The sequence below is a fragment of the Netta rufina genome (genome assembly GCF_964035555.1).
Source record: "Netta rufina genome assembly, chromosome: 9".
Classification (NCBI taxonomy): Eukaryota; Metazoa; Chordata; class Aves; order Anseriformes; family Anatidae; genus Netta; species Netta rufina.
The window spans coordinates 15,204,576-15,265,523 of record NC_140132.1 but is presented as its reverse complement, the minus strand read 5'-3'; the positions used below and the strand labels follow the sequence as shown (position 1 = coordinate 15,265,523).

The 60,948-nt window shown below is 47.7% G+C and overlaps 1 protein-coding gene across 2 annotated transcripts; it reads left to right on the top strand.

Annotated features, from left to right (window-relative positions):
* Positions 1-907: 907 nt before the first annotated feature.
* On the top strand, positions 908-41,278 carry CCDC50 (coiled-coil domain containing 50). 2 transcript variants are annotated; one of them, XM_084292421.1, is made up of 12 exons: positions 908-1,056; positions 15,345-15,407; positions 16,696-16,825; positions 21,001-21,091; positions 24,060-24,177; positions 27,678-28,382; positions 30,990-31,096; positions 31,676-31,720; positions 32,249-32,353; positions 33,273-33,352; positions 34,428-34,525; positions 35,518-41,278. In XM_084292421.1, exons 1-12 carry the CDS (start codon positions 1,008-1,010, stop codon positions 35,535-35,537), a joined length of 1,611 nt encoding a protein of 536 aa, XP_084148547.1. In that variant the 5' UTR covers positions 908-1,007; the 3' UTR covers positions 35,538-41,278. The 2 variants fall into 2 exon arrangements, with proteins under 2 accessions (XP_084148547.1, XP_084148548.1); XM_084292422.1 differs by lacking the exon at positions 27,678-28,382.
* The last annotated feature ends 19,670 nt before the right edge of the window (positions 41,279-60,948 follow it).

The window sequence follows — 60,948 nt, the reverse complement described above, 5'->3', positions numbered from 1 at the left end:
AGAGCTCACAGCCCTGCTGCCGTCACCCAGCAGGGTCTCCCAAGAAGCAGCGTGTTTGCTTGATTAAGGGAGCTGGAGAAGGCACGAGGAGCCACGTAATTTGTCTAGTGGAAACCAGGAATGGTAGGAATTTTTACTAATTTGCGTGGCTGGCTTTGGCCTTAGATAAGATGGTACAAATCCATTACAGGAGACAAAGCAAAGAGCTGTGTGCACAGAGGAAAATTGAGGATTTCTGGGATCCAAAGCTTAAAGATCGTGTTTGTGAATGCAGGGCCAAAGCGCTGGCTGTGATGTATTAAAGGTGCTGTGTAAATGCAAACGCCTCAGGCTCTCAGCTTGTTTTGTCCCTTCTCATACCTACAGGGGGCAACACGAAAGCTGGGGATGGACTCTTTGTTGGGGAGTGCCAGGACAAAGAGGAACGGCTTTAAGCTAAAAGCGGGCAGGTTTAGATTAGACATTAGGAAGAAATTCTTCCCTCAGAGGGTGGTGAGGCCCTGGCCCAGGCTGCCCAGAGGAGCTGTGGGCGCCCCATCCCTGGAGACCAGGCTGGGTGGGGCTGGGGGCAGCCTGGGCTGCTGGGGTGGAAATAGAAATAAAGAAGAAAAGAAATAAAGGAGAGGAGAAATAAAGGAGAAGAGAAATAAAGAAGTAAATAAGACATAAGAAAGGAAAAAATAAATAAATAAGGGGAAAAAAGGGGGGAAGAATGATAAAAGAAGGGGAAAAACGGGGGAAAAAGGAAGAAAAAAAAAAAAGAAAAAAGGAAAAGGGACAGCAGCAGGCAGGGGGAGGCCGCGGGCGGCAGAGGGGCGGCAGCCCCCGCCCCCCGTCCCGCCCCGTCCCCCCGCCCGGCCCGGCCCGGCCCGGCCCGGCCCTTTCTGTCCCCTTCGCCGCCCCGTACGGCCGCTGGCGGCTCGGTGCGGCGGGGCGCGGCACCGGGAGGCACGGCACGGAGCGGCACCGGCACCGGGACTGGGAGCGGGAGGCACGGGGCGGGCAGCATGGCCGAGATCGGCATCGACCAGTCCAAGCTGCCCGGCGTCAAGGAAGGTAGGGCCGGGGCGAGCCCCTTGTGCCGCCGGGGGGAGCTGCGGGGACACCGGGGCGGCACCGGGGGACACTGAGGGGGCACTGGGGACACCGGGGGGACACCGGAGGGCACCTGAAACCCCCCCCGGTCGCCCACCCTCTGTCAGGGCTGGCGTTGGTTCTGCAGCCCGTGCTCCCCAACTTGTTTCCCTTGCTGCTCGTTTAATCGTTCTTAATTTCATTTTAACCAAATCAGCCCGAATTTGGCTGTTTTGGCTAGTCGGGAGCTGGAGGTGTGTGTTAGTGCAGGGAGCTGACCCCTCGCGTGCCGTGGTGCTTGTGGACAAAACCCCACAGCTGCCTGCTGAACTTTCAGGGCTGAGCCTTGGTCCCGGTGGGTCATTAGCGAAATTGTTAATGGGCATTAATGAAATCACAGCCGGTCCTCTCGGTGCTGCCAGGGGCTCATCCTTAGAGCCCGCCCGGCGTGGTTCCTCGAGGAAATTTACCCGGTTAACCTCAGCAGCGGGCTGATAAGGTTGAGTTATCAGCCCGGGCTCACTTGGGGTAGCTCAGTGAAAGCGTGGCGATGGGGTGAAGTTCAGCCCGTCCCTGTGAATTCCCACCTCTGGCATTTCGGGAGCTGTTGGTACGGGAGCTGTCGGTACCCGATAGCGCTGGGCTTAATGCGCTGGCCCCAGCAGCTCTGGGGGCAAGGTAGGTGAGGCCTGAGCTGCGCGGTGCAAAGCCTCAGGCATGTTTCCTGCTCGTAGCTCCGTCATACCCGTCTGTTTTTGTTGTTTTAAGGGTTGATTCAGAGCTATGCCGTGGATTAGGTGCTGTGTTAACACCAAGCAGGCAAAGAAAAGCATCGCCTTCCATACCTGGGGGGACACGTTTGTTGTTCCTGACACAGAAATCACTGTTGATCGTTCAGGAAAGACTTCCCCTTTCTCCGTGTTGGGCAAAGGTCGGCTTGGTCATTCATTAACAGCAGAGCACGGTCCTGCTGCGTTGGTGTGGTTCCAGTACTTTGTTCTTCACTCGCTCCCCTTCTGGAGGGGGCTGTCTGTCTGTCTGTCCATGTCCAGCTTTCCTCCCTGGTGCCTGGGATGGCTGCACGACAGTGTCGTCCTGCTCCTTTGTTGTGGGCTCCAAGGCTGCTCTACAGGCGGGGTCATTTCCCTGCAAGGATGGCAGGGAAAATCCGATGCCCGTGGCTTACTACTTACTGCTTACTTCCTTTATTTTATTTTTTATTTTTAAAGGCATTTATATTAGCTGAAAGCGTGGTGTCGATGGAGCTTTGCTGGTGAAAACTGCTTCAGCCAGTCCAGTTTACTTAGTGGGCAGGAGTTTACTGCTGTAAGATATAACCTCAAAACACTCTCCAAGCGTAAGCTACAGCTTGGTGCTGCAGCCTGCTGTTACCAAGCCGCTTTTTCCAGGCATGCAGAGTTCATGTTCTGACCGCTGTGGTCAGTAAAGCTCTTGTAAGACGTTTGCTGAAGGTTTTGGTGGTGGCTGCAATATGTGGGCTGAGCATCTCTGCCAGTATTTCCACTTGCTTCTCAAGTGCCTGTGACATTTTCTCTTTCACAAAGCAGCTTTTGCTGCGTGCTCCTTTGACCCTCCCCGGGGGATCGCTCAGCTGTCTGTGTGTGGATCTTTTTTTTTTTTTTTTTTATACTGGAGGTCTAATTTGCAAGCCTTTCAGGGACAAAAGCATCCTGGAAATATAATTTTAATTAGTTACTTATAAAACGAGTAAGAAAACTGGCTTGAGCTCTGCTTGGTCTCTGTTTGTCTTTCCCCTCCTGATCTCAGTGCTGGTCTGACAGTGCTGAGGAGAGAGAAGGGAGTCAGGGGGCACAGTGGGAGAGATCCTGCACTCTGGTCCAGCAGTACCCGGCTCTTTGGAACTGTAGAAAATTGCAACAGCTTAAGTTTTTATTTCATTTTATTTTTAATAGCATTAAAAAAGTATAAGGCAATGTGTCTGTGTCAGTCATTACAATCAACCCAGCCACACTGCTGCTTAAGCTCCAGTCTTGACAAAGGCGAATTGTCACCCCCACCTGCGCTGCGAGAGGCACAGCAGCACTGCTCACCTTATGGCTTCTATTTATTGTCTAATTTGACTTCCTGAAGCTCCTGATCCGTACTTTAAAATGCTGCTGGTTGTTTCCCAAGCGTAGAAGCAGAAGATGCACCTCCCAGTGCTGCCACAGGGAAACAGAAGTTGGACAAGACAACCCTGGGGCAGGCAAACTAGCTGGCTTTAGCGGACATGGAATAAAAGTTTGCTGTAAGCATCTGTCTTCCTCCCAGCCACAGCTCCTTCCCTCTGACCCCTGCAGCTTAACCTGACCTTCACTGAGACTCCTGCAACAAAAGCCTGCTGGGGGGAAGCGACAGAGGGACGGGTACCTCCGGGGACAGCCTGCCGACCTGATGGGTTTATGGCAGGGCTGGCGGTGTGTGCTCAGCTGCACGGCGGTGGAGGAAGGAACTCGACGTCTGTCAGAAATGCACGTGGGTTCAGAAAGCTTCGATGGCTGGCACGGTATCTGGCGAGGAGTGTGTGGGGCTGGATTCTGCCTTGGGGTTTTTCAAGAGGGGGGTGTTGAGGGGTGAGCTGTCAGCCGTGCTCGTGTGAAGGAAGGGTTCAACTTCAGCTGGTGTCAGCGGAACAGCTTTGAGAGAGGCTGACGGTCAGCCGGGTCACCGTGAAGCCACCTGCACCGTGCCCTTTGGCTCCAGCTGATGTTTTTTTCATGGAGCCTGATGTGCAGTGTCGCAGCTCTCTGCTTTGTGACTTCCTCTGAGAAGCGCTCTGAAAAATTCAGGCGAGCTGGATGGCTCGAGGGCAGCAGGGCGGTGGAGGCTGATGGGACGTGGACACAAGATTTTCTTTCTAGGTCACTGGTTCATGTCCAGCTCTTCTGAGTAATAGGAGGTCTGTTTTTCCAGTGTGCATGAATTCAGTAGCTGCAGCTGTGGTGCTCGTTTTGCCTCTGGTTAAAGCTGGGTGAAAGTTTTATTATGCATTCAGTTGTTCTGGGTCTGCAGCACTTGGCAGAGGAGATGGGCAGGATTAGCATTTCATGCTCGTGGCTCCAGAGCAAGCAGGTCTGCCTCCTCCCAGCCCTTAAATCCTCACGCTGTCCTCCGTGAGCTGCCATGAGCGTTGTACCAAGGCAAAAAGATTGCCCAAAAAGCAGACTTTGGCAGAGAGAAGCTTCCAAACTCAGGTTGATGCCTCCTGCAGACAAAGATTCCCTTAGCTACTGACAGCAGAGAAGTTTTGGGGCTGGAATAAAGGGTGCACTGCCTGTTTTGTCCCAAGTCCTGGAGGTGGCCAGGAGGCAGAAGGAGTTCCCAATACTAGGACGTTGGCTGACTCCCGTTGCTGCTGCCTGAGCAGTGCCTTGCGGGCAGCATTGTGTTTACTGGGACCGTGGGCCTCTGTTTAATCTTTAATTTCCTGTGGCCGTGAGCAACATCAGAGGGCTCATGTGTGCCAGGAGGAGTTCGAGACAACAGGACGGGCCCCTTGTGCCCTCAGTGGGACTGCACGAGGAAACCCTGCTTGGGGAAATGCCGGGCTGTGCCTTGGGGCTGCGTGAGATGCCTCTGCTCTGCTGGAATTAGCCTTGTTTTTCTTCTTGCTGAGAGATATCCAGCCCGTGTGAATGTGGCGATTTATGGATGAGGTGACACGTCCCCTCCCTGCTTCCTTGTCCCCTTCCCAGCGTGCGTGCAGCCGGCTGGCTGCTGAGCGTTGGTTTGAAGGCTGAAAGGCTGCGGGGGGTGGCTGAGCTGCTGCCAAATCTGCCCTCAGACTTCAGAACTTTAACTCCGCTTTCTGGCATCGTGCTTGCTGCTGACCTGTCCTTTTGTCTTCCTCTGAAGCGACGATAAAGGTGTTTGCCTTTCTGCTGCCCCTGCCTTGCAGTGCATTCGCAGCCCTTTGCTGGGCATCGCCGCCTGGGAAGGCAGGACAGATCCCCACAGGGATGCTCAGTGCTCTCCTTACTGTGCTGGATGGGTTTGGGCCACAGGGAAGTTCATATTTCCCTTTTAATTACAGAAATCGGGCCCTTTGCAGTATTTCTGTCCTAGTATGTGAAAAGACACCGCGCTGCTTGGTAACGCTGTAAGTGCTATAAGGCCTTGGCGCAATATTGCAGCTGGGAGACCCTTTTAGCAGGGCTATCGTGAGCCTTGCTTTCAGCAGAGGAGGCCCGGTGCTCTTTTTCCTTAGCTACTGACAGCAGAAAAGTTTTGGGGCCAGAATAAAGGGTGCTGGTGGGGTTTGGGCTGCGCGCTCCCTGCAGCCCTGCCTGCGGTGAGTGCTGTTCAGGACAGAAAGCCGAGGTGGGTTAGCAGGTGACTCGCTCTTCTTCACTTCTCTTTTCAAAGGAGGTTTTTTTGAAATACTACGTGCAGCGAAATGCTGAGGTCATGCGTGTGCACGTGCGTGGTTCTTACTTTCGCCAGCCGTCCTGCTGAACAGAGTCAGTGCTCGGAGGAACGGGCAACAGAGGAAATTTATATGGGCTAAATATGCGATGTTCAGTCAGTGATGGCAGAGGGGAGATACCTGAAGGCACCGTGAAACAAGCATCGCCAGCTTTGGCCACTTAAAATGAGAAGAGACAAGAGGCTGGAGCGTGCCACAGCCTGAGACATCCCTTGTGGAGGGACCATCGCTGCCGACCCCTGGCTTGGAGGCAGCCTTCACTGGCTCAGGTGGAAAGCCTGTGCCCAAATGTGTGGGCACACATCAGGGTGGCATGGGTGGAAAGCCTGGTGCACATCGGGATGGCTTTTGCTCTGCAGAGGTGTCTGAACGGGTGCTCCTGCTGCAGGGGTTGAAATCTGACCTGTTGGGAGGGAGCTTCCCTCTGTTCCGAAGCTTTTTTTTTTTTTTTTTTTTTTTTATTATAGAGTGCTGGTGTGGAAGCAGGGATATATGTCCTAAATTCACCAGTGTCTCCTGTAGCCTTCCCCATTGGGGCTGGGGCGAAGCAGCAGAGGACAGCAAGGAGAGACCTGGGACTTTTCCAAGCCGCCAGGGTGTTGGCTCTTCTCGTGGCGCGCAGGGAGCGCCGCTATTCACAGGGCTCTGCTCTCCTGCAGGCCTTGCAGCCGGCGCCAGGTTTCCGAAGGAAGTTGGTGTTGGGAAGAGGCTGGGCTCTCCTGACGTAATTCACAGTGCTTGAGGGGCTGGGTGCTTGGCTGGGGCTGCGTGGCCCTGCCCGTGCTCCCCACAGCCCCGATCCTGCAAGGAGGAGCAGGCAGCTCTGCCTCCAGCCCAGCTACCTTGTGCTCCAAGCTGTTGGCAGTGCCTGGAGTGTCAGATCTGGCCATGCAACAGGTGAACCTATTAGGTCCTGATTTTTTTTTTTTTTTTCCCCCCTCCAAGCTGTATGTATACAGTACCACCTAAAGGCGATTGAGCCCTCAAAAGGAAAAGAAAAAAGTTTACTTCTGAGTGTCTTGAATCTTGTTTTGTGCTCTCAGAGCAGGCACGCGACGGAATAGGGCTGTCAGCCTTACAAATGCTTTGCAATGCACGTGAGTGGACGCAGATGCCCCGACGCAGTGTGCTCCAGGTTTGTGCTGCAGGTTTCGCCTCCCTGCCCGTCTGCTCCAGAGGCTGGGGCCGTGTTCTCACCCTCCTGTGCTGCTGTCTGTAATCCTAGCTGCTGAGGGCAGAGTGCCAGCACCGGGCTCTGACAGGAAGGGGGACGTGTATTGTTAGTGCTGCAACTCTACTGACTTGTGGCTCTTTTACAGATGGATGCAGGAGTTTGACTGATCCGGGGCCAGCTTTGGTACTCTGTGTTCTCCGGAGCTGACTAATAAACGTGGAGAGCTTACATGTGGGAAGTGTGTGTCTAGGGGGGGAGAGTGCCCGAGAGGGGCTGGCAGAGCAAAAACTAAACAAGAAAAGGGTGTGGGGGGTGTTTTAAAAATGAGGCAGAGCATCCCTGACCTGTTAGGTACAAGATGACTGTCCTCACAGGGCAGAGAAGGATCATCTGCAGCACGGGCGGCAGGCAGGAGTGCTCCTTTCTAGGAAGAAGGAAGCTGATAGGAATCTGCAAGAACCAGAGCTGGTTGCAGCATCGGTTCAGACACCTTCAGCTTTGAATGCAGCAGTTGGCCGGGTTTCCTGCAAGCCCGGGAGGCTGCCCTGAGGCCCATCCTGCTGGAGCTTCGCTTCTCTTGGTATCAGATCCAGATGAATGAAGCCTGCGTGCTGATGCTGCAGTCTGCCCGGCTGCAGCTCTGGTTTAGCTGCGGGCCTTGGAGCAGTCTCAGGTTTGGCACCAGTCACCTGGGCACGGAAAAGAAAGTGGCGTTTCTGCTGCTGGTTCCTCTAAATGACAGCAGGTCCTCCGGGGTGTGAAACCTCAGTGTGAGGTTTTCAGAGGAACTAGAACTCTTCTTGGCACTTGGCACCTTGCCGTGGGCGGTAGCTTTTCCGAAGTCAGCCTTGCACAGCGAGTATTGCAAGGGCACTGAGCAGTGCCTCTCTGAATCCCATCTCCCTTGTCTTTTCTGCATTATCTTTTAGGGTTAAGCTGGAAGAGAAGCCTGGGAGAGCTGACGGTTTGAATTATCCCGGCTCCGTCTCTGTGGCGCTGCTGTGTGAGCTTATTCACCACTGCCAAAAATTGGGGGTTTTAAAATGAAGCACCCACAATCCGGGGAGCTGTGGCTCCTGAAAGCCACCCCGAAGCACAGGGTGGGACTGCCAGCCCTCTGCAGAGCTGCTGCTGCGCTGAGCAAGGGATTTGGGCTTGCATGGAGCAGAGAACAGAAGTTTTGTCTGTCTGGGAAATTAGTGTGTCCTTCCAGCACTTTTGTGTAGTATGAAATCGCTGAAAACGCCGAAGTGAAAGCTGCTTAACAAATCAAAGTAAAATACGGTAATCGCTGTTGAGATGGATGAGGGGGAGAGGAGCGTATAGAGCGCAAATCCCTTGAGATGCGAGCTCCATGCCTGAGCAGTTTTCTGAGTGGGTGGCTGCTCAGCGTTGTGAGGAGACTGTTTTTCTTTTTCCTTCCCTTACACCGCTTGAAATGAGTGGTGTTGGGCTTAGAACTAAAACTGCCATGACATCCTGTTTGGGGAGGAGGGGAGAGAGAAAGGGGAAAAAAAAACCACACACACAAAAATCCTCCTGAGAAGAACAGCGTCGTATGATCTGTGGGACACCACTGAAGGCATGGCTTACGGCTATAATAGGGTTTGTGGGGACATCCGTGTGAGCCAGGGATTTTGGTCGGGGCAGTGGTGGTTATTTTGCTGTGCCCCATGGTTGGGGGCAGTGGTGCAGGTCGGCTGATGGGAAAACTTCTTTCTACTTTCTTCTTCTTTTTACTCTTAGGGTGCCAAAACACTGTATGTGTTCAGCTTCTCCAATGTGCCTGCACTTGTGGAACATGAGGCAGCAGCTGTAGCAGCAACTGGGGGGGATTTTTTTTGACTCAGAGTACTCCAAATCTGGAACCCAGCGGGACCTGGCTGGAAGGGCTGAGTTTCTGAAGCATGTGTCAGTAAGTCCTGAAGGCTCAAAGTCATTATCCAGTACATGTACAAGCTTGAAGTGCTTCAGCTCAGTATTTTCTTCTGAAAATATGGGATGTGGTCTTTAACATCCTTGACCTATGAGTTGTGTCTTAAGCTTGAGGGATAAAAAGAATTGCCCTTATCTAGAAAGTCTGCAGGTGAAGCTACGTAGGGTAGAGTTATCCAATGGTGAAAAAGATGTCAGCCCTTCTGTAATAAAGGCAGAACAATACTTTGGGGGTTTTTATCAAGTTTTGTGCTGGGGCATGGTCTAAGATGACCTTCTGAGGTCCCTTGTGGTGCTACTTGCTGCAGTCTTAGGTATCTCCAGCTTCCTGTTTGTGCTGTGCAAGCTCATCACCTTCTGCTATGGAGTGCTCAGCAGATGCTATCTCAGCTTGAGGACTGCTCTATGGCACGGTTCACAGCCGGGTTTAAAGGAGAGACAATGCCAAGGCAGTGGCCTCAGAGGGCATTTTGTGGAGGGAGGGCTGTTGATTTCCATTTCCAGGCAAGTTGAAGGATCGACTCACGTTCTGAAGGTTTGGTTCGAACAATGTACGTGGTCTTCCTTTCAAAGCGTCGTTTGGGCAGGTGAAAGCTGGTTGCTGGAGGTGGGTGCAGGCAGAACACAAACCCCTGCCCTTGACCACGAGGCATTATCTTTAGAGCAGCGAGGATAACCTCCTTCCCAAATCCCAAGCTGTTTTTAGCTTCCATGCTAAGACTGCCAATAAGAACAAGACAAAAAAAAACAACCTATGGTTCTGTGGAGATATTTCTTGCTCCACATATTCATCCTTTATAAAGCGAGGCAGAGACCTGTTGTTTGGCTCCCGGTGGGGCCGCCCAGCCTCCTCATGCTGCCTCGTAGCTCCTGGTTGTGCACGCCGTGCTGAGGGGCAGAAATCCCTTCCCCAGGCTGCCCTGCCCGTCGCCCAGGGGCCGGCTTCTCCCTGTGCCGAGTCTGATTTCCTTGGCACCGTCTGCCCGAGCTGATCGAGGCCCTAGGAATGCCGTCTGGAACTCCAGCTCCAGCAGCCGAGACGTGTCCCAGCCAGCCCAGGCGCCACGTGGATTAGCACGAGCTCGGGGAGCTCCTGGTGCCACGGGAGAGGCAGGAAGGAAACGAGAGGCTTCGCTCGCTGCTGCCTGGGGGTGAGCTGCCAATGGGTGTCCTGACTCCACGTTTCCTCTGGAAACTGCCCCCGGTTAGCCCCTCGCCCCCGGCTGGGTGCCAGCTCGGTCGGGCTAGCTGGGGTTCAAGGAAACCATCTGCAGATCTTGGAGCACTTGCCTCACCCAGACCAGGCCCTGCTGCTAGGAGTCCCTGAGGTCCCAGCTTCTCTTTCTCATCTGTGTTTGTTTTTTTTTTTTTTTAATAACTCAGCATCTACCCGAGATCGCTGGCTCGAAACGGGCTGCACTTGCTGCTCTCCACCGAATCAGTCAGCTCTGCAGGCCTTAAAAAGTGGTTTTAGCTGCTCAAACTGTTTTTTCCTGTGTCACTTTTGCCCCCCCCCCCCCCTTTCCTCTTGTCCTTCACTTCAGGATTCAGACGCTGCAGATGTTCGGAGCTAAGCATGACTCACGCCTTCTCCTTTATTTTATGAATTATCCAGCGCGTGATGTCAGTGGGGAAAACATTGGGAGTGGAGGGGGTGGGAGCAAGAGATTTTTTTTAAATTTATTTATTTATTTATTTTAAGGCCCCAAAGGAAATGCTTGGGGCGTGCGTGTGGGCCCTGGGGCGCTGTTATTAGGGCAGCACACACCTTCAGGGACAAGGGGTCCCTCGTGGGTGCCGCTGCTGCACAGGGTGATGCTTCCAGCCAGGCTTCTGCCCTCCTCCTCCTCGTCTGCTGGCACTCGTGGCTGTGAAAACGGCTGGGCTGGCAGCTCCTTCCTTCACAGCTGTGCCAGGAGAGCACAGCCCAGGCTGGCTCCCTGCTGCGGCAGGGCAGATTGGCTTAATCAGGCTATGGCAAACCTGTTGTTAATGTTTCACGCTCCGCCGGGCTCGCCACTCGGAGCCTCTCCTATTGCAGCCCTGCCGCTTGTTTGGCCGTCTGGTGGCTCGCAGCCAGGGCCCGGAGATGGGAAATGAAGTTAATTCTCAGCGGTGAGCGTGCGTTAAGCTTACCTTTTCATTTCTCAGCCGTGCAATTAGGGAATAGGGGAAGAGATCTCTATCCCCCACGGCACGAAGCCTCTCGGAAAGGAGGAGCTGTGAGGCTGTTGTCCTTGGGGCTGTCCCGTCCTATTTCTCAGCACGAAGCCAGTGCAGGTAATACCCAGTAATGAGTGTTGGGGCCAGGCTGAGGCTGGGCAGGGCGTGAGGATTCGTGTTGCTGAAGCTTTGTTTCAGACCACGTCTGACCTGTCTGCATCTCCAGCTATCCTGAATTTCCCTCATCGTTGGATGCCTCCTGAAGGAAGGAGGGCTGGCTTTCTTGGCCTCACCTGCAGTTGCAATCATGCTTGACCCAGTGCCATGAGCACCAGGTCCGGGCTTAAGGGAGCGCTCTGCACTTGCCATCGCCCCAAAACTTGGTAGGGAGCTCCAGGTGTCCCCATCCCATGCCACATGGCTGGCAGACAGTGCTCCGTTGTGTTGGTAATGGCATGTTCTCCTCTTCCTTTGCACATTGTTCTGAGGCTGACGAGACTTGGAATAATGTGCTCAAATGAGTTAGAGGCAGCCAGCCCAGCCAAGTTTCTGGTGGTGACGAAAGGTCTCCTCGTGCCTTCTGCCCTGCCAGCAGCACAGAGCGAGGGCTGTGTGCTCCAGTTGTCCGTTTTGGGGTTTAGAGGAGCAGCTTAACATGGTGTCAACATGGCCAAGCGGCTGCTTCAGCAATGTGCGAATGATCCCATGCGTGTGAGCAAACCCAAGGGCTGCTGCTGCCCTGCAAGCTCGCTCTGCTCGCTTTCCTTTGTAAGCTGGAGGCAACGTAGAGCCCGCACACCTGGGGCCCTCCTGCTTGCCAGTGCTGGGTGCCTCTGCCCCGCAGTGTGCGCAGTGGGAAAAGCCATCCAGGTGGTGCCCTGGGCCCTGCGTGCCTCCTGCCCTTTGGTGCTGAGCTGTGGGCGGCACAGACCCGTCCTGGAGAGCCCGGAGGGAGCCTTGGGCCCTGCTTTATGTCTCGTGCATCCAGCAGCTTTCAGCTGTGGCCTGTGGGAAGCGAAGACCAGAGGGCTGTGTGGTTTTGGTTTTGGAGATCCGTGGACTTCTTCCAAGAGATCTCTGGAGGAGCAGCTAGAAGCAGGCCCACCTGTACAGTACAGCAGTATATGCACCTGGCCTTCTTGTTTAATCGGTCCATGTTTGCTTTAGAAAGCTTTTAGTGAGCCATCATTCAGAAAAAGGTTAAAAAGTCCCTGCTGTCATGTAGGGATGAGGCTCACTGGAGGAGATGAGACCTCTGGGGGGTTGTTGCAAGGCTGTCAAGAGAAGAGCAGTGGTGTTTGGCCAGGCCCTCTACTTCCTCACCTGCACACCAAGCATGTTTCCATCACCCTGTTTTTTCCCAAACAAATAGAAGAGCGTAGCTGGGTGTGGGCAGAACAGAAAAAAATCTGAAGTCTTCTTCCACATATGTGCCTCTCCAGGGAGGGGAGCATGGAGCAGAGATCTGCCAGCACCCACGGCGTTGAGATCAACAAGGCAAAGCTCTCCAACGCGATGGGGAGCAGAGCAGCGAGCGGGCCTGTGCAGAGAGGAGTTGGGAAGGGCTGGAATGCGGTTTCACAATCTTTGCAGCAGCCTTTAAGTATGTGGCTCTGAAATATTTGTCCTTGCTCCTGTGCTCCCTCGTCTTGCTCATCCAGCTGTTCATGCAGCTGTGCGATGAACTTGTTCGCAGACCTTGCAGTTAAAAATAGCACTTCCCTCTTTTTTTTCTTTTTGGGTTGTACTGAGATGCCTTCGCTTAGCCCTAACCTGATGGCAGGGCTGAAGCCTCCGAACCGGAGGTGCCCTTCCAGCAGGCTGGATGATGCTTGTGTAAATGGAAGATGTTTTTTTTTGTGATCATTTTGTGAAGCTGCAGGAGTATTAGGGACCACAGAGATAAAGTCTCTTTGCACAGGACCTGTCCCCATGCCCCATCCCATAAAAATGAGCCTGTGAACCCTGGGTGCGCTGGGTATGTCACCTGTGAGCAGCCCTGCTGCCTGAAACCCAGCTGTGCTTTGCCAGCTCTGTGGTTAAAGAAGCCTTTCTTTATACAGAAAGGCCAATTGCAAGTGTTTCGGTGCTGCTCAGTATTTAGTATCCTCTTTCCTTTTTTTAAAAGGAGCTGCAATAAAAAGCAGGCAATGACAAAACCGTAATTGCACCATCCAGAATTATACATGCTTAAATAGAGTCACTATGGGGATTGTATGACCGCAGCCGTCCTCATCTCCACCCTGCTGCCTGTTCTTTCCCCGAAGCACTGTTTTTTGACCTGAAGCGAGGGCTGCTGCTTGCTGCCTGAGGTGGGAGCTGCATCTCCCTGGGCCTGTGGCTCGGAGGCACGCAGCTCCCTGCTCGTTCCCTCGCTGAGTTTTCCACCCTTAGCAGTGATGGAAGCGTCCTCAGCTCAGGCTCTGAACCCTTTGACAAACAAAGAAGTCCTCAGAAATCCCCCCTGCAGTTTTGGTACATCCTGGGGATTTTGTTTGTTTTCACTTTCTCTTTTTAGGCTGTCACTTTGCTGAAGAGAAACCTCGGTCTTCCCCAGAGGCTTTGCCTTTGGAGCCAGGTGGAAGCGGTTCATACATCTGCTCACAGCTTCAAGAGCACGGTGTTCTGCTTTGTGCTGTACACCTCAAACGGGAGATAATCCTCTTTTGGGCAGCATTCAGCAGTTTAGCTTGTTGCATCTAGAAAGAACAAGTGTCAGACCTCTCTATTCTCAATTTTTCAGTGCCCCTGCCTTATTTAAGCTCCTGTTGAAGCGAATGGGAGCTCTGTGTTTGCAGGTGTGCTCATCCACACAGTCCCAGCTGCGTTTCACCCCAACAGCTTCCCTAAATTTTAGGTCCAAAACTACATGTTTTCTGTGGAACTCATTTTATTTTGTCTGGAAGTCTATTAATTAACTCAGAATCTGCCCTTGCACTGAAAATGACTCAATAGCCCTCGGACTAAGCATGGCCAGCAGGCTGACGTGGCTCAGGGGTTGGGGGCTGTTCAGCCGACCCTGGTGTGTTGAGCTCGACCAGGCTGAGCTGTGTGTGATGGAGGGGTGGAGGAGCGTTTGCGTGGGTTTTGAGTACTTATTCATGTAGTCTATGGAAAAAAGAAACCTATCTACTTAAAAGTTAGGTTCCTGGCATTCTTCTGGTGTCAAAGTCTTGTGGTTGTTGAGTGGGCATTAGATTTGTGATTTGTTTTTTCTGCAGTTGCCTTAACAATTCCCAAACTCTTGCTGGGGGAGAGCAGTCCTGGGACCTGTGGCAAAGCCCTGGGAAAGCTGGTGGAGCTCCTGGGTACAGTCTGAGAGCATTGGGGGTAACGGTGCCAGGCGAGGTGCTTCCTTGGAACGTGGGTTGTGCCAAACGCACCCGATTTCAGGCTGCAGCATTTAGCCAGGACGAGTTCTTGCTACAGCAGTGTCTTACGCTCAAGCCACTGAAGCCTCTGTCATTGAACTTTGTGTGTTAGGTACTTGTGTGCAGTGTTTGTGTGCGTTACCTGTGAGTCGGCTGAGTTCAGAGGTGTTTCTAGCATGATTGCACAGCAATCAGTGCTACTTCCAGTGCCATTTGGCACTTTCATCCTCAGGTCAGAGTAAATACGAGGTTGTTGTTAGGCGTTTGTGATGACTCGAAAGCCGGGGAGGCGCGTACCAGAGGTGGGGTGTGTTTGCATAGCTGTCTGTATCGCTAACTTGGCTCGCTTCAGGCACGCTGAGCTCTAGAAGAGGCACGTGAGGAAGGACATAGCTGGGCATGAGGGATGCAGGTCCAAAGTCTGCATGGTGAGAGCAGAAGCTCTGGAAAGCCTGCAGGGGATGAGCAGCCTGGCAGCGGGTGTTCCCAGTGCTGCATGGAGCACAACAGGGAGCTGCGGGCCCTGGGCACTGACCTGCCTCTGGTTTGAGCAGGGGAGTGTCTGTTTTTGCAGGGGCAACACGAGGGCTCTCAGTACATGCCTGCCATCTGTGCTTAAAGCTGATGGAGCTTATAGGAGATGACTGTAAAGTGATTCCTGAGCCAGCCGAAATGCCTTGCAGGGAGAGCTGTGGAGCTCAGTCTGCTCTGCTCCTCGGAGGTGGTAGTGTGCACGTGTCCTCGTGCAGGGAAAATCCTAGCCTCCAGTTCTAACCTGGCAAAGGAAGCCACAGGAAGCACAAATGCTGGAGCTTGGGTTTCGCTGAAAGCTCTCAGTGTGGGTGTTGGTGTAAATGGGGGTGGCTGAGTGGTGTGCAGGGTTTTGTACACGTGGTCTGATCCAGTGGTGGCATGGGGCACTTCTGGGCTTAAGCTAATGCTGAGGTGGAGGGGAAAGTGAAGACTTGTAGTGCACAGAGGGACAGAAAATAAGGGTGTGGAAAAATAGCTGCGAGTGCAGGAGGGTGAAAAAAATCCTCAGCTGGTGGGCGAGAAGTGTGTCTGTAATCTGTGTATATATACTTTTCTGACCCCCTGCATCTTTCTTGATGGCTTTGGTGTACTTTTTTTTCCCTTCACCTCCTGATCCTAATTCTTTTGGCTTTGTTTCCCTGTACAGTGTGTCGAGACTTCGCTGTTCTGGAAGATCATACCTTGGCCCATAACTTGCAAGAACAAGAGAGTAAGTAACAATGCTTGGCACAAACTGAAGGAAATTTGTCCCAACAGATAGTTGGTTTTGTTAGTTTTGCTAAGAACGGTCCTCCCTGCTTTTATTTGTTATTCTTTCTAATGGAGTCTGGAGTACCATTATTACTCTATTTGCTGTCTTATAACACTACTCCATGCTCTCCCCCAGCTTACATTGCACCCTAGAGATATTAGAAAATTGTATACATGAAATGCAACTCTCCTTTAAAGTTGAGTTTGTTTATGCTGTTTATAATAAGATTGTATGTGGGAGTGCACTTGAGGCTTCGCTGCTGTGCGAGGTTTTTAGAAATGACTAGCAATTTTGGAAACTACAGATTTTATAGGCTGACATGAGGCACAGCCAGAAGAAACCTGTTCATTTACTTCTTTCAGAATTGCTAGTGCCTGCCTTCAGAAAGGAGGCTTTCTTTAAGGTCTTTTTGAGGTAGGGCAGCTGAATGCTACAAGGATTTAAAAAAAAAAAAAAAAAAAAAAAAAGGTGGTGGGGTGGGGAGGAGAGTACAGCCAGGGACTTCAGAGTGCCTGGTGATTTTTACATGGGGTATGTTTGCATTACAGTTTGAGGTGTGGTGGCCTCTCTAATCTGTTTCGCAGTGTGCCAGCCCCGTTGGTGTGTACAGTGCGAGGTGCTAATGCTGTTCCAGCTGCTCCTGGAGTGTGCAGGTTGCACTGAAGTGCCCTTGCTGCTGGAACCTGAGAACACCGAGCTAAAGCTGGCTCTCAGCTGCAGCCCTTGTAGCCATGTTTTCTTGCAGGCAGTATCCATGTATGGTAAAGGACTCGCTGTAGTATTCAGTTGCTCTGTTGCTAAATATAAAGGTAGTGAGGTTCTGGAACCTATTATATAAAGAGGGAGAGGAGTTCCTGTCTCTAGAGGTTCTTGAGAAGAAATTATGGAAGCATCCATCAGAAGTGGTTTAGGTTCAGCTCATCCTCACTGTGTTCTAGTGGTCTCTTCCAGACCACTTTATTAATCAAGGATAATTTCCTGTGACCAGGAAATGAAGTTCAAAGCCTAAAGAGAAATCCCTCTAAATCTGTATGCAATTAATACATGTTAATCTTGTTTTGGTAACAGGCACATATATGCAGCCCCCTCAGTGTTGAAATGAGACTGTCTCAAGTTCCTACCCTACCTGTAGAGATATTACATGGAAAACTTCCTTTCTAGCTTGGAATATCCCTCTCCCTTGTTTCATCTTAACACCGTGAAGTTCTTCAGGCTGATTTTGGGGTTCTTGTCTGTTTAATTCCAGTTGAGCATCACTTGGCGACAAACATTCAACGTAATCGTCTGGTGCAGCATGACTTGCAGGTGGCCAAGCAACTGCAAGAGGAGGAGGATCTGAAGGCACGTGCTCAAATCCAGAAGCGCCAAAAAGACCTGTGAGTTGGGGGTGGAACTGTTTCAGTGTTCATCCCATTTGATCAGAGAACTGAAAGCAGTTGCTTTGTTTCAAGCTGATTGATGGCATGTGGGGTCCAGGTTGATCAGTCTTTTGCCTTTGATTATCTATTGCTGTGAAAGCATTGATACTGGGCTCCGGCACAGAGTAGCGAGGACAGGAGTTGACACTAGTGCTTTTCTTTTCCTTTTTCTCTCACTTGAGCTCTTGCAATGTGTGAGAAGTTATAAAGTGGCTGTGTGACAGGGCTTAGTCAGATCACAATGACAAGAGACAGCAGCTTGCTTTCTGATGGGTCTCCCTGCAAAAGCAGGGTCTGCAAGGCAGGATACATTTCCCAGCTGCTGCACCACATCCCGGCTTGTGTCTTGCTCTGTGATGCCACCCATCAGATGCAGTTGGTGGTAGATCACAAGCCCTGGGTGGTTCATCTGGCAGAGATGGTGATGGCATAGAAGAGCTCTGTATTGCAGATGTGTGTGATGCAGGACTGGCTTCAAAGGAGCTGCTCATAAAAGATTTGAAGGGCTGGGACGTGACAAATCGGCCCATTTTCAATGTTACAAGCACACGCAGAAGGTATGTGTGCATCTCTGAAGTCTGTGCTTTATTTCGATAGCTTGATCTTCGTTAGCGATTAGAGATGTGAGCATGTAAGTGACAACGTAAAAATTAGCTCTGTGTGACCGAGATGATTCCTTTTTGATGCTTGCTGGGAACTGCAAACCGTTTTATTGTTGGAGGACTTTGCAAAATGAGTTTTGCTAACTTTGTGAGCCAAGTTACAGGCAGAACTGCTGATGCAAAATGTTATGTCAGCAGAAGTCCCGCTCCCGAAAGCATGAGCTTTTCTGCAAGAACAGTGCTTTAAAAAAATTAAATAAATAAAGGGGAGAGGAGGGCAGAGGCAGGTTGGAAGCATCCTTTTGTAACTGGATCTGTTTCTTCCTCAATTCTCTGTACGTTCCCACTTTTCCTTGTGTAAGATCAGTGTGTACTGACACCAAAATGATTCTCACTGTTCTTGTGTACTGTAGGACAATCTGATGCTGCAAGGTGATGGCGGAATGATGAGGCAGAACTGGGTGGTCTCTTTGGAAACAGGGAGCATAAAAAAGCTCTTTAAACTTAAGAGCTTTTTTCTTTGTCTTTCAAATCCTAGATTCTCTTAGGAAAAAAAAAGTGAAGATAAACAAGAATAGAAATAACTTTTTTTCTCTTTAAGAATTCAGGGAAGCATCAAACCTTTTTTTTTTTTTTTCATGCTTCTTTAAAAGCATCTCTCACATCTAGCAGAGCAGCCTGCATGCTGCCAAGTGTAGTAGCAAGGTTGCTAAAATAACTGTCTGAAACACCGTGAAAATACGCTTTCCTTGTTTTGTTCCTGGTGCCATAATGATTCTGTTACACTAATGTGAACGGTTCCTTTGAGCAGTTCCCTTAAACCCTTTTATTTTTTCTCATCTGGCAACAATTACTTGCTACAGCCAGTGTGAATGGGAGCTTTCTAATCAGTGACACTTTAATTTTTTTTTTCTAAGCTGATGTAGGGTTTCCTTGACACTAACATCCCTGGCTGCCCAGGAATGAAGGACACATCGGTGCAATGTTCAGAGCTGGTGATGTTTATACAGCTCTGGCTGATTCCTGGGGACTGCTGGGCGCTTGAATTCACACCAGAGAAACAAGAGGACAAGAAGAGCTGCCAAAGTTCTTTAACCTTGTGCTTATGTTCAAGTCAAGTTGAAAGATCTGCCTAAGTTCAATAACTAATCAAGTCTTAGTATTTAATTACCACTGAGCAACAAAAAACAAAATGCAATCCTCTGTTCAGTGTTTCGAAAGAACTTGATACGGAGTATTCCAAGATGCATGTCATCAGAAACAGAAAACACTTCTGCTTGTGCATTACTCCTGGTGTTCTTTGCTGTGAATGGAGAGGCAGTGACCTTACTGCCTTGCCTCTGGAAGACAGCCATTTGTCTCCTGTTCGTCTGCAGCAAGATGGATTTTTAAGAATTTAGCAAGTCAGCTGGTGCTGATGAACTAAGCACGTTAGCTCTGTTCACAGCTTCCCCAAGGAATTAGAGACTTGCATCATGTTGTTGTCTGACCTTTCTGTTTTCCACTTGGATTCATGTCCTCTGAGACTGGAGTCATAACAGATCAAATGTTTTAGGCACATTGCGAATCCTGGGGATCGGATTGTCGTGTTCAGCTGTTTGGTTCCACTTTTATAAGGCAGGTTCCAGAACTGGATTTGCTGACCTGTGAGCTTGTGTGCTTCTGAGAAGGTCTCAGGCTGGAGTCAAGTAAAACACACAAACATACACACTCACAAAATACAACTTTTTCTAATGAAGTTGAAAGAAAGCGATGTCTGAAATTGCTTGCCTGTAACTGGTAACTACAGCCCTACAAACACTGAAATTCATGAGTTCCTTCCAGGATGTCTCTAAGCTGTGTCAACTTATAGATATGCATAAATGTTCACAGGTGTGGTCTGGGAAAGGGAAGGAATTGTCGAATTGTGACTCAGATTTGGGGTTCTCATGTGTTTGAGGAAGGGGATATAAGCGACACGCAGTGCTCAATTGCAGGTCTGTTTCTGAAGAGCAGTTGACAGAAATAAAGAAGCTTCTTTTCCCCCCCCTCCTGCTTCATGTTCCTTTTCTTTCTGTAGGACAAATTTAGATGTTTCTCGGTGGCATTTCTTTTCTAACCATTCTTCTTGCAGTGTCCTTCCCCCCCAAGCCACCTACCCACTCCTTCCACTTCGGTTGTTCTTCGTTTCCCGTAAAAGAAGCCTGTGTTGTGCCACTAATTGCTCCAGCAATGCCGCTTCTCTGTTCTGCTGCTGAAAGTGCTTTTCTAAGCTCACTTTTTTAATTTCATCAGCTCTTGTCCTAGATTTCTTTCCAGTCCTTTACCTCCGAGGTTGCCAGGTCATTTATGCCCTGATCCTTGCTCAAGGCCAGAACAAGTGCTTCAGCCCATAGCGCTGCTGTGTAACTTCGATATAGTTGAACTTGCTTCTCTTGAAATATCTGCTTGACTTCCATAAAATGCCCTCAGTAGTCTTCCCATCACCTGTCTGATCACTGCCAGCATATTCTTCAACATTTTGTCTTCTAATAAAGCAATCTCTGCCTCTTGTTATCCCCATTTTCATCTCCTTCTATGCCTTACCTTCCAGCAGTCTTGATTGCAGAGATATCTGGGATTGATATGACCTGTTCAGAGCAAACCTTTGGCTTAATTTCAACAGTGCTGAAGGAGAGGGATCTTAATCTTTCTTCTCAAATCCCCCAGCACTTTTCTGGATTAGCTTTAAGAACACCCTGGCCATCGTTCCAGCCTGTTTGCTGGGCATCAGTGCATGCAGCTGAGTATTGCACAATTCTTGCAGATGCTTTCTGTGTGACGCTCCAGAAATATATTCTTCATGGTCTACCCACACAGATGAAAGTGATTTCATGTCTCAATTACTCTGTTATGTTTCTCTGTCCCCGGTTAATACAGTCTTGTGCTACTCCTGCATCCGCAGTGGTGCTGTGACGATTGCCTCCCACCCCTCGTTTGGATGCATATTGCTCTTTTGCCTCTTGACACTGCCTCTGCTCTTGTATCTCGGTGGCATTTCTCATTCATTACTGAACTGCCACCTCCAGCCTCCGCTTGGCCTACATACTGCATTTGGTATAAGCATTTCTGCACTTTCTCTTTCTTGGCTTTCACATCAAAAACACTTCCTAGAAATATCTGTGTTAACCTTACCCCTAAACCCCTGCTTATGCACCACACATACAAATACTCCGCAGCAGTATTAGACTGCTGTTTGCAAAGATGAGCATGTACTGCCTTGGCCTGCCTTGTCTTACTGTTCCTATCTCCTTTCTTAATATCTTGCCCAAGAACCTGTTTTCTCTTGCTTTTTACTTTGATTGTGAGTGTCTTAGGACCTATTTTCTAAATTTTGTCCAGCATAAGTAGAGGGAGACTCGGTTCCTGGCGAGGATTCATTTACTCTGCACTACTGCTAAGTAATAACTCTTCTGTGTAAATTGGATGGCTTCTTTTAGCTTTTATCTCTCTTTACAGGCTGACTGATGTCTGACTTTAGCTGCTTATAATCCTTGTTTCCTTGTCTTTTAGAGAACGACAGGACTCTGAGATCGCTCAGGAAATCCAAGTGAAGCTGGTATTTGAAGCAGAGCAGCGACGCAGGCAGGAGGAAAAAGATGAGGTAACCTTTAAAGCTGCAAAGATGGCAGGGCTATTCATAGCAGTTATTTTGGGACAGGCATTTCTCAGTCAGTAGCCACAGGAGCTGGCTTGCATGGTGTTAGTCCTGGTCCTCGTGGATCTCAACGTGCACAGAGCTTTCAGGGAGCCCTGTTACGGGGATAAGATACAGTCATGGTTTTCATGATCAAGGGGGTTGTTGATGGCAGTCACCTTGCTAACAAAGAAGGCAAGTAGTAGTAGGTATTGTTGAAGGGTTTGTTGCTGTGGTGTCAGGAAGTAATTGTTTATACAGTCTGAGATATTCCTGCTCAAATGCAAGAAGACAGCTACTACGTCTGTAAGAATCCTGGGTTAGAATTGCTTTGTTATTTGGTGCAAAGACTTAAGTAGGATCTTTAGCCCAGCTGTCTACTTCTGGCTTCTCCCTTACCTTCCTTCATTTTCAGATTAATTTTTACAGCCTGAACACCCTGTTACAGATAATTGCTAGCAGATTCCTTTTGTGACTGAAGAATATTGCCCTGCTGCTCTTGCCTGAGAATGGTCGGTGTGGTCTGTCTGTGGCCTTCAAAGGATTTGGCTTGTTAATCACTTCATTGTGTACCAGATTGGGTTTTTGGGAGACACATTCCTCCTATCTGTGACTGTTTGAACATGGAGTGTGGCCCCATATTTGATTAGATAGGTCCCCAAGAAGTCTAGATAGTCTCATGATGCTGAAGAGGCATCTAGTGGCATTTTCTCTATAGGAAGAACTTGAACAAAAGGCTGTTTCTTTGGAGAACCTGAAATAAGAATTAGTCTGTAAGTGACAGATGCATCAGTTTGCTTGTTCAAGACCTCATTTTCTTCTTGGACCTTTATGTCCAAACAAGTACTGAAAGGCTGGCCAGGAGGTCTTCAGAGGTTCTTGTGGTAATGCTAGTAGGAGGAACACTGCCTAAAGGATTTGTGCTGTAAACGTGACCGTCTATGTTATTTTTCTGGGGAAAGTGAGGGGGATGCAATACAGCTTGGGCTGGCTCTGGTATTGCAATCACACGGCTTTAAGCAGAGGGATTTTGGGATGTCAGCATTCTGACAGCAGGTCCCTGCAACCTGTCAAACCAGCATGGTGATCTTCTTTTGATGTCAGGAGCAATCTTCAAATGAATATGTCTTGGTGATGAGGAGAAGCCATAAATATTCTTTCTCTTCCTGCTGGTACATGGGAAGTTCTGAAGGGTGGCTGAAACAGATGTGTACTGAGTTAGGCTGCAGCTGGGTACTGAGGTGCAGCCGTGCTGCCTGTCACTGCCTTCACAGCAGGACTGTTGGAGAGCTTGAGTTCATCCTGCTGTCCTTCCAGGGTCTTCACCAGCGTTATTTCTTCTGAGGGAGCTCCTGTACTGATGCAACGTGAGTGGGGCTGTGCAGTGCCCAAAGGGTTTGTCAGGTAGCAGAGCAGGGACCCCATCAGAGCAGCTCCTGTGACCCTCAGCATGGCATCTGTACGCATACCCTGCAGGACGTGCTGAGTGGTATTGATACTGGATGTGTGCCGAATTCATCGTGTATTTGTCGCACACAGGGGTGTGGTATTTGCCCAGTGTATGTGGTAACTGATACCAGGAGTGGCCAGCAGTGTTGTGCCACCACTGGGCAGCGTTTGGGCAGATCCAGCCAGATGTGCAGGGTTTTTAAATAAAGTGCTCAGTCTACCTGCTTACAGGTTCAGTTTGTCAGCAATGGCTTATGCGGATTTGCAAGTCCTGAACTGTCTCAATCCTGGAGATAATGTTCTTAAGCCCATGTATTTATAGACTTGCTCTACTTGTTAGAGTTTAACTGTGCCGAGGGAAGGAAATTTTGTGGTAAAGAGCCTGTGGTGTCCCAAGGTCACTGACAATGTTGTTTACTGTACAGATCCGATCTGAATTCTGAAATAACAGCTTGCATTTGAACACCCATCCACTGTCCTTCAGTGCTGGCTTTGCTTTTAGAAGGTTTTTTCTGACTTTGTATTTCACTGATACCTCTTTAGCCTGCAACATATGTTCTACACGAACAGCTTCATAAGCCCTGAGGTCTAGGGAGGCTTAAATGAATACTGCCCTAGGGTAAGCTTGACCTGCTGGTAGCATCTTCCAGCTTCTCTTCTTTGCTTCAGACTGGCTCCTCTGACTCGCAAGCTTCTGGGCCCTGAGTGAGCAAGCCCCAAAGAGCTGTTTACTATTGCTAGGCCTTGTTGAACCATTAGTCATCTTGAAAGAAAATCAATTAAGAAAATGGAGTGCTGTTCTCTTTGATGGCATGTCTACCAAAACTGTGACAGAAGATAAACAGCCTACAGTTCCCACAGCACTCCTGTGGTGTCCGTAGCTCCTCTCTCCCTAACAGCCCATTCGATTTTTCTTTCCTTCAGCCTCTGTCAAAGTGATGCATCTCCCTGCTTGGCATCCTGCAGTCCCTGTAAATTACACCTGGTTTGAAGTGAGTTCACTGACAGGTTTAGGAAGTCCTTTCAGTCAGAAGAGCCTTCAGCTAGAAGAGAGTCTTTGCCTGGGTATTTTTCCTTGGCTGGTGGAGTTGAGGAGGGAGGTCCAGCATGCCACTTGTGTGAGCATGTTGTGCTCTTATCTAAAAACCAAGATGCTGCTGGAAGCCTGAGTTTGCCCAAGAAATTCCTTCTGTCCCTGTTCAGTCATTAGGGCTTTGCAGGCTTGCATGCAGATAGATGAGAAACCTGCAAGTTTTTTGTAAGTTCAGTGGTGGGCCTGGAGGAGCTTGTGTGCTGATTGCTGAGGTAGCCGTTTATGTCAGCCACGTAGGTGGAAGCCCTTCTAGCATGTGGTTTGAATTCAAGAGTAACCCTGTCACTGATGTCTGGAAAACAAAGCTGAGGATTTTTAGAGTTGTATTTTAATAAAAGAATCTGGAGATGTTTTTTAGGGGAAGGTAATGACTGTTTTCTTCAATCTCTGTAGGACATTGCCCGTCTCCTACAACAGAAAGAACTGCAGGAGGAAAAAAAGCGTAAGAAGCACTACCCAGAATCCCAGGGACACAAAATGTATGAAGATAGCTATTATTCAGAAAATGGAGGTAAGTTCTTCCTTTATAAAGTGTCAAGATCATGGTATTATAGGCGAACCTGGTGGTCTAGCAGCTTAGTTAGGGAGATTTCCATTACTTGCATTCAGTACTGTAGCATTGCATAAATTTCCAGGGCCAGGATCTAACTTCATTCTAGAGTCAGGAACTACTTGGAAAAATACAGTCGCTGAGGGTACTAATAAGTCACAGTTATTTCTGCGTAATGCTGCAAGTGTGTAGAGGAGAAATGCAGACACAATTCTACACTTGGAACAGTTTCTCTTTGAATGTGTGTGCTCATCTGTGATGCTGGCACTGGTACGTGCACAAAGGAATAAATGCTGGTTCATGGAACAGCCTTTCAAAAATAACTTCTTGCAGGTATGTATCCAAGCCCTAAAATTAGCACAACTGCTTTGAATGACTTACTGAATAACAAGGTCATCTCCACAGAATGTCTGCTGCAATTCTCATCTGGGACTGTATTTTGTGAAGAATATATGACCCACAGCACTGCATTGCTTTCTTTTGGGTGTCTTTTGCGATCAAATACAGACTTTCTGTAAATTGGGAGCAGAGAATCGGAGTGTGTTTAATTATGGAGTAATGTGGGGATTGCTTTGCTGTGCACTGGTGGTGGTTCTTGTGTTCTTGCTTCAAAATGTATGTGGTGGGGTAGAGACAGGCTGATTTTGATTAACAGATTGTGAAGATGAAGATCAAACCTCTTTATTCTTGCTTTAACATCCATACTACTGGCAATTTTAAACATCTTTATATGAACTCAGACATAAAATATTTTAGTTCCAATTGGGAACAAGTTCAAGGAAGGCCAAGAAAATGCACAGCACAAAGTGCAAAACCGTAACTAGGTGGAAACTTCATGGCCCCAAGTTCTGGTATGTGTGCAGAGCTAAAAAAGACTTATCTGAGAGGTCTATGGCCAACACATGCTTTAATTTTTCAGAATTAAATGGGTTATGTCTCTGAAAAAATACAGTATAGGTAAAAGTGTTGCCAGGCAGAGATGGTACAACAGGATGGATTTTTTTTTATTATAACAGAAAGCAGCTGACAGAAGTCTATGATTCTCTGAACTTTTTCTGTTATGGATTTGAAAAGCAGGATATCTTGTGGGTCTAACTTTTTCTTCCTGCTGTAATCTGTAGTTCTGGAAGTGAGGTGGAAGGCACTTTTTGCATGACCATTTATAGTAGTGCTGTTCTTGATCCTTGTTCCTAAAATAAATAAATAAATAAAAATAGAAAGAACGAAAGAACTGAGGTGGATTTTTATGTCTGGACCATCTAGTACATTGATCTGAAACCTCATAAATACTGGGGCACCATTTGATTAGACTTCAGCATTCTTTTATATTGTCCTTGCTACTTGTGAACTTATAGTCAAAAGAAAAGCTCTTGCTTTGTTTGGGTTTTAGCCTGTCTTGACTGAATAAAAATTTATCCACATCCAGGAGGAGTGTGGATTAGGGCTATTACTTGAGAGCAAACCGAGCTTTTTAAAGAGTGGAAAAATAAACGTGAAAGAAAGCCGAGTTCCTCCCAGAAGTGTCTGTGCCATGAAAAACACTTCTGTATTCGCTTAGTCACTTGCTGCTTGAGAGAGTAACACCAGGACCTAAAGAGTGTTTACTTGGCCCCTGCAGAAGGTGCTGCAGGAACCAGTGCCTGCTGAGGAGTTAACTGCCCTGAGATACCCCAAAAACAAATGTCCTGCTTAGGCTGTCTAGCATGATTGTGTTTCCTGCGTCGATCCTTTCCCAATGCAGCCATGCTTTGCTCTTTCATAATCTCCTCTCCATGCTGATGTATATATTGAGCTTATTGTAAATGACAAAATTGAGCTAATTTTAGACCCTTGTTAATATTATTTTAAAAATTAAATAATCCTGACTCTTGCTTTTGGGTTCTGGTGTCTGTTGTTCAGTAAGTCTCTTAAATTGTTTCATTGGATATAACTATTCTGTAAATCATGCTCACAATCTAAAACTGAACAGAAAAACCTGCCAGTTAACAGGAACTGCTGTGGTTACTCTTACAGTTCTTGGACTCTTAAAAATATATCTATTCCGGATAAGTCACACAAACAAAACCCATTTGTTTTCAAGATAGGTTTTCAGTAGGCTCTATTTTTGCTGGCTCAGAAAAGCTTTTTTTTTCTGAATAGTATGACTTGAAGGGAACATTCAGTTTTTGGGTGGCTTTTTTGTTTTGTTTTCTTACTTCTGAAACTTGGATGATTGTAGGGAAGGCAGAGCTATTTATGAGGACAGAATGAAGCTCAGGTGCAGTGAAATATAGTAAATATTTTAAGATGCTATAAAAACTCTTAGCAATGGAGAAGGAAAGTCTTACCCCTGCTCTTTGTATGATTCTGTTTGCAATCAGCCTCTGCTTCAAGGAAATTTCTTCTTCACTTTGAAAAGCTGCTGTAGAGATAATAGTTCACTCAGTGCAATGATTTTTCTTATCAAATAAGTTGATTGAGATTAAATTAATTAGCAGGTTATATACAGGAAGCCTTCCGCATCTTCATAGTTGTGGAGGTTTTGTTACTGAAACTAAAGCAAAGAAAATTTCCATGTGCTTTCTGAAAAGCACAGAGGAAACAACCCCACTAAGCCGCTGAGTAAGCGGCTTTTCCAGCAACACTGCTGAGGTCAGGAGCTTGACTTTTGTGAAATCTTATCCTGCCTTTTAAGTTTCTGTAGCCCTTTCTGCAGACAGACTAAACTTCTGTCGATGCAGTAAGTGCAGGCCCTGAAACTCCTAAGTCTTCAAGAGATGTGGTGGGAAGTGTACGGATGCTGCAGCTATCCGTCACACCTTTTTAAAATTAATAATAAAAAATGCTGTCCCACCCCTCTCTCTTCTTACTCAAAAAAGTGGGTTTTTCCCCATGTTCAGTTGAGGCTGTTATTTCTGGGGAATAACCCTGGGGTTAAAGCCAGGGCAAGGCGTGGGTGCTCATAAACCAGGCTCCAACACAGCCCTCTGCTCGGAGCCTCCTGGCCTTGCCTCTGTTTTGTGCTCTCCCTCGTAAGCCCCTTTCTCATCAGGAGTCCAATATCCTCCAGCAGTGACAGGAGACAAGTTGCTCTGCTGTTTGTTTTTTTTTTTTTTTTTTTTTTTTTTTTTTAAATCCCAAATGGCATAGGTAAAAGTCCTTAATCTTCACAGTGGCTCCTCCTTGCCTTAGGAGTTGCTTGGACACACTTTGGGGCTGCACCCATGCTTTCTGCTTCAACCCCTTTGCCTCCTGTGCTGCCCTGGTTCAGTCCAGGCTGCCGCTTCTCTCTGTCTCCTGTTACACCCTACAAGTGTTATATCCCTGTTATTTTCTGTGTAGCCCCACTGGACTTTACTTGCATTTCCAGCTTACACTTGCGTCAGGCTTCCTTCATCTGCGTGCTGTAACTCTGGCCTCATTGAGCACCTATTAACCCTTTGTCACTAACCACCTCCTTGTTTGTCCCCCCTGTTGCTCAGAGCACCCCCGGGGTGATCCTGGGGAGCAGGTTTCTGAGCCTCCCAGGGCACGTGGTGATGATAGGCACGCACATCGGCAGAGAGAGCGCCAAAAAGCACACTCGCCTCTGTCTGACAGAGCCTCCAAACACAGGCACGTCTCTTCGGAGGATCGTCACGGCTCTCCTCAACCGAGCGAGGCCACTGATGGCCATCGGCAGAGGCAGAAATCAGCCAGCCAGGGTGGGTCTGGGAGACCTCCCAGCCTCGACCTGGAAAGAGAGGCTGATGGTGGTGCCCATAAGCAGAGCAGCAGCTGGGAGCTGCAGGAGAGGAGGGCAGCCGGCAGGGAGAAGGCTCGCAGACCTCTCAGCCTTGACCTGGAGTCAGAGCGTGGACTCGCAGACCAGGCACGGTGCAGCAGAAAGCCAGCAAGGCAAGACCGAGAAAAGCGTCTTCCTCTTCTTGACGTGGAGCTGGAGGCCGAGCAGGAGACCTGGCGTCGGGGCGGCAGCCAGGTGGTGCGCCCTGAAAACCATAAATCCCGCCTTTGGGGCCGCTCCTCGCACAGGACGGAGCACGACAGGAGGCTCCGGGACTCCGAATTCCAAGAAGATCATAGGAGGGGTGAGGAGAAAGACTGCAAAAGCACAGGACGCAGGAAACCTTCCCCCTCCCCACACTCGGTGAGCCGGGGAGAGGTTGGAGACTCCCAGAGAGACTCAGGTAACCAGGTGCTGGGGAAGGCGTAGGTACGTGTGGGGACGGACCTTTGCTTGCCCCATCCTGCTGTCTGAAATCAGTGCTGCTTCTTCTGAAGACTTTTAATTTCCAATATCAGTCTGCAATGCATACCCGGTGAATCCTGCCTGGGTTTCTCTTATTTAATGAGGTTCTTTTTATCCGCTAAGACTCTCACTCTGTTTATTTCCCGACATGTCCCCTGGTTTCAAAAGGAGTAAGAAGGTATTGTTGGAAACGGTGCCCTCGGTATCCTGTGTAAAAATTCCCTTTTATTTTCACTGATACAATTTGTGCTGTGGTTTCCTCTCGCAGAAATGGGATTTGATTTGGGATGCAAGGCTGTAAGTGAGGACACTTTGCTTAATACCAATACAAGCCAGCAATGTCCATCCAATTCCTACTGGAAAAAAAAAATGTTGAAAATGTAAACGACTTTAGGCAAAGCTCACAAGTATCCACTTGTGATATATTTTAGGATGTTCTTAACAAATTCTGTAGAAATGAACTTTTCTAGGAAACATGTACTTGAGTAGTTTTTGTTCAATAATACTTGGGAACTGGTGGCCTGTAAAATCCAGATACATCTTCTTGATTTTAAAACCTGCATGGGACTAAGGGATGGCCTGTCTGTTAGATCAAGTCTCCCACTTTCAGTATGTATGCCACAGGGTGGGAAACTCCTACATTATGGCATCCGACTGGTCCTTACGTGGGTAAGGTGAGGAAAAGATGAAGCATGTCTGTGTTCAGAGATGCCAGGAGAATTGTTCTTTTGTTGTCTTCATGCAAAAGTTTTATCTGGGGAAGTGGAGGGTGTTAATCGGGCCTTCATATAGTCAGTAAGTTGTGATGTGCCCTGATACAGCATGGGATGGAATGACTCGGACTCTGATCACCCTCGTGTGGGGTCAGGGCAGCCAGAAGCTCACATCCTCTTCCTGAGGGAATTGGGGCGGGCTTTGTGCTCCTGAGTGTGGGCAGAAGTGATGTGCGAGTAATACTTACCATTGCTTTCTGACCAAATCAAGACTGGTACCAGTCTGTATAAAGCAAACTCAGTCTTGGCTGTTCAGTGAACAATTCTGGAAACACAGTTTTGCTCTTCATGGGGTCAATGGTGTATGAAAGTCTGTCAGCGAAGCTGTTCCAGTGGGGTAAAACTGTGCTTACGGTGGCCTTGGAAGCAGTCTGAATAATTTAACTCTGACCAAGCTGATGCTTTTCGGTGGAGTTTGTGTGCTGGTCTGAGACTGCAGCGTTTCACAGCTTGGATCAATCATACTCTTCTGGCAAGGCTGAGCCGTGCACTTAACTGTAACTGCCAGAAGAGCCAGAAGTTTTCTTTTCATGCTAGGGTCATGTGTAAGAGGGGTGTTACTTGTTGCTTAAATGTTGCTTAAAGTCATTGGATCTGTTGACCTAAATTTAATCAGAGCAAAAAAGCAAAAATACCCCATATACCACATTTAATACCTGAAGAGCTGGTATTTTCCTATTCCATGTTTTGATTCGGGGTTGATGCGTCAGGTCTCTGGCCCACAGCTTGAAGCATTTGGGGTATTTGGTGGAGTACAATGGTAGTTTGTTGATAGATGCACAGAAGATAACCTATTGACCTCTAAAAACTATTTTTTTTCCTTGGTCTTACCTGATCAGAAGGAAGCTGATATGTGGCCCACTAAGCTGTAATGTATTTATAATCAGCGTGCAGAGTGCTGGAAGCATGGAAGTTTTGAGTGAAGCTTATTTTCTGAGTTTGGGCTGGGAGAGACACAGACAGACAGCTGGAGTATTTGTGTACCTCAGACATAAAGCAGAGAGCTCATTTAGATGTCTGAGATAGCTGAACAATACGGTTCAGGCTGCAGATGGAAGGAGAAAGCATTCATTGTACAGGAATGAGATCACGCATTTTATAACGGGGATACGGGGGGACTCCTTTGGCCTATTGCAGATAGACCACGGAGAGACTCCAAAATGCAACATTTAAACCACTTGTAGGTGGTTTACCTTTAAATAAACACTTCAGAAAAAATCAAAACTGAAAAAACCTCTGTACTCAAAGCAAGAACTGAACCTTGCGTGAACTCCAGAAATGTTTACATGGCTGTTTTCTCACTATGAATTGTGAAATCCGTGGGTCAGGCCAAAGCATGAAATTGTCAGAAACATTGTGTGCCTGTCCCAGACATCTCTTGCAGCCCGCGCTGCTCCAGAGGTGTGTTTAAGGACTCTGCTGTGCTTGTAGCACATTAGGCTGCTCTCCGCTGTCTGAATCGATGGTGTGTGAAAAATCTGTGATTCAATTCCTTTGCTAGCATCGCTGTGCCACTGAAAGCTGAAGCAAGAGGCATGGCTCTTGTAGCGTACAGTTCATTTGCCTTGTAAGATGTGGTGTAACTATATGTATAGAAAAAACTTATTCTAAGGTGCGTGCTGCACCTCAAAATGTCTGCCTGGAAGTACGCCGTAGTGGTCTGTGATCTCCTCGAGTGGGGCTCTGCAGGAGGCTGAGGAGATGGTGGGGATTTCCTTTCTGAAGCATTTGGGAAATGGGTGAGCTGATTGTTCTCTCTCCCAATTCTGTAGGAACTAAGCTGAGGGGGATGAGGCAAGCCACTTATGATAAACCCCTAAGGGAACAGGAATTGTCTGATGCTGAGATTGCTCGGAAACTGCAAGAGGAAGAGCTCCTGGTGAGTAGAGGGGATGCATTAGTCATCATGAAACAATTAAGGTACTCAGTGACATCTTGAATTTGGAAACCGCTAACGTGTATCTACGACTTTTAAGAACGGGGCCTTGCTGCTGTGCATTCTGGTGGTCAGCTCTGCCACCCATAACTGCACATGCAGTGAAGGCTGGTGTTGACCCAGTACAGCCTTTTTTTCCTGAATTACATATCCAAAAACTAAATGGCAGGAGAGGGTGATGTTAAATGAATGCTTGCAGGCAGGTGAAGATGGCCTTTGGGCGGTATAGTTGGTGAGCTGAGAACTGAAACAGGCCAGAGCCTGTCTTGGGCTAGGGGTGGGAGAAAGGGCAATGTATTGTGGTGTGGCTTCCCGGATAGATGGGGAAAAAACTCAGCTGAAATGCCACTGTCTGGGTTATGAGGTAAATATTGAGTTAATTTAATATTATTGAGTTAATTTAATATATTTTGGAGAGGATGGCAGTGTATTTGTATAGGTGCCTGCCTTGCCCAGTCGGTTGATGGGTCTTAATAATGTTAGAGGTTTTACTGTTCTATCTCATTATTTTTTTCTTTTCAGGCCAACGAGGCAGATCAGAAGGCAGCTCAAGTGGCCCAGGATGAGGTGAGCAAGAAGCTAAATGTTCGTAGTATTTTACTTGTGGAGACTGCTAAGCCCTGTTTGTCTACTCTGACCCTCTAGTTGTTTGTTTTTCCCCTTGTAGGGGAATCTCAGGCCTCTGGGGGGTATTTCTGGCTTTTTTTCATGTGCAGGTTATCTTAACAGGGAGTTGTGTTGCCTGTTGCAACTTTGACAAAGGAAGTGCTCTTCTTGGCTGAAGAAGAGCATCTCTTGTAACTGAACACTGTAGGAGACTATCAGAGATGCTGCAAGATGAACCCAATACTGAAGGAAAAGAAACAAAGGGCTGAAAGGCTCTGCAAACAAAAAACAGGCAATTTGGGATGCTCTGGGCGTTCAGCATGTAGTCAGTCTCACTTCTGCTCTGTCGTTTGGTCCCTGATCACAGGCTCAGGTAGAATCCTGGCTTTGCACCCATCTAACTTAGCAGTCCATAGGAGAGATTTTAAACAGCTCAAACTGAGAATAGCAATACAACCTCTGACATGCTGTCTGTATTTTCCCTTTCAGGAAATTGCCCGTCTCTTGATGGCTGAGGAAAAAAAGGCTTTCAAGAAAGGGAAGGAGAGAGAAAAGTCTTCCTTTGAAAAGAAGAGGCATGATCAAGACTGGAAGGTATGTCAAGCTTCAGGAGGTCTCCCAAGTGAAATCCTATAACATTGTTCCAGAGGGAGGTGGGGGTGTGTGATGAGACCAAGAGGAATGGTACAGACCCTTGCATGCGAAGGGTCTTGCTGCCTGTTACTCAGCTGCTTCCTAAGCTTTTGGAGCCCTATCCTTGGTTAGATACTCTTTAGACTCAGTCTCAAGTAACGTATGCCTTAGACTGTGGCTGTGGAGGCTGGTGGTGGATGTCACAGCACCTCATGGCCTCCCTGAAGCACTGTCAGCCCTCCTGCTGCAGGACTTTTTCTCTACCGAAGTCCTTGCTGTAACAGTAAAAGCAGTATTTGGTTCTGTTTGTTCACCATAGGTACACGGACAGCACAGCTGAGCCAATTTTATTATGAAGTAATGAGTATATCGAGCCTAGGCTAGGTTTTAGTGTAATACTGCAGGATCTTGGCTAGCCATTGTGAAAGGTGATAAGAAACAGATTTCATAATCTGCCTTCCTAATGTGCTAAAGGAGGTGTTCAGTTAATCTTGGGGCCAGCTGGAGGTAGCTGAAGTTTTCAAACTCCTTACCATGTTGGAGCAGTCGCAGCAGCACAGCTTTGTGCAGCTGGTCCCTCATGCTCAGCCGTGCTGCGTGCAGCCATTAACATGGACTGTATGCACTTGACCTCAGCTTTGGGAAGGGTCCCCCAGCACTGTCCTGAATTTAGAGCAAAGCTTAAGTTTGGCTCAGCAAGGCTGAGTTTCAGTTATCATAAGTTAGTCCTGATCCTGCCATATGCACGTGTCAGCATGCTCAGTGTGCAAAAGCTGAGCACAAAAGGGTTGTGTGGAGCTGAGGCAGTCTCGACACGCTGGCTGCTGTCTCACAAGGCATGTGGACAGCCAGTTGAACTGCTTTTTATTCTTCTTGTCAGCATGATGCAAGCGAGTCCCCGCGCTCAAGGTCAAAAGAAGGGGCTGAAACCCAGCGACACAAAGGTGACAAGTCTGTAAGGTGAGCTGAACGCGTGGCTAGTAAAACTGGGGAGATGCACTCAGGAAGCTGCACAGGAGCTGAGTCCTGGGGAGCAGTCATGGGGCGACCAGCCTGACCCACGAGGGGGTTGGCAGAGAGCAGAGCTTTTAGCATTAAAAGGAGACGTCTGGCACAGAGCTCGTGAGGTGCTCGGTGACATGCGTCACTCGCTGTGCTTGTGGCTGCTGGCCATACTGGTCTTCCTGCCCGGCGCTGACAGAGATTGATGAGCTTGTGCCGTGACATTTGTAAAATGGCAGAGAAGTACCAAGAGGGTTAAAAACAAAACTTCTGGGGATGTGAAACTAAATGTCATCTCTGGGTGGGAAGGAGTAATTGTGCTGCATTTGCACAGCTGATCCCTTGTGTCCCTGCTCCCCATTTATGCCCTGTACACTGCTGCTGTGTGTGGACACCCCACTGCAGCGTGCGTGTTGTACTTTGGGGTGCCTCATCCCAGAAGTGATGGGAACGTGCCGTAATGCAGTGCATCTTCTGAATCGCTTTGTACCCTGGCCTAATGCTCCTGGTGTGAGACAGAATCCTGTAAGTGACCCTGGTGGTTTTGATTTCCAATCCTGATAGGAGCTTAGAAGCTTTTGTTTAATTTGCAAACAAAACAATGAAGGTGTGCAGGGGAAGACAGATCTCATTAAAATGTTCTAGGGTGAAAGCAAGGCAAGCATTAAACTCTTTGAAACTTTTCTCTTTCCTTTTGAGTGAGGTTTGCATCAAATTTCATAATGGAAATTCTTTGTCTCCTGAAAAATTGAAACCATTATTAAATGAAAGCAGACCATGGGAAGTGCTGAACACTAGGTATTTCTCACCATATGAACAGTAACAGGCTGTGCTCAGAGGAGCTGGTCTGCAAGTGGAAAGCCCAAATCAGTTTGCTTTAAACTGGCAGGGACATACCAGGCAGCTGAGGTGATCCTTCTGCCATACTCTTGTGCCTTTTAATTTTGTTACTGTCCCATTCTGTTGTTCCTCCTGTGTCCCCCCACAATGTTCTTATGCATTTTTTTCCCTTCTGCTGCCTTTTGTTTGGCAGGTCACAGCCTCTCCTTGATGACTTCGAACATGCTCGGTATTACACAAGCCAGTCCAGCCCCTTACGTCAGTTTTCCAAACCTGAGCACTCTCCTAAAGGTAGGAACAAGTCCACAGCTGGCCTAACACGTGGGTTATTGTGGATTGTTTTCCTCGCGTAGCCAGCCTGAAGGACAGGGTGTTTGAAAGAGGAATAGTCATAGAGGAGGAATGGATGTTATTGCCCCAACAGGCAGGAGATGCTACTCAGTGAGTTCTGCTTGCTGAGCACGTTGCTGGCTGAGAGAGGGAAAAGCTGAACTGGTTTGCCTCGAGTTTGTCAAAATGCTCTCTGCTTGTCCTGTGTGATCTCTTAATGATGAATGACTGTGTATCCAGGCAGCAAATGAAGGAGAAATAACATGAAGACAATGATGTGATGAGTTTTAGGTGACTCACTAATATCAAATGATCCAATACATGACAAAAAAAGCCTCAGAGTATCTCCTGTCTGGCATGTGGATGGGATGATCGTATAGAAGCTTGGTCTGAGAACAGGCTTGTTTTATTCCTGTAGCATCTCAGCACTGCTTTGTTGGCTTGTTTCCTGAAATAATTTGGCACCGGAGCAGTGAAGGATCGCCCTCCCCCCCAGTTCTTGAAATCTGTGTGCCACTTGTCTGAGTTATCTTTAGAGGCTCTGAGGAAGAAAGGTGCAGCCAGAGGTAGACTCAGATTTTTTCCAACTCCACTGATTGTAACTTAAATGTGGACAGTTTTCTTGCCAAAATTTGAAGTTTTGGATGCTTTTGTGTTCTGTATTGATCAAAAGAGCTGGAAAGTTGATGGCAGTTTATATAGTCTGTAAGCCCAGTGATCCTTCTGTTTTCCTTAGTGAGGCTGTGAAATGTGACTGTGGTGCCATTCACGGCCTGTGAGAAATGGGTGTCTTGTGACTCTATCCTTCCCTTTGCTGGAGTAAAGTAATGTACAGTTCCCTCTTTGACATCAGAGATCCAAGAGGGCAGTACAAGTAAGATGACTGCAGGTAGTATTTTCTTTACCAGGACCTATCCTTACAGCCTGTTTCTCCTTTCTGTTTTGTTTTCCAGGTTCCCGTAGGAAGCAGTAAACTGTGCTAGCCTTCGCTTTGGTACTGACTCTTCTGTAGCAAACATTACTGGAATTGCCAGGCAACTTTCTCAATTCCTTACCCTATGGGGGGGTCCACCTTCCACTCCCAGGATCTCCTTTTTAAGTGTCATCGTATTAATAAGGAACACTTGTTCATTTCAATTTCTTACTCATATGTGATCACTTAAGCAGTGCAGTACAATCTAGCCGCCACTGAGCTGTGTGAATCAGCTAGCTGATTTAACAGCTCCCTCTTATTCCTTTGAGGCTTTCATTTATTTTTAAACTTTGGCTGGAGTTTTGACAAATAGGACGAGTAGAGATGCACATACAAAAGGGAGAAAAATCCAACATATGAGCTGGGTTATGGCAACGCAGCAGAAAATCTCAAGTCCAAGTTCTTTCCATATTAGGATGACTGAGCAAAGAGTTGTTAAAGGGAATGTGTGCTGCTTCTGCTGCTGGATAAGAGAGCTGAGCCAATCTGACAGTCACAGTATCTTGCAGGAAGGAGAGAGTATCCTCACAGTGTGTGCCATCCAAAGCTAGAACCTGGGACTGGTGAGGAAGAAATTGCCTCTAGAACAAAACTTCTTAACTGCTGTGTTTCTTTCTAGGGTTTCCAGCAATTTGGTTAGGGTGCGTAACCATGCATTTAGCTCCAGGGTATCGGATAGGACAGTTAAGAGGAAGAACAACTTCAGCTGAAATTAGATCTTGGGTGCATGACTTTTAAGGCATGCCAGGGAGTTGATGAAGCTGGGAGTTGTGGATTGGGAGTAATCACGCAAACATATTTCAGTGCCTGCGGGGATCTCTGTGGTCACCTGCTTTGAGCTTCCAGGTGGTACAAGCTAAGGAATTTTTTGATGCCACGGGGGAGCTACTGTACCTCCTAGCTCAGCTGCTGATGCACTTGAGCACAGTAACTTATGTCAGAACATGAGTGTGTCTTGTAAACATAGGATTGAAGGAGGGCCATACGGGCATAGAGCATTGAATCCAAAAGCTACTGTTAAAAGCAACTTTGAGGTAGAGACAGAGTGCCAAACAGTCTGCAAAATGTCTCTGCTAACTGCTGCTTCTCTGCGCTGCTCTGTCCAGCACCTGAGGCAGGCTCCAGTCAGGTTGAAACTATTGCTCTCCAGGGTACAGCAGTGTATCCAAGTTTAAGTTCTCTGTACACGTCTGCCCATGCAGTGCTTTTTTCCTTTATTTTTCCCCTTTTGATGGCTTGTTTTCCTTCCACTCTTTGAAAATCATTCTGCTCTTGCAGTAACAAGTAGCCTTTTTCCCTTTGCCTTCTGTCACTCCAATTCTTTTGTCTTGCTAACCTTTTTTTTTTTTTTTCCATGTATTTCCAAGTGCATTTTTAAACTGCAAGGCTGAGTAGCTGGACACTGGCTTGGAGTCTGCCCAGGCAGTACAGGTTAGTTATTCCCTTGGCAGTCTCACTCATGGCAGCAGAGCCTCCTGCGGTGCTCCTGTTGCACTTGCAGCCCAGCACAGAGGCTGTCCTGCTGTGCTCTGCTGCTGCTGCTGGTAGCTGCAGTCCTGCTGCTGGCTTTGCTGAGGAGGGTGCAGGCAGAGCTGAGACTGTGCTCGCTCTTGCCACCGATCTGTGCAGCTGCCTGGGAAAGGAGCCTGACAGCTCTGTGGAGCTTTGTGGAGAGTGAATGCTGGCGTGGAGTCAGATAGGAAGTCGGAAGAGATCGTGGCTCTCTGCTCTTGCACTAATGCACAATTCAAGCCCAAAGGCAGCTGAAAGGCTTTAACCTTGGCTCTTGTCCTTGGTCAGGATAGCTACTGAGACAAATCACTAGGAATATGAGGCAACTCATTTTTCACATAAGTTGCAAGGGCATCATTTAACACTACAGCATGAGCCCGTGCCTTGCCTTGCCTTGCTCAACAGCTCAAGCTTCCATCTCTTACCCCCTGGGATGTTGGCACCAGCTCACTCCCTGTGAAGTACCAGACAGCCCCAATAGGCCTCTTCTCCAGGCATGCACCAGCCAAAAATGTTGTGAAGTTAGACTGGATCAGCAGCAACCTGTTAGCTGTGTACCCTTGCTTCCAGCCCATAGGCTTGCTTACCTGCATGAGTCTTCAAGTGAGTCGCAAGCTTTTGCTTGTTTGCTCTTTTTTCTCAGGAAATTTTCCAGCCAGAGGCTAGATTTTACTGTCCTTGCCTTGAGCCCTCTTTTTGTTCCATCTTTGTCCATTCAGAAGTGTTAATGTTGTTTTTAAACGATCAGGAAAAAACAACAACAGAGACCGTATTTTTTTTGTTAGATAACTTGGGTTAATGTGGCAACCTCATTTGCAATGATTTTACTTTATAAAAGTTTATTTTTGTATTTCATGTAACAGTCAAAATTTCTACTGCTGAAAATGCCTTTTTTTTTTTTTTTTGTGTTGGGATTTTTCTCCCTCCTTGCCGTTAGAGTGTGTATATTTTTGTGAAATGGATGCCTGGTGGGGTTTTACGAACTAATACTTTTACAAGTACCCCAGCTTGTATCATCAGGGGCACTTAGGAAAATCGGATGGGGAAAAATCCTACCAAATAAGAAAGCGGTTGTGCTTTATACTGACTGTCCATGGGAAACTGGTGACCCTCTGCACAAGGCAAGGGAAAACCACCAACTAACTCAGCCCTCCCTGGGCTTCTGTAGCTGACTTGCACTGCAGTTGGCTGATGTAACTTCTGTCTTCTTCTATTCAGGAAAGTTGTGAAGGCCCTGAGCCTGCTGACACAGGAAGAACCTATTAAATCAGGAAAGATGCTTAGGAGTATCCAGGCTGTTGACTTCAGTGGGAGTGAGTGGAAATGCTATGAGAGAAAATTATGGTTGATCTTGTTTGGAAGTTGGGTAAAGTCCAAAGAATGCCCCAGTGCCTGCTCCGTGAAGCTGCAGGATCTCCTCAATGGCCTCCTCGGGCCAGCCAAGCTGCCCAGCTGTGGCACCAAGAAAAGGGAGCTCAAGGGAAGTACCCAGGAGCGTCTGCTATTTCCTTGGATGTTTTCAGGGACTGCTGAATGCTCTGGGGCTGCTTTGCTCTATGTCTTCCCTTAGTGCTTAACTTTTTAGTCTTATTCCTTGTCTTTATTCATTTGCTGTCCCTTGCATTTCTTCTCCTGTTTGTTTTTTCTATAGCCCTTGTAAATAGGAGGGCCTCGAGGATTTGCTAGAAGGGAGCTGGCACCTCTGTCTACAGGGAGGAATGCTAAGAATGATAGCTGAGAAAAGCATTTAATAAATGGGGGGTAAACAGAGCAATTGCTTACCTGACATGCCTTGTGGGCCTCGTGCAGACACGGGGTTCCCGAGGCAAAAGTTGCAACTGGACTTGTCTGTTTAGTAGCCACTTCCATGGCCCCACTGAAGTCAACAAGAGTTGAGACCAGGGATGAAAAAGGAGCCAATACTTCTTAGAGCTCAGCAGCCACAGCTCTGCTGAGAGTCAGGGAGATGCAAAACCAGCATCACTGAAGCCGTTTTTTTACAAAGGAACAGCCAGAGCAAAATCTCCTATCCATGGCAGAGAAATGTTTAACTTCGTGTGTGTGTGTGTGTCTTCAGTTACCAAGTTTCAGTAGCTCTGCCTATGGTTTTGCTCTGGATGTAACAAGCATGTCAGAGCTCTTGCAGGAACCCCTGCCCAGGTCACTCAGCTCTTGCATCCCTTTCTTACCATGTGCATTAACAAAGCAACAAGCACCGTGTGGAAAGTCCATCACCGTGAAATCCTGGCACTTCCTAACCTCCATAGCAGGCACATCTCACCAGCAAGAGCTCTCGCCGCCACCTCGCCTCCGTCCAAAGCACAGCGGTCCGCAGAAGAGAGGTGAGGCGAACCCGAGTGATCGTGCCTTACGTGCAGGGATACTCAACGTCTTCGACAGTCTGATCTGAGTCACCTTGCTACGAAATAACTGTCTTAAAACTTGGACTGTACAGCTTCCTGCAGTGAGAAGCGGTTGTCGTCATGGGAATAGATCAAACAGGTTAATCTTTTTTTAAAGAACTTCATGGTTTTGAACTTAATGGGGGTGGGAAAATATCAGCTGTTAGGGGATAGGTTAAGTCTCATCATTGAATTTCCTCCTCGTGGGGAGGAAGGGTAGAAGTTGCAAATGCTGCAGTCTGCTTCACTCTGTAAAAGGGATCTTGTATGTACAGTATTTTTATATCTCTGCATTCCCACCTGTCAGGATATGAATCAAGTTTAATAACAATCATAAGAAAAAAAGATTTTTTTTTACAGTGCTAGACCTTTGAGTTTTTTATTTTGTGCCAAACTACAGCCACTGTTACATTAGAGGGTGTTCGTTCAGTTTATTGATCAATGTGTATATTATATATTTTTTATTATCAAGGTTTTTATTTTACTTCATGTTAACCTGTATGCAAACTAACTGTGGATTGCTAATTTATATACAAGGGGAGCACTTTGGAGACAGTGTGAGGATTCCCCTACTTAGTTTACACTCCTGCAATGTAGTGCAGCCAGTCCATAAAACTCATATTCTCTGCAAGAAGTAATTCTCCTGGGCATCTGCCAGCTGAATCAGACTGCTCCTGCTATTCCTCATGGCAGCACTGATGCTGCAAGGCTGTGTTCAGGTGCAGTAGGAAACAAAGCGCAGCTCGGAGCAGGGACTGACAGGCGACCAAGTTCTCTGCTGTTCTCTTTGTGGTGGTGATGCCCAAGGAGGCAGCTGCAGCAGCAGCAGTTCCCATTTGGGGATGACTTTGAGGCTGCCCTATATCCGTCCCCAGCAGAGGGACTGTTCTGGTTCTGCCCCACTCTCTCTCAATGCTTAGTTTTGCAGTTGCTTTGGGAGGTGGGTGTGGGATACAGCACTGAGGCACAGCAGTGCCCCTCACATAACACACACCACAGGCTGCTTGTCTCTTCTTGTGAAGGACAGGCATAAACCTACAGAGACTCCAGTTATCTGTACTCTGAAATGTGCCATAACACACTTCTGGCCGTGCAGGGCTGTCGTGGAGGGTTGAGCTGTGCTGCACACATGCCACTTGGACTGCCATGCCTCAGACAGGCTGCACGACACACGTCTTGTGTTGAGAAGCTGCACTGCCCTCAGCCTCTGGGCTGGAAATATCAGCTGCTGCTGCCTCCTCTTGGGTAGCACAGGGCAAGGATTAAGCTGTGCAGTTGATGCTCTTCACAGGAGGGTCCTGGAGAGGACAACGGCACACGCAAGCATTTCCTATTTCACAGCAAACAAGTTTCACTGTATCAGTGTTCACTCTTAAGTAGACTCCACAGTGTGTCTCCAGCTGCATCTGCGTACTGCAATATAGCTAACTGCCTCAATGAGACTGCGGTTGTCTAGTTTAGCTCTTCAGGGTAAGCTTTCAGCCTGTTGAATCTAAATGTTAGCCATACGAGGAGATGGATTAGTGGATTGGTTTAAATTCCTCAGAGCTGCAAAGTGTATCCTGTGTTGCAACAGCTAATTCTTAAATATATAAATCATGCACTGACAATAATCTGTCTATGCAAGCCTCTTCTTTCTTATTTTTGACTGTTCACTCTAATTTAACCAGGTTTGGCATAGAACTTCTGAATGACATTTAACCAAAGTATCGTGTCCGTGTGTGTATAGCATGTTTTGCTTCATACTCCTGAATTCGTTGAATGTAAAGGGAACATTGCCTTGCCCCGTTTTGTTCAATAAACCATTGTATTTTGTTATTGACTGCATCCTTCTGTCCCTCCGTGTGCTTTTCTGGGAACGCTGAATTGGGTTCTTTTCCCTGCTGCGAGTTGGAGACTTGTTTGGTGTGTCCTGTTGGCTGTGCCCTCTGTGGGTTATGCAAGAGAAGGGGAAGGCAGTGCTTCACTCCACCCCTAGCTCCTGGAGCTTAGCTGGTTCTACCAATAATTGTGTTCTTCCAATTTAATAGATGTAGCAAAACAACGATTTGTATTTAATTTGATTATTTTGTGGCCAGAGAGATGGAAAAAGGCTGTGTAATGTCTTGGAAGGGATCTGGACTGTTTCATTTCCTGAGACTGTGATACTGAATAATAAAGCTGTGTAATTATTTGCAAAAGTAAGATACTTTTTTTCCCCTTTCTGTTAACATGGCTTTTAGTTTGCAAAATACCTTCTTGAAGTTTCCCAATAACAGCTTAGACCTGCAGTGGTGTGACGGAAGGCAATAAGAAAACATGACAAATGCTCTGTCTTCAAAGGCAGCAGGTGAGGATACAACCACACAACTCAAACAGGAGCCGACGAAGCCATTTCCAAGTCATGAATTCAGCTTGCAGCAGAACACAAAAGGGCAGGCTACTAAACATTAACTGCAAATCTCGGGTCCAAACTCTAAAACCTTTTGCAAATGTTTGTTTATTCACTTATTCCCCTCTGCTTGCCAGGAACAACTGTTGCACGGGGGAGCAGAGCACTCCTTGACAATGCAGGGTGCTCCAGGCTGTCCCTGCAGGGACTTGGGCTCGGGTCTGTGCAGGGATGAGTGCCCTGTCTCCAGCTGAGTTCCTCTGGGTATTTTAGGGCCTGTAGAGCACTGCCTGACTGCTTTGAATCACTTTTACATCATCTTTACCTCCCACCGCCTCCATCTCAGAGTCCCTTAGGTATTGCTAGTGAGCAGAGGCAGGGACCAACAAAACAGATAATTAAAAATACTGGGACATGGCTAGCGGAGGAAGAGCCTGTAAATACAGGGCACTCAGAAGTGCCAAGAGCTCTGCCAACTTACAATTTATTTTAGCCTCCTGTCTGAAATTACTGGGTTGGTCTGTTTCCTTTGAAAGGCTCCTTTCATGCCAGCCTTGGCACTTGGTTAAGCGTTAGGCTGCGCGGGGCTGTGGTGGGAAGGGGGCCAGCTGGAGCCCCGAGCAGCATCTCTCACCTGCTGCGTGAATGCCTGCATGGAGGGTTGTACGTGGGAGCCACAAAAGGAACATTGAAGAGCGCCTGGGGACTTAAAAAAGATTTTTGGCTGAACTAGAGGAATTGCTGATCTCTGGGTTTCCAAGTCATACCCAGCTCAAACTGTACGGATGTGGCTGGTGATCCATCATGCTGCAGGTGACGGATCCAAGTTTCCCCAGGTATTTTCCACCTGTGAGAAAGGTAAGCCAACAGAGACTGCTTGAAGTCAGCATTGCTGGGTACCCAGCAGCCCAGTTGCCCATCTGGCTGCTCCATCTTGCTCTGCAAGGTAGGATTTGCAGATTGCAGCTGCCATCTCCCACCTGTACCCATTCCCTGGTGTTCTTCCACCCCCCAATGACTGTGCCAAATGCCCCTAGTTCATTTTGCTGATGGCAGGCAGCTTCTCTAGCACTGACACCTCAGATTTCACATTGTCTCCTTTCCCCTGGTGCTGCTCTTGCCTTAGTAATCATTCCCCTGAGCTGCCCTTTCCCCAAATCTGTCTTCCTTGCTCAACTCCGATGACTCACTTTGTGGCCTTTCAAGACCCTGCTCCAAGCAAACAGCCCCTAGCTGGTGCTGGAGCTCCAGCACCACCACATGATTCCTATTTACATCTTACCAGCATAATGCCACATCACAGGATATTTTCTTCCCCGCCTGTTTTAGATTTGGATGCTGTCCCAACTTCATTAAAACACGGTTGACATATCCAGTGCCTAATTACGAGGGAGAAGAGCATGTTCCTGCCTCACTAGTAGGGTTTCTGACCCGTGCAGCAGGTGAGCTGGTGCAGAAGCACACCAGCACCTGGCCTGAGCACAACCCCAAAGTGTACTGCACACTGCAGCCTTCCTCACCTCTTCATCCTCCCCAGGTGCAGGCAGTGCCCATGACAAGGCCATACACGTGCTTGTCACCACAGAGTGCTCCAGGAACATGATTTGTAATTGCCTCCAGCAGAAGTCCAGGTCCTCCTGATGCTTGCTCCTCTGGGAGCCTAACCCAGCTCTCCTGACGGCAGGAGTTAATTCAGCTGTGTAAAGGTGCAAATTAATGCCAGCTTGGCTCTCTGTAGGCTAAGAAACAGCTGACTGAGGCTGATACCTCCTAGCCCTCCTGTTCTCAGTCCTCTGCACTCCCAGCTGGGAAGAGAGCAGCACCCTCACAGGTCCTGAGCAACAGGAACGGCCCCATCAGAAGCAGGTAGGCCCAGCGGGGGTGGGGTGGGCTTTTCTTCTCTGTGGTCCTCAGGCAGGTTGGACAGAAGTTGTCTGCTGGAAATCAGGATGAGCTGCCTGGTGAGACCCCCAGGACTCACTGCAACTTGGAAGTTGCTTTCTGCTCAGCTGGAAGCACTTGGTGTTCCCTAAATAGCCTTCTGATCTGCTGAAGTGCAGATAGAGCAAATCCCCAGAAACAAAGGAAGGTTTTACCACATGGGCTACCAAAGCCTGTGACCCAGTCCAGCCTACCTTAATTTTGAACAAAAATATTCAAAATGAGCTGGTAACCCTAAAAATAATAACAAAAAATAATTTTAAAAAATCAACAAGAGGGGATTGGGAGTTCTTGAAGGAATAAAACAAGTAATTTCAAAACAAATTATCACCACTGGGATACTCATGAAGGCTGTATGAACCTGCTAACACTTTGAAAATGGGCCCCTAGCTCCCATGGAGGTGTTTTGATGCCTCTAAGCCCCCAGTTGCTGGGTATATTATCAGTTTTTTTCATCAGTTCCTTGCATGGCTGAACTCAGCTTCAGTGTTAGCCATGGCGTGCAATCCAGCCCTTTCTGGTGAGAAGCCTTTTCCCCAGCATATCCCATATAAGAAGCATGAGAACTGCTTGTTGATTCTACCTACTTCTTCTCCTCCCAGCCCTGCTCTTCCCTGAGAAGCGGAAAGCAAATCAAAAATAAAAGCATGAAAACAAACTTGGAGTAACAAGAAAAATAAAAGATAGCAATCTTGGAGGAAAAAAAAAATAAGGAAAAAAAGATTAAAAAAAAAAAAAAAAAGAAGAAGGTGGCAAAAATGCTTTCTTTTTCTTTCCAGTTTTTTTTTGTTTGTTTGTTTTTGTTTTTTTTTTTTTTTTTTTTTTTTTCCCACCTGCTCGTGGGAGCAGCACGCCTGATGCCGGGGCTCTCTCTAGCGGCCGGAGCTGAGCAGAGCAGCAGCGGCTGCGCCCCGCACCCCTGGGCTCTGGGCTCCCTGCTGCCAGAGGGGCTCCTGCAGGGCCCGATCCGGCCTGGGAGCTGTGCTGGGAGCTGTGCTGCTGCCTTGCTCCTTCCAGCCGGAGCCTAGGAGCTTCTGGTGGCACTGTGCAGGGAGGTCGGTAATGGCTTGGTGGCACCGAGGCTGCTGATCGCTTGCAGGATGAGGTTTTGGCTGTTCTGCCATTGACAGTGCTGCGCTCCAGAACTGTACAGCTTGTGTTCATTTAATTACGGAAATCACGGGCCAGAAACATATTTTTAAATATAAGCTGCTTGTTTGGCAAACACAAGCACTCAGAAATTAGAAAGTGGCAGACCTCAGATCACCCAGGTGATGCTAATTTAGCTCCTTTGCTGCTTGGGCAAGATCAGGATCAGTGCTTTCCCCTGGGCCTGTGCCTCACCCGGGGATGAGCTGGCTGGGTGACAAGCTGCGACTGCTGCACCTGAACAACTTAAACATTTTATTTTTTTTTTTTTTTAAAGGCATTAAATAAAACAAAAAATTCCCAGAGAATAAGGAGTCCTGTCTCCTGACATACAACAAAACCATGTATTCACCCTCTTACAAGCTCTTGGCACCCTGCAACAAGCGTCTCCTTACTCTTATGGCCATTTTCACCCGCCCCACTGCCCTGGGACAGACCCTTTCACACTGGGGAGGATGAAGGATGCTTTCTCCCAGCCCTCGGAGGGATTTAAAGTTCTTTCTGCTTGTGCTGTGAGTGTTTTGGTCCCCAATCTACCCCAAAGGATTAGGAATGCTCTTAGATGCTAAAGTGCATTTCATAGCTTCCCTCCTCACCTAGATGCTTGCATTAGCTGTTGGTGTGAATTGCTTAAGCCTGTGGTTCAAAAAGGAGCAAATGGGTTTCTCTGGTTTGCAGTGCTTTGTTGTGCTTTGGGGATCCTTTTCTTATCATGGTGTGAGCCAGATCCTAGAGAAACCTGTGGCTGCTGCTTGGCAAAGATGTTTGTGGAATACTTAAAAGTTGTTTCCAAAAACTCAGTTTTAGTGCTGTGACTTTTTGCTGCGCAGCACTCGGGGATCTGCACCAGGCACCATGCACCAAGCAGTCTGCCTGAAAACTCGGGCTTGCTGCCCTCTCTCCCAGGGGATCAGCCAGAGGTGGCTCCTGCAGCGCTGTGAGGTCTGGGCTGTTACAAAGCAGTGCCCAAGCACCACAGCCGCTTGGTTTTGTACGCTGCCAGAGGCTATTTTAAAGCTCCCCTTGATCTATCTGTATCCTGTGGAAGAGAGATGGTCCCTAGCAAAATCCCCACTTAGTGCTGTAAAAGGAGGGCAAAAGGCATTTAAGGAAACCTCCCTGATGCTAAATCATTCCCAGCTTTTCTGTATGTGAAGGCAGAAAAATCATCGCTGCTGTGAAGGATGTGAGGAACTTCCATTGCAGGGGTTACCTGAAAATCCCTCTGTGTTGGGGCTCTACCATCTTGAGGCAGAAAAACAATCCTTGCCCCATATCATTTGAGGTGCCTGAGCCGGAAGGCAGTCCAGCTGTAGGGATAGCAGCTCTCTAACATCAGCTCTTACTGCTGTTTTTGCTGCTTTAAGTTTGCTTTGGTGTAAAAGCACAGCTGTAATATTTATTTATTTATTTATTTTGCCTGAATCCCATGGTCTTAAGCACATAACTGTTCTTGTAATTTGCCCTTCTTCCTTTTCGCAGTATTTACCCTTTACAGCTTAATTGGGTTCTGTATTACTGAAGGCTGCTTGCTACTTAAAGGACATTAGAGAGTTGCATTGAAATATTTATGTCCAGTGCATTACTTCATTAAGGAAATGATCTAAAATGAATGAAGATTGAATTATGCCCAAAATGCCCTATAAAACTGGATGCCGACTGATTACTTAATGGTTCTCCTGATACATGATGCATTAGAGGTCTATGTTGCCTTTAATTTTTCATGGGCTGGACTGTCTTACAGCAACCCCAGCCTGTTGGTTAATGGCATTTCCTTGTAACAAAAAGCTTTGTTCCTTTTTGCCTTGACATGAGTGGTGTTTTCATGATATATGAATTGAGGTGCCAAAATATGTTTTGTGCTTGAGAATGTAACTGAGGTTCCTAAAGGGATCACTCCCATTTTGGAGCTAGGAAGAACAGTTCAGAAGACACATCTGAAGGGCTCTCCTGAGCTACAGATGCATTTTCCATGTAGCAGTGTGCATGTAAGCAGTCTCTCCAGTTTACGAGTGTGTAGTAAAAGGATGATTCTGTGATTAAGAATGAAAGAGCTTAATTTGGTGCTAAGCACTCAACAGAATGTTTGGGCAGCAAAGAGCTTATCCAAACCTGAAAGGGCTTTTAGCAAGCTCACCTTTGCTTGGTCTTCAAGGCTGGAGAATGAATTCTTCCAGCTGTGAGCAGCTAATGCAAATATTAATACACATATTACAGGATGCAAAGAAGCAGCACTGCAATACGTATTTCAGACACAACTGTCCTTCTTTGTGCATTCCTTTTGCTTCTGGAATCTTCCTTCTATTTTTTACGTTCCTAATGAAAGTCATTATAGATTTGCATTGTGGAGAAACTCCAGCCCATGAACACTGGAAAAAGCTCAGATTGAACCTTGGAACAGCAGAGCCTGCAATAGTGTACCCGAACCTGCATTTCCCCTAGGGAGGGACCTGGACACCTACATACAGTGCTGTCCTGGCTTTCTGCAGGAGTTTTTGAACCTTCATTAGTACAAAGGAAAATGTACTTTGTTTAACAGAAACATCTTATCTTAACAGAAATGTCAGCCCTGTTTTCTTTCTGGCCTGACCCTTAATCTTGGTCTCATGCACTAGGGAAATCCAATCCTTGCAAAGTCAATTTTATTAATTGATGTTTATTGGATTATCTTTAAAATCAAATGAGCTTTAGCTGGGTGAGCTGGAAAATAAAGAGCAGGCAGGAAGGAGGTTCGGTTCAGCACAATCCCTTTGCTAGTAAAATGTAGCTCCTGAAGAGGCTGAATTTCTCCACTGCAAGGGGCAACAGTGGCAGAAAATGTAGGATTGGGGGCAGGAGAGCTGGGTTCATCTGACAGATCAAAGCGAACTCCCGGGCAGAGTTAAGGGTGTAAGCATGGAGTTCTGCACCAGGAGGTTCCTGACCCCCAGCAAGGATTAGGTAACAATTTGCCAGCACCAGGCTTCTCCTGAGGAAATCTGGTATTTTGGTGGTATGATTTAGAAACTGAGTACATTGACATACTTGGGGTTATTCACCAGGAAATGCGGTACATGGGTGTGTATGTCTGGCTCAGGCTGGCATCTGTTTTCATGGTCTGAGGGCATTTAGATTCCCCCAGGCAGCATCCAAGGCACTAGTGCATCAGTTTTCTGCATCCAAAATGTAGGTGGTTAGCCAGTTGGAAATCTGTGTTTTAATCCATCTGCTCACTGAGCTACAAAGCTATGTCTCCTTTGTGCCAGGAGAGTGTGCTGGCTACACAAGTTTAGTTTGACAAGACCGTGCTCTGCAGTGCTTGCTGATCAAGCTCTGCTGCCCTGTGGTGAACTGAGCACTCCCAGGGCCAGGGGGAGCTTACAGCCTCCCTAGGAAGGAGGAAGCCCTGGACCAGTTCTGCTTCTGTAGTGATTCATGTATTTGATGCTGTCACTGCACTATATCCTGAAATATCCTGGCTGTAGGGACCAAGGTGGACATTTCAGAGAGCCCAGTTCTTGGGCAGATAGCTCCTGTTGGCATTTCCGTGGCTTCCTAGGCTTGTTGCTGGCTGTGCTTGGAGCCTCTTCTGGGTGCTGGCACGCAGGGAGCCTTGGAAGCAAATGGGTGTATGCAGCGGCCAAACAACCAGCAACTGTGTGGGTGCTCACAGGAGGAAAGGAGTTGGGTCTCTCGCAAAGAGGGAGATGAGGAGTCAGGGTTATTGCAGCTGTGCAGAGTGGGACATGGGGGAAAAGGATGCAAATGCAAAAGAAAGCAGATTAGCATTTTTATTATCCTGCCTCTAAAACAAACTGGGGTTTTTGCTTTGCCTTCCTGGGGAATAGGGAATATCTACTCCTTGTCTTGCAATTCAATGAAAACCCAAAGCACATCACCTGACTCCTGACAGCTTGAGATTTTTAACAGAGCAAATAAGGCAACATGTTTCTTTTTTCTTTTCATTTTTTTTTTTTTTTCAAAGTCAAAAAAGGACTTGGGATTTGTGGTGAAAGTTATTAATAAAAAGTGTTCTCTGGGGCAGCGAATTCAGAGGTTGCCTCATCAGACAGTAATTACCAGCCCAGCACCACCATTCCTGAGACAATTGAAATTTAGCCTCCTGACAAAAAATTGATTTTGAAGATTAATTGTCCCCTGTAGCACAGTTTTAGTCCAATCTGAAATACAGAGAGGACAATTGTCCTCTGAGTTTAATAGAGCTGTCTCTCTTTGATATTCACAGGGCTGGAGAAAACTCTCCTGGGAGGAAATACTTTTTGGAGAGATATACTTTTTCCTTGTCTGGAAAAAGTTCAGGTGGTGGAAAAAGTCTGTCAGTGTCCTCTGATCTTTGAACCTATAGGTGAGTTTGAGCCAGGTATTGAACCCCCCCCAGGCAGCAGTGGGATGCTGGGGAGAAGGGAATGAGCAGAGGCTGGGTGTGAGGAGGGAATCTGGCACGCTGCCTTTGTTCAGAAATACAAGAGTTGCTAACTCGAGTGGGTGGCAGAAACTTAGTGTGAAGCATTGGTCTCTTGGCAGGTTTAACAGAGGTTTTCTGTAACTCTGCCTGCATCCATCGCCCGTGCTTCCCTGGCAACAGAGCTGAGGCCGGGCCTGGCACCTGCATCAGTGCCAGGGGCCTGCTGCCCTTCACAGCCAGCTCCACTGGGGCTGGCCAGAGACAGTCGGACAGTGCTAAGGTACGCATATTTTTCATATTAAAAGTAACTTGCAGCAGGGTGGCTGAGAGCTGAATTAGCTGGGGGTACCCCAGTGCCCAGCCTGGCCTGCACTCTGGGGCTGGGGCAAGGCACCAGGGTTCTTCCTTCTTGTTCCTTTTAGGAAGTGGGAAGCTTGAAAAGTTGCTCCCTCCAAGCAGGAGGGGCTGATTGTGTCCCTGTGATTACAGCAGCGAGGTTTGGGGTTGCTCCCTGCTGCAGGGTTTGGCAGTTTGGTCACAGGAAACCTGTAGGCCTGGCCTGCAAAACCTGTTGCTGCCCTCCACCTCTAACACCTGCACATGATTATCGCGTAACTCCTCATTTTCTTAGCTTTTTGTGTGAGAAACTCCCTTTGAATCAATGCACATAATACAAAATTCAGTGAAGTTGATTCCCCTAAGGTAATGCCAGGCCCCTGACAGCATCAGCAGCCGGGGATGGCACTGACCGGCATCTCAGGGGCTCCTCGGCTGCACTCCCTCCTTATCGCAGGGAAAGGTGTGGGAAGGAGGAGCAGCTGACAGGAGCTTTGGGCTAGGATAAACTTCAAAAGGTTTTTCAGCTCCGAGAGAAAGGCTTCTCCCCATGGTACTGACAACAGCAAATGATTTCCAGCTTGGCCAGGCTCTCTTCCATTACGCTTTGTGCCGCTGATAACCCTACAGCAGGGAGTCAGGGGAAAAAATTGATTTACTTTATACAGGGAGAAAGAGAAAAGGCAAAACTGAGGAGATAAGTTGCACAGCCCCTTGACTTACTCTGAGGTCTCTCTTTCCTGAGCATAGACTCAGGAGCCTGGGGCTGCTTCAGCAGACTGTGAGGGGCTTTGTCCCTTTGGCAGGGGTGCTGCTGGTGGGGACTGGGGATGTGTCCAGACCATTCATTCTCCAGGGATCATCTTGTGTATTTTTTACCTTGTTTTTGCTAGGCTCCTAATCAGGAGAGAGAGAAAGAATAAAATGAAATACCATTTAGTAAAGACGCTGAATAAAACAACGTCTTGCTGAGCTGTGGATGACCCAGCTTTGCTTAAGCTGAGGTGCCCCTCTGTCCTCTCTAGCCATCCTTGGCAAACTCCGCATGTCTATATGTGCAATTAGTTTTTTTGGCCACTTGATGTCTCTGTGGGTTGTGGAGAGCCCTGGGTAAATGGAGGTCAAGTTGGAATTGGAGCTGCGTGGAAGCAGCAGTGGAGATAAGTTTGCTGCTCAGAGATGAGGCTTGTTGGAGCAGCTCAATTCCCTTTCTCCTGTTTGTTTCTTTCAATGGGTTTCAGATGTTCAACTGCACTGGGGAGCCAGGAAGACTTGGGTGTCCAGCTTCCAAAGGAGCTGCTGAGGGACTGCGTCGATGTGTGCTGCAGGTGTAAAATATACCAACAAGGTCCCGTAGAAATGTGAGGTGAGGGCTCCTGGCCGGCCCATACCCCACCTGCTTCCTCCACGGGCAAAACACCATGGCAGGAAGGGGCCGAGCTGCCAGGGTCGTGCAGTGTGCTCCATGCAGGGGGAGACAAGGCCTAGCAAATATCAGATAAAAATCATTGCTTAGCAAATATCAGATCGAAACCTTTGCCATTCTCTCATGGGGTCCTGCACAAGGGGATTTCCATGTGTTGCCAAAACCCAGCTCTGCATGGGGTGCATCATAGAGACACAGGGATACTCCCATGGCTTGCTGCAGGTGTGCAATGCTTCCTCTGAGACCAGGCACTCAGGGACATTCAGACAAGGACTAAGGATTCAGATGGGACAGACGTGCTTGTTCCAATCTGACATCCTCACAGTCCTAAAGGCAGTGTTTGCCACAAGCCTTCTGTTTATGAGTGCTGAAAATCTAGATTAGCTTTTGCTGGAGCCAGACTCTGGTATCTCCATGCCTTAGGGCATGGAAAGATGGACGGGCTTGAGCTTGCTTTGGGCACAGTATAGATAAAACTGGATGTGTTTACAGACAGAGCTTTGCATGGAAATGCCTTGGGGAAAGAAGTTTCCACTAGCAATTTCTGTTGGGAGTACTGAACTTCACTGCAATAGTAGCTGGAGGACCCAGCTGTCCCATGCTAAATGGTGTGTGTGTGCACAGTTACAGATTTCTTTCCAACCCTTCTAGTCCTAAAGAGTTTTTGAAATTTTGCTTCTGAAAACCCAAATCTGCCTGGATACAGGCTTCTGTTATGGTGATTCAGCAGGTCTGTTGCTGCTTCCTGGGAGTGTACAGAGCCATATATAAATCAGATACAATTTAAAAATAAAAATAAAAAAAAAAAAATAAATGACCTTTTTTTTTCCCAGCTCAACAAAAAGTTCTGCTGTGACTTGTCTCAAACAGGCAGCTCTAGCTCACGGCATGGCTTTTCTTTGTGGATCTTTTGTAATGCTTCTCTGCCTGCAGTGCTTCCATCGCCTCTGCCAGAGCTACTTCAGAGGCAGGAGAGCGCTGTGCTGGGAAGATGGGGAGTGGGGAAATGTGCAGCTCCAGCAAAACAGCTTCATCAGGCAGCTTCCCAGCCTCGGGGTGCTCAAGCAAAATTGTGTACAAATCTCATGCTACAATTTGCTGTTACTTGTGTGGGAAGATAAACCTGAAACATCTCAATCTATCTGCTAAATTGCTCTTCATGAGCTACAAATGGCTGCGTCTTAAGAGGAGAATAACAGGTTTGAACCCAAATCCTGCTGCTCTGCCTGTGGAGGCAGAGAGCAGAGAAACAAGGAACTGCTTTTCTGAGTTACAGAGGGGACGAGGAACCCGCTCCCAAAGAAGCACCATGGGCTCTGCTCCTCAGATGAAAGCAGCTCAGGGCTCAGAAGTTCTTAAAGTGAAGGGCAAGGGCTCGATGGGGAAAAGGTTTGGGAAATATGCAGAAAACAGGCGTCTCTGTTCACATACTCTGTTTTTGTACAGCTCACAAGAGAAAAAGGAGGAATTTGTTTATTAAACAGCTTCCTGTGACTTATTAACTCCATTCATCTGAGGATAGAGCAGCTCCCCCCAGAGTGCTCGTTATTGCTTGCCTGGAAATCAGTCAGGGTCTGGCCAAGAAATGATGCTCTGGTTGAAACTCCTTGTTCAGGCAGTAATTTATGCAATTGCTAGGAGACTGCTCAGATGGCCAAATGACTTCTATTAGCATAACTTTAATTCTCTACTTTTAACAGAAATAATTTGTGCTCTGTATGTTTCTTCAGGACCCTTTGTTAGACTTCGAGCCAAGCTTCATGAAGAGATTAGGGCTCCGTCTTTCCACCAGTAATTCCTTCAGGAGTAATCTTTGAGGCTAAAAGCTGCTTGAATTTTTTTCAGGAGTCAGACCGGAAAAAAAAATGGAACAGGTCGTGGCAGGTATCAGTTCCTAAATCTCCCGTCTTTTCTCAGGTTAGTTTTTGGCAAGGTTTAGCTGCACGGACAAGGATGGCCAGGCTGGCTTCCCCAGGTTGGTGCTGCTGCTTGCAAATTTAGCCAATACTTCTAGCAAATGCTAGCGGTCCTGACTGTATTATCCACTGAAGAGTAAAGAAGCAGAGACCTGGGAAAGTTTGACCGATGTTTGATGTGATAGCTGCTCTCACACTTGCTGTGGGCTCTCCCAGTTAAGTTTTATGGCTGTGGTTCCTTGCAGTAGCCAAGTCAGCAAAGGACGCATGGATCTGGCTGTCACTGCTGGCCTGGTAGATGCACAGGGCTCCTGAGAGCCTCTGGTCACCCCGCTTCTCAGAGGGAGCAAGCCAAAATAGGGAACTTTCTCAGTGTCTCATATTTATGGCCTGATTGCTCTCTGAAAATCAGCTTATTTTCAAGCCAGTAGCTTTTGTTCAAGGACCAGTCAGAAACTTTTCACAGAACCTGGAACTGCTGTGCACTGTGGTGTCCTATTTGAGTTGTGATGTGCAGATACGTGATTCATCTAGAAGTCATGCATAACGTGTTGTGGTGCCTGATGGTGTTTGCCATGTGCTCGAATGAGGGAGCCCAGCAGGGAAGAGGCAGGCTGAGATTTTGTGAAATTGTGGCCCTGGTGGTGGCTGAGGCCAGCTGGCCTCCTGGGTCTGCCTTCTGAAAGGCCCAGCCTCCTGAAAGGACACGGGCCTGCCTGTCTGTGGGCAGATGGAAGCAGTGTCAAGAAACCCCAGATCCAAATTAAATTCCCACGTCTCCATTTTTCCCCACTCAAGAGCTGAGGCAGTTGCTTAGGGGAGGTTATGGCCTGGCAGTGAGACCTAGAAGGGTTGGAAAAGTAGTCTGAGAACTCAAGACAAAGTACCTAAGATATGAACAAGAACAGCCTATTAAACATAAAAGGTGGCAATAAATCCGGATCTATGTTTTATTAATAGTGATCGTAATTAACACTAAACATCCAGCTGGGTGCTGCATAAGCTGGAGAGCAACAGCTGGTTGCTTTGTGCTAAATGAAACCACACGAGTGCGCAACCGGCAGTATGGGAAAATTCCTGAAAAAGTTCTTCTATCATCTCAGAGGAGGTGCTTTTAATTGATACCATGACACAGGATGAAAAAAATAAATAAAATAAACAACAAAAAAAAATCTACTTGGAGCCTTTTGCCGGATTGCTTTGTAATGCAGAAGGGGGAAAGAAGTCCATCCCCAATTATGGCAATGTGTTTTGCCAGCCCGCACTGCTGGAGCGTTGCCAGGGAAATTCTCTAATCATCAAAGACCACGGCAGTGTTAATGTGATTTCTGTAGGTCTCCTAAGGGAATGGCTTCTGTCCTTCCAGGAGAAAGGCGCTGCTGAATAAATCATCAAGCTTTCCTTACCAATGGGACCCTGCTAAGCATATTGCCCAAATGAAGATTACTTTCCTGAAAGGAGAGGAGTTTTTCCTCCAGGCAGCACACCAGGCTTGCTGGCAGCTGCTGCTCAGCGGCCTGCAAGCAGCTGAGGTTTTTCACGGGGAACACTGCCTGGATAGCCCTGCAAGCCAGCGGTGGCACTGATGGGACAGCAGAAGCATTGTGCAGGCAGGTCACTGTCTCCTTTTTGGGGGAGAGGATAATGAAATCTAGTGGCAGACGTTTCCGGAGACTATAGCTGTCCTGTGCTGGTTTGCCCCCATGCAATTCTGCTGTTGGGCTTTCTGCTTTCTCAGCCCCTGCTACCCAAGGGCAGAGCAGCATCAGACAAACCCCACGCGCACTGCCTGCCCTGTGGGGAGCTGTGCTGGGGGCAGCAGCCAGCATCTCTCCCCAAGGAGAATGTAAGAAGCTGCCTCTGTGGGGATGGGGCTTAAGTGCAAGTGGTCTTCAGCCCTGGGGCTGTGTTAAGTGAGAGTTTGTAGCTAATTGGGTGCTCCTGGGGCTGCTCTGCTCGTTATCCGGGCTTTCAAGGTGGACCCAGACAGCCCAGAGCCTGTTCAGATAGTCTGTTCTCTCTTGTAGGGGAATTTTAATAGTTAGAGCTGGGAGATTCCCACTGATATCAGGGGTAAGCAGGTACCTGAATGGCTTCGTGGTTCAGGATTTTGGGTGCTGGCCGTGGAGCCTGCCCTGCAGGGAACACACGTGGGCTGCAGCCACTGACTGCTGGAGCAGATGTCTTGGTCCGAGCTGATAACCCTTCATCTCTGTTGGGGAAGCAGCTGCAAACTGAGTGAGTGATACACAGAGCACAGGCTATCGGAGAGGTTTCCAGACCCTTTCTGCTCAGCCGGCCTGTGTCTGTCCCCAGCACCAGGTGGGAGAGCAAGGGGGAGCAGACGGGCAGCTGGGGGGATGCTGGGCTGCACGGTGGCACCACAGCACTGGTACTGCACAGCGCCCGCTTGGTGGTGACACTGGAGACACCAGCAGGGGTAACCTTCACCCACCGTGCTCTGTGAAAAATGTAGGAAAGCTCCCTGAATACAGCCCCAAATGTTTCACTGTCTTGGTGTCCTGCAGTCCTAGAACTCAGCTGCAATTTTAGGAACTGTTTGAAGTGGGATCAGGGGGATCAGGAGGATCAGATGAGACCAGGACCCACTCAGTCATCTCATCCAGCCCTGAGGGCAGCAGTCACTACTGTCATGAGCAAAATCCCAGCACTTCTGCTCAGCCTCTTGCCTGCTTGCCATCCCTTCACTTCTCACTTTGCAAAAAACATCTGGTTGCTCCTTTGCTGTCTTTTCCACCAGAAGGTGATGAAGATGGGAACGTCCTCCGCAGCCAGTACTGTGTCCTAAGGCTGCAGGGCAGGATCCAGAGGCAAGTTTTGTTGGCCAGCCTGGTGCTTCTGCTGCCTGGTGCACCTCCCATTGCACCAGAAGTGTCACCTAAGTCCCAGCAGCCCCTCACCGCGGCAGAAAACCCCACAAGTTTTGTGCTTCTCCCCTTTCCCAAAGTGGAAGCACATTGCCTGTGTCTCTTTATTCCTTTTTGGTTGAAAACCTCACCCTGAAGTCAGGCAGGCTGTCTTACTCCATCCTTACATGCAGCCAGATTTATTTCCAGGGCTCCTTTGTGGGAACATAAGGTTTACCAGTGTGTTGTCCTGGAAAACTCAGCTAATGTGCAGCCTACATCAATTGCACGTCTGGAGAAGACTTCCCTAGGTGGCTTATTTTGTTCTGCCCCTTCTCTCTCCAACTCTGTGTAAAACAAAGTGTCTTGGCAGAAGTCGAGGAAACGCACTGAAATCTTCCTGGCGGTCTGCCCACAGATCTTCTCCGGCTGTCCCCTGAGTGCTGAGGAAGGTTAATGAAATAGGGGAAGGATGTCTGATAGCTTTGGCCACATCTGTGATCCGTCGCCACAGGCGGTCTGGGGAGTGCCAGAGTGACCGAGCTGGCTTCTGGCTGCCGGCAGCAGCCTGTGCTAGAAAGCTCTCCGTGCTCTTCTTCTTCCTTTGCTCTGCCAGACAGGTCTCCAAGTGTGCAGGCGGGGCCCAAGAATTATCGAAATGGTGCAGAGAAGGAGGGAAAAGAGGAAAGCTGTGCTGATGGGTTGCTGCAGCAGGGTGTGAACGTGGAGATTTCCACCCCGGGGCCAGCGAGGAGCTGGCAGCTCCTGTGCTGAGCTCAGGGCCCTGCTGAGTGCTTTGGGAGAAAACCAGATGCCTGCAGGTCATGGTGTGTTGTGTTCAGAAGACAAATCCCAGCCTAAAGCTCCCTGTACCTGAAAGCACTGGCTATGGCCCACCTCCTCCCGTGCTGCCCAGCCGTGCCACGCTGCATTTGTCCTCATCGGGCAGGGGCTGTTCCACAGGACTCAGGGGCTCTGGCTGCAAGGCTGGGTACCCAAGCTGGGGGTGGAGTTGCTTGAAATGAGAGGATGCGTTAGAAAAGCTTGGCCCCAGCGTCTAGCTGGAGACCACCAGGACTCAGCAAGCCAGAGCTGAGGAGTCTTCACACACTGCTCCTGCCCTTGGAGCATGCAGTCAGCGGCCTCGGTAGCGTACCCAGTAGCTGCAGGTAACGTTTGCTAGCCATGCTACGTGAGGATCTGTCCCAAAGCGACAGAACTGGAGAATTTGGCCCAAATACTTTTATCAGAAAAGTAACAGCTGATGAACTAGACTTTAACTAATGTATAGTTGGCTTCTTGTTACAATTAACACTGTATGACAAGCCGTGTGTGATATTCAACAGGTGTTCATTAAAGGTTAGATCCAAGATGCTGTATCTCTCCTTCTCCTCACTCTCCTCCTTTTTCCCAAAGCGCTGTTCGTGTTTATACGGTGCTTTACATTTTTAAAGCACTCTGCAAACATTAACTAACTAATTCTCACAGCCCACTATACATATGCTTTAATTAATTAGCTCTCATTTACTTAACTCACACTGTCTCATTAAATATAAATTGAATGTATGTTTGGGAACTTTAACTAGAAACATTACTGGGGATTTATACAAAGCACGAATGCAAAATATGTTAATAGTAGCTGGAGGCAGCAAAATTCAAATATCAAGGTATTTAGCAAAAAATATGTTGTGGTGTCAGTGAGCAGGCTCAGACAATTAGCTGTTCCTATAAAATGCATATGTTGTCGTGGCCTTGAAGTCATCGCTCACTCCGCGTTGTTGCCATAGCAATCTTGGTAATTTGCATCCCATAATGCCCGTCTGTGCATTTTGTGCCATTACTTTAATTTTTCAGACGTGCAGGAGCTGGGTGCTGTGTGGGCTGGAAGCTGGCTGTGAGTTACTCAGATCGGGAGAACATGGACACAAGCATATAAAGTCTGGTGCGCAGACTGGCTCTGGACACTGGGGAGCCTTCTGCATTACAACCCCTCAGCAGAGCAGCACTAAGACCAGTGCAATTCCCTTGGCTCTGTCTCTTCCTGTTGCATCCTAAAGCACTGAAGAGTCTAACAAGTGCTGCATGCCACCCAAGAGGCAATCACAGCTCGGTGATGACTGAAGTGTTTTTCTAGGAATAAATTTGTAAATCAGAGCATCGAGAGATGAGAGAGCTTTTATGGGGCTGTGAGTGTCACTTAGGTTGTGGAAATGGGGCGAGAAATGAAGTGTTATCTGGACACCTTAGGTCTGAGTTAAGTCCTCCAAATCCCATAATAGGTACAGAAAATTATTATTGTTTGAAAATTTGTGGGTTATTTCACCTTTCTACTTTCTAATCTTCCCATACCTTGGAGAAATGGTGGGCCAGAACTTTGACTTGTTGCCAAGAGGCAGCTCTAAACCAGTCCTTTCCTCCATGTGAAATTATTGAGAGATCTCTAAGCTTTGATCCCCAAAAAACAGATTTTTTTTTTTTTTTTCACAATACCTCCCTCTCTGTAAGTAAGAAGCAACGTGTAATTCCCCAGTATTGAGTGGAGCTGTGCTGTGCAGGATGGAAAGCCTGGTCCTGCAGATGCTGGTTGTGGTGGGAATGGTAGCTGTGAGCATACGGTTTCAGCAGGGTTTGTACATATAACTGTAAGCTTGAATGCATGTTCATTTAAATGCCATGCTTTTAAGCTAGTAAGAGCTTTCCATGCACACAAACAAGCTTTTAGCCTGACCTTTTTAGCAGATATATGCATTTCCTTACAAGCTATGTGGTAGCTTGTTATTCCTAAGGGGTCTTCCTGGGAGCCATTCCGGGGCTGCTCCTTCCCTTGAGTTACCCATCTCAAGGAAAGTCGTGCAGGCCGAGCACAAACTCCTCATGCAGCCCTTGCTGCCTTCAGGAAGGCTTTCCTCAGATACTTGACTGATCAGTTGGTTTTCCTGGGGACACACAGAAGGTAAAGCTCCTCATTTCTAAAGGCAAACAAGTTAAAAGGAGCAGAAACGTGTCCTGTCGCTCAGGCTGGCAGATTTGTTTGAGGACACACACAAAGCACAAGAATGGATTGTGTGGCATAATAACATTTCCGAGCAAGTTTCACTCAAAAGCATAATGAGGAGTACATGGCACGACACCAAAGTAACTGCTGGAACAAGAAGTATGACTACAATTTGGGAAGGATGTTATAGATGTTGTTTTCAATTGAATTTTTTTGGAGCAGTAGTACATTTTTTTTTTTTTTTTTTTTATCAGAATACCTAAAGCATTCAATACCATCATCTCCTAGCCTTGTTTTTCCTCCCAGCAATCTTTTGTCTTGTCCAAAGAAATCTTATAAGAATATAAGAACAAACAAGCCTAGTGTCTCATTTACAGCAGCACAGGGGCAAGCACAGTGGTAGTGTTCCAAACGCTCTTGCTTACAGCAGTTTGTGGTTCAGGGTTTTCATAAAACAAAGGCAGCATCTTTCTTTTTAGCAGCTCTTTGTACGTTTTTCTTTAACGCAATTTTCCCGGTTTTAGCCTGTCTCAGCTTTCACCATCCACACCATCCTGAACAAGGATTTCCCTGGCTGCAATACGCATTTATGACAAATGACCTCCTTTAGATCGTTTTGAACCTGGTTTTATGATGGTTTCGTGTGATACCCTCTGGTTCTTGTTTTGAGAAAGTGCATGTTCATTCAGTGCCTGTTCCCTTTCTCCACGTCACTCCTGATTTTATGGATATTTTTCTATTCCCCTTAGCTGTCTCTCTTCAGGATAGAAGAAACATAATCTATTTAGACTGGAACCATTTCAGCTAGCTTTGACAGCTACCTCAGGATGAAGATATGAGTACAGAACTACCATTCAAATCCACTCACCAAACTGCTGCAACTTGTGGGAACAATTTAACTGAAATCAGTGCCATTTTCAGAAAATGGAGCTTTGGGTACCAGGTGTTTGGACCATGCAGACCAGTCCGAGGGCACATGAAGGTGGTGACTTTGCAGGATTTTGTTGATGCTCCTTTTGTGACAAAGAGGAAGAGCATAGGGGAAAGGGAATCAAAAGCATTTTCCTATTCTATTTAAGACCTTTCTGGTGGTTTGCAGCTGTACGGTATCACAGCTATGAAAAGCAAACGAAAAGGCTACTTCTTAGAGCACTGAAAAGAACGTAGGAGGATTGATTATGCTGTTCTGCTCAGGGTGATAATATGGGTTTGGAAGAGATGTGGAATGTGTTAAGATGTTAGGCAAGCCTTGCTGGTGCTTTTTAATTTTCACCTTGATAGCTAAGAATAATTCATTTTCCTCCAGCTGAGAACTCGTCTCCAGTGAAAAGGGTAAAAAAAGTTGAATTAAAAACCTCTTGAGACAGTTGCAAACAGAATAAGCATTGCCTGAGAAGGTGCACATTGTTAGCCAGCTGCAAGTCAGCTGCTGCCTGTCCCTTCCTCCTGTAATATTTCAGACTCCTTCCTTGTGATTCACCAGTTCATAACAAAATTTACTCTATCAGACAGATTATTCAATTCTCTTGAATAAGTCTGCTTTAGTGCTGTCATGAGAGCTGCCGTCTCTCCCTTTCTGTGGTGTGTCATTCATCTTGGGCAGCGGCAGCAGCAGAGTCCTCAGGAGAACCTGCAAATGGATTTCTTGGGGTCTTGCCTCTTAATAACTCATTTCTTAAGTGACAACATTTCCTGTGGTCTTTATTAGAAAATAATGAGAGGGAAACAGTAGCAATTAAAGTGCCCTGGTCCTTGGAGTTTTCTGTTCTGCACTGAGCTGATGTGAGATCCTGCATGTAAAGGTCTGTTCAACACTTGTACCAATGGCACCTTGAAACCAGGTCTCAATGAGGGAGGTGCGTTGCAAAATCCTTGGGATTTGTCCCCACAAGGACAGGTTCTGTTTTGTGATTGACTTCCCTCAGAGCTGGAGCTGTTTTCTAGGCTTTGCCAAGCAGTGAGAGGATCAGGTGAAGTCTAATAGCTTTGCCAGTCATCCAGAACATGGGTGGGAGGAGAAAAATGTTCCAGCCCCAATTTCTGGCTAGCCTAGAAAATGCTGTGATTGATGCCTGTGGAGGGTGCTTGCAT

What these genes read in the sequence shown, in the direction of transcription:
- CCDC50 (XM_084292421.1), top strand. Translation starts at nt 1,008, where the DNA reads ATGGCCGAGATCGGCATCGACCAGTCCAAGCTGCCCGGCGTCAAGGAA. An exon ending in AGACTCCCAGAGAGACTCAG is followed by an intron (nt 28,383 to 30,989) that starts GTAACCAGGTGC and finishes CCAATTCTGTAG; the next exon opens with GAACTAAGCTGAGGGGGATG. An exon ending in AAAGGTGACAAGTCTGTAAG is followed by an intron (nt 33,353 to 34,427) that starts GTGAGCTGAACG and finishes TTTGTTTGGCAG; the next exon opens with GTCACAGCCTCTCCTTGATG.